Source organism: Oncorhynchus tshawytscha, linkage group LG17, assembly GCF_018296145.1.
Source record: "Oncorhynchus tshawytscha isolate Ot180627B linkage group LG17, Otsh_v2.0, whole genome shotgun sequence".
Lineage (NCBI taxonomy): Eukaryota > Metazoa > Chordata > Actinopteri > Salmoniformes > Salmonidae > Oncorhynchus > Oncorhynchus tshawytscha.
Window position 1 is genome coordinate 18,007,159 of NC_056445.1, and position 56,999 is coordinate 18,064,157.

At 41.8% G+C, this 56,999-nt stretch overlaps 5 protein-coding genes across 8 annotated transcripts; all 5 read left to right on the top strand.

Annotated features, from left to right (window-relative positions):
• Positions 1-14,317: 14,317 nt before the first annotated feature.
• Positions 14,318-22,134, top strand: LOC112217188. The gene is made up of 11 exons (XM_042299981.1): positions 14,318-14,605; positions 15,362-15,400; positions 15,786-16,127; positions 16,456-16,618; positions 16,747-16,850; positions 18,363-18,710; positions 18,932-19,264; positions 19,464-19,778; positions 19,967-20,644; positions 20,809-21,183; positions 21,573-22,134. Exons 2-11 carry the CDS (start codon positions 15,367-15,369, stop codon positions 21,581-21,583), a joined length of 2,703 nt encoding a protein of 900 aa, XP_042155915.1. The 5' UTR covers positions 14,318-14,605; positions 15,362-15,366; the 3' UTR covers positions 21,584-22,134.
• Positions 22,135-22,239: 105 nt separating this feature from the next.
• Positions 22,240-35,798, top strand: LOC112216971 (mitogen-activated protein kinase 11). Its single transcript, XM_024377146.2, has 12 exons — positions 22,240-22,641; positions 29,292-29,421; positions 29,531-29,589; positions 29,799-29,910; positions 30,421-30,450; positions 30,763-30,810; positions 30,924-31,038; positions 31,260-31,331; positions 31,796-31,875; positions 32,125-32,203; positions 32,386-32,559; positions 32,760-35,798. Exons 1-12 carry the CDS (start codon positions 22,529-22,531, stop codon positions 32,831-32,833), a joined length of 1,086 nt encoding a protein of 361 aa, XP_024232914.1. The 5' UTR covers positions 22,240-22,528; the 3' UTR covers positions 32,834-35,798.
• A 471-nt stretch (positions 35,799-36,269) lies between these two features.
• LOC112216970 (mitogen-activated protein kinase 12) lies at positions 36,270-41,654 on the top strand. Of its 2 annotated transcripts, XM_024377144.2 has the most exons (12): positions 36,272-36,634; positions 37,341-37,470; positions 38,451-38,509; positions 38,608-38,719; positions 38,998-39,027; positions 39,200-39,247; positions 39,581-39,695; positions 39,957-40,028; positions 40,218-40,297; positions 40,422-40,500; positions 40,675-40,848; positions 41,446-41,654. In XM_024377144.2, the coding sequence occupies exons 1-12, from the start codon at positions 36,516-36,518 to the stop codon at positions 41,520-41,522; spliced, it is 1,095 nt and encodes a 364-aa protein (XP_024232912.1). In that variant the 5' UTR covers positions 36,272-36,515; the 3' UTR covers positions 41,523-41,654. The 2 variants fall into 2 exon arrangements, with proteins under 2 accessions (XP_024232913.1, XP_024232912.1); XM_024377145.2 differs by lacking the exon at positions 38,998-39,027 and having other exon boundaries at positions 36,270-36,634.
• A 226-nt stretch (positions 41,655-41,880) lies between these two features.
• LOC112216972 (hemagglutinin/amebocyte aggregation factor-like) lies at positions 41,881-43,973 on the top strand. The gene is given in 5 exon segments (XM_024377147.2): positions 41,881-42,536; positions 42,733-42,811; positions 43,017-43,205; positions 43,469-43,621; positions 43,826-43,973. Coding segments are annotated over 5 exon segments (525 nt in total). The 5' UTR covers positions 41,881-42,478; the 3' UTR covers positions 43,872-43,973.
• A 6,052-nt stretch (positions 43,974-50,025) lies between these two features.
• Positions 50,026-52,548, top strand: LOC112217270 (hemicentin-2). Of its 3 annotated transcripts, none has more exons than XM_042299995.1 (6): positions 50,026-50,389; positions 50,589-50,654; positions 50,931-51,227; positions 51,401-51,655; positions 51,861-52,109; positions 52,236-52,548. In XM_042299995.1, the coding sequence occupies exons 1-6, from the start codon at positions 50,335-50,337 to the stop codon at positions 52,385-52,387; spliced, it is 1,074 nt and encodes a 357-aa protein (XP_042155929.1). In that variant the 5' UTR covers positions 50,026-50,334; the 3' UTR covers positions 52,388-52,548. The 3 variants fall into 3 exon arrangements, with proteins under 3 accessions (XP_042155929.1, XP_042155931.1, XP_024233299.1); XM_042299997.1 differs by having other exon boundaries at positions 50,027-50,389; positions 50,616-50,654; XM_024377531.2 differs by having other exon boundaries at positions 50,030-50,389; positions 50,931-51,179.
• Positions 52,549-56,999: the final 4,451 nt, after the last annotated feature.

Below are 56,999 nucleotides of genomic sequence, written 5' to 3' on the forward strand. Positions count from 1 at the left end.
TTGCGTATCAATTCGTAAACCATGTGCCATGGAATGGGTACATCGAAAATCTCTTCCCAACTATTTTGCAATATATATGGCACAGCTGTCAGTTTTTTGGTCCTTAAATGAAATTGGTATATGTTTTTATTTATCACACTTTTCTTTAACCATTTATGCTCTTTAATACAGGACCGATGTACAAGTTCCTTACTTTTTCCCCCTTCTATACTTGCCTCTTCCATTTTTGTGGTAATGCTTGGCCTGGAAACGAACCTGGCGACCCAGCAGTTGCAAGGAGAGAGAGTGCCGACTGGAATGAGATAATGGATTATTATTGGTTGTAATTTTGGGTAGAGCAAACATTTCCATATGTCTGTGTTAGCTGCATGTGTGACATAACTCCACCAGTCCTATTTATGATTTCATTCACAAAAATTATATATTTTTTAAACAATTCTTTGAAAAAAAATTTAAAAAATCAATTAGTATATTTGCAACCAACTTTTCGAAGGCTTGTTTAAAAAATAAAGATATTTTGGCGATTATTTCCTTTTCAAACAATCGAAAGTGGGCCGGTGTAATCTGAATAAAGGGGAAAAGGCCCTTCTTGAACATAGGATGAGACATTCGCACCAATTTACTAGAGAACCAGTTTGGATTTAAGTATACGTTTTGTATGACTGATGCCTTTAGTGAGAGGTCTAATGCTTTAATATTTAATCATTGCTGCCCTCCGAATTCATATTCGTTATATATCAGGGGATTTTAACAAGGCTAATCTGAAAACAAGACTCCCTAAATTTTATCAGCATATCGATTGCGCAACCAGGGGTGGAAAGACCTTGGATCATTGTTACTCCAACTTCCGCGACGCATATAAGGCCCTGCCCCGCCCCCCTTTCAGAAAAGCTGACCACGACTCCATTTTGTTGATCCCTGCCTACAGACAGAAACTAAAACAAGAGGCTCCCACGCTGAGGTCTGTCCAACGCTGGTCCGACCAAGCTGACTCCACACTCCAAGACTGCTTCCATCACGTGGACTGGGAGATGTTTCGTATTGCGTCAGACAACAACATTGACGAATACGCTGATTCGGTGTGCGAGTTCATTAGAACGTGCGTTGAAGATGTCGTTCCCATAGCAACGATTAAAACATTCCCTAACCAGAAACCGTGGATTGATGGCAGCATTCGCGTGAAACTGAAAGCGCGAACCACTGCTTTTAATCAGGGCAAGGTGTCTGGTAACATGACTGAATACAAACAGTGCAGCTATTCCCTCCGCAAGGCTATCAAACAAGCTAAGCGTCAGTACAGAGACAAAGTAGAATCTCAATTCAACGGCTCAGACACAAGAGGCATGTGGCAGGGTCTACAGTCAATCACGGACTACAGGAAGAAATCCAGCCCAGTCACGGACCAGGATGTCTTGCTCCCAGGCAGACTAAATAACTTTTTGCCCGCTTTGAGGACAATACAGTGCCACTGACACGGCCTGCAATGAAAACATGCGGTCTCTCCTTCACTGCAGCCGAGGTGAGTAAGACATTTAAACGTGTTAACCCTCGCAAGGCTGCAGGCCCAGACGGCATCCCCAGCCGCGCCCTCAAAGCATGCGCAGACCAGCTGGCCGGTGTGTTTACGGACATATTCAATCAATCCCTATACCAGTCTGCTGTTCCCACATGCTTCAAGAGGGCCACTATTGTTCCCGTTCCCAAGAAAGCTAAGGTAACTGAGCTAAACGACTACCGCCCCGTAGCACTCACATCCGTCATCATGAAGTGCTTTGAGAGACTAGTCAAGGACCATATCACCTCCACCCTACCTGACACCCTAGACCCACTCCAATTTGCTTACCGCCCAAATAGGTCCACAGACGATGCAATCTCAACCACACTGCACACTGCCCTAACCCATCTGGACAAGAGGAATACCTATGTGAGAATGCTGTTCATCGACTACAGCTCGGCATTCAACACCATAGTACCCTCCAAGCTCGTCATCAAGCTCGAGACCCTGGGTCTCGACCCCGCCCTGTGCAACTGGGTACTGGACTTCCTGACGGGCCGCCCCCAGGTGGTGAGGGTAGGCAACAACATCTCCTCCCCGCTGATCCTCAACACTGGGGCCCCACAAGGGTGCGTTCTGAGCCCTCTCCTGTACTCCCTGTTCACCCACGACTGCGTGGCCACGCACGCCTCCAACTCAATCATCAAGTTTGCGGACGACACAACAGTGGTAGGCTTGATTACCAACAACGACGAGACGGCCTACAGGGAGGAGGTGAGGGCCCTCGGAGTGTGGTGTCAGGAAAATAACCTCACACTCAACGTCAACAAAACTAAGGAGATGATTGTGGACTTCAGGAAACAGCAGAGGGAACACCCCCTATCCACATCGATGGAACAGTAGTGGAGAGGGTAGCAAGTTTTAAGTTCCTCTGCATACACATCACAGACAAACTGAATTGGTCCACTCACACAGACAGCATCGTGAAGAAGGCGCAGCAGCGCCTCTTCAACCTCAGGAGGCTGAAGAAATTTGGCTTGTCACCAAAAGCACTCACAAACTTCTACAGATGCACAATCGAGAGCATCCTGGCGGGCTGTATCACCGCCTGGTACGGCAACTGCTCCGCCCTCAACCGTAAGGCTCTCCAGAGGGTAGTGAGGTCTGCACAACGCATCACCGGGGGCAAACTACCTGCCCTCCAAGACACCTACACCACCCGATGTTACAGGAAGGCCATAAAGATCATCAAGGACATCAACCACCTGAGCCACTGCCTGTTCACCCCGCTATCATCCAGAAGGCGAGGTCAGTACAGGTGCATCAAAGCTGGGACCGAGAGACTGAAAAACAGCTTCTATCTCAAGGCCATCAGACTGTTAAACAACCACCACTAACATTGAGTGGCTGCTGCCAACACACTGACAATGACACTGACTCAACTCCAGCCTCTTTAATAATGGGAATTGATGGGAAATGATGTAAATATATAAACAATGCTACCTTATATAATGTTACTTACCCTACATTATTCATCTCCTATGCATACGTATATACTGTACTCTATATCATCGACTGCATCCTTATGTAATACATGTATCACTAGCCACTTTAACTATGCCACTTTGTTTACATACTCATCTCATATGTATATACTGTACTCGATATCAGCTACTGTATCTTGCCTATGCTGCTCTGTACCATCACTCATTCATATATCCTTATGTACATATTCTTTATCCCCTTACACTGTGTATAAGACAGTAGTTTTGGAATTGTTAGTTAGATTACTTGTTGGTTATTACTGCATTGTCGGAACTAGAAGCACAAGCATTTCGCTACACTCGCATTAACATCTGCTAACCATGTGTATGTGACAAATAAAATTTGATTTGATTTGATTTGATTTGAATATGCCCTTTAATTTTATCTGGCTTGTCGTTCCAAATAAAATTGAATATTTTATGTTCATATAATTTAAAAAGCAGGTCACTAGGTGTAAGCATATAGGTAAACTGTGATATGACTAAAGAATTAATCGGGGTGATTTTTCCACAAATAGACAGGTATTTTCCTTTCCATGGTAGCAAGATCTTATCTATTTTTGCTAACTTTCTATAAAAATGTATTGGAGTGAGATCATTTCTTTCTTTTGTATACTGAGTATGTCCACATCTCCGTCAGACCATTTTATTGGTAAACTACATGTAAAATTTGCATTTTTTTTTAGTGATCCAATACGTAATATTACCAATACCCATTTAATTGGTAATATTACCAATTATCAATATTACCAATACGTAATTTATCATAATTTGGTTTTAATCCAGAGAGCAATAGCAGAAGTATCTAGATCCTCTAAGAGGCTGTGGAGATACTCTAATTGTGGTTTTAAAAGAAAACATGAATCATCAGCGTACAATGACACCTTAGTTTTTAAGCCACGGATTTCTAATCCCTTAATATTATTGTTTGATCTAATCTTAGCAGCTAACATTTCAATGGCAATAATAAACAGATATGCCGATAGTGGACAACCTTGTTTTACTCCTCTAGAGAGTTTAAAACATTAGGAGGGTCATTTTCATGACTGTGACACAAAAAAAAGTGCATAGAGGGCTTCCAAGTTGAACTGTTTTGCATTAAACGTCTCCATTCAGCAGTTCTCTCCAGCGTAGGGTTTGGAAAATGACCCTCCTAATGTTTAGTCTGTTGTTCAGATTCCCTTGTATAGTGTGTTAGGTTTTGCATCCCATTGACAGTATGGAAATTAAGTAAGGTGTTCATGAACTAATTCCAGTGAGAGTCTTTGTAGTGTTGTGTTTGTTTTCTAAGGTCAGTGTGGGTCTGGATGAAGAGGACCAGCCATGATGATGTAACGGGAGTGGGATGGAATGTCCAAGAAAACCGTATGATATATTATATACCTTATAATACAATATTATTTTAGTTAATGATATTCAAGTTATGATAGTCTGATGTGTATGAAGTAAATGTATATTAGGATAGTTTTAAACTCTACAATGTTTTACTAATGTAACATCAAATTATAATCAAACATTTTTGTTGGTGTATGAACGTAATGTAAAAAAAACAATGTGTGTAGTACAGGGCAATGTGATTAGTGAAGAGAATCGGAATAAAAAGGAAATGTGTGATTTGTAGTTAAAACATGTACGAGTAACATGTTTTAGTGAGGGATTTGCAGAGTGTAGAATTCTTCATAATGAGAAATATTTGTTACACACTTTTCATTCATTCTTTGATGTGAATACAATATCAAATTGCATTTCTTGAACGAAGATGGTCTCCTGGTCAGATTCTATAAAGATGGCTGCCGAGCACACCAAACATTATTTGGTATGGTAGACATCAGAGGACTTTCATCCAGTATGAGTTCATGACAAAAACATACTTTTGCCAGTTCTCTATGAATGTGTTTTGCCCTCTGTGCTAAGATGGTTTTTGGTGCCAGAATAAATTGGATTCTTGTCCACCTCACTCTCTAGCTGGAACCCAATTGGCTGTTAGCATCCAACAACAACTACTATTTAGTCTTGGTACACTGCAACTCTACTCTAACCTGGTCTTACAAGCCACTTCATCAGTTCATTTCATTCACACTCACTTATGGATGTTACTGTCGACATTCTTAAATAAAATATGTTTGATTAGTGACAACCGTATTACCATTATTTTCACCCTCTTGCATGAATGGTGAGATGGAGGCACTAATTTAAACAATGTAAAACTATGTGCCTACATCATGGTGGTATGGTTCAGAGAACTGTAAAGATGGAGACTGTTGTAACATCATTATAATAATTAGGTGGGTGAATGCGATTGTCCTTTCATACATGAATTGGAAATATGCTGTTTTTGCATATCCCACTCCCCTTGAGACACCCTCAGAGAGTGGGGTCACAGACGGAGATCAGCCATTATTGACAGCGACCCTGGTGTGCAATTAGGGTTAAGTACCTTGCTCAAGGGCACATTGACAGATTTTCACCAAGTTGGATTGGGGATTCAAAACAGCAACTTTCCGTTACTGGCCCAACACTCTTAACCACTAGTATACCTGCCGTTATGGGTGTGACCGTATGACAGATATGCATCTCATGAACCTAATCAAGATTTGGATATTATAATTTTCCCTGGTGTGATGGTTTGTTGACTTTGTCAGCTATTACAGTCATAAACACTGGCTCATGGATAGCAGGGGAGAGGTGTGGGGTTCTTGCCCTTATTCATGTAGTTGATGGCTGTTATACATTAATCAACTTGATAAACCAAGTCATCATGTTGGCCTAGTTATTTAGCAAATGCTTTTATCCAAATCAACATAGAGACCAGGAAGTAAAACCACATCCTAACAACTTCTTCTCTGGCACTGAACTCCAATAAATAAGCTATCAGTATGGACTACAACGTGTCCAATATCAGGAACTATGGGCTCTTGTACATCCAGAATTACATTGCACTTTGTTTACACCATTTGGGATTAGGCTGCCATAGCCCTGCAGGTACCACATAGAAAACAAGACTTTATTTGCTTTGGGCTGTAGGAAGGTGACCTGCTTTGCATGAAGCTGCGAGAATGCACAGATACGGGTTACAATTATATTTTAGAATTTCTTTGTTTTTTAACCACATATCTTCATATCTCGTATATGAGGTCAGTGGATATTGTTCTGTACCAGACTCTTTAGTGAAGCACATGTCCAATGCAAATACAATAAAATTTGCTGGTTACCAAATGTACTGCAAATTGAGACAAATGATCAATTCGATCAGACAACGTAGATGTACTGTATTTCTAAAAAACAATGTCAACTAATGTAATAACGTAGTAACTGCTGCTCTCTGACCCATGAGGGCCATGGACAGACTGAGCACGCCTCACTGGACAATAGAGCCTGCTCTCTGGAGAGATCATTCTTTTACACTGGAAGTAAGACTATAATTTTGTTTTGTTTTAAATGTATATTGTCTATAAACAGATAGAAAGAGAGGATGACAGTAGAGAAAGATAGACAGAGGTTGCATCTAAGATCACTAGGCCAGATTCAAACCTTATCAATACCATAGACATGTGTTCCAGAGGCTGTGTTATTACTACTAGACCAGATAGACCACAAGACTGCTATCTTATTGGGGTTTGTATCTGTAAGGCAGGTGCAGGGATGGCATTTTAGCACCAATAGGGTCCCACTTTAACAAGCACTGTCAAATGTCGGACAGGAATGCTTCATGTAGCCTCATGTAGCCTCATGTAGCCTCATGTAGCCTCATGTAGCCTCATGTAGCCTCATGTAGCCTAATCCACTTTCAGATGCCACCTCTCTCTCCCCATTCTCACTAGGGATTAAATAACAATATGTGCATGTGGGTTCTATTATGATATAATAATTCCATACTGGTAAACATAGAACACAGAGTCTTACAGCTACACAGTTCAATATGAGGAATATAAGCATGCAACATTTGGATATCATTAGAGTTTTCCCTGGTGTCATGGTTTGCTGACTGTAGCAGCTATTGCAATCAGAAACAAAGGCTCATGGATACCAGGGACACAAGGGGGAGGTTTTTGCCCTTGTTCATGTAGATGACTGCTGTTATGCATGAAACATCTTGAACTCTTTATGCGCAGACTAGGCTAGTAAACATGCTGAAGACAGTTTCTAGCTTCAGCATGTTTACTAGCCTAGTCTGCGCATGTAATATATAGGTATGGATTCCCACAAGGGCCATCCTATTGTCACGGCATATTTCCTCCTCTTCCTCTGAAGAGGTGAAACAAGGATCGGACCAATATGCGGCGTGGTAAGTGTCCATATAGTTTTTAATAACAAAAACACTGAACACTATGAATACAAAAACAATAAACGTGAAACGAACAAAAACCGAAAACAGTACCGTGTGGCGAACAAACACAGACACGGAAACAATCACCCACAAAATACCCAAAGAACATGACTGCCTAAATATGGTTCCCAATCAGAACCAATCATAATTGAGAACCAATCTAGGCAACCATAGACTTACATAAACACCTAGAAAGGAAACAGCCCCATAAACATACAAAACCCCTAGACAAGACAAAACACATACATCACCCATGTCACACCCTGACCTAACCAAAATAACAAGGAAAACAAAGAACACTAAGGTCAGGGTGTGACACCTATTACATCTTCCCCTCTCCAATGAACAAGAATTCAACATTCAGAACCCCTGAAGCATAACTGAAATGCAATTTGGAAACCAGCATTATTCTCTTTAACATCCTACTTCACATCCTGAACAAGTATTGTTCTCTTTAAAATGCTACTTCACATCCTGAACCAGTATTGTTCTCTTTAAAATGCTACTTCACATCCTGAACCAGTATTGGTCACTTTAAAATGCTACTTCACATCCTCAAACCAGTATTATTCTCACGGGGCTTGTGGCTCTGTGAGAATGCTTTTTGGACAAGCTTGTGGCTCTGTGAGCATTCCTTCTCCTTCTTGCTCTTTTTGTGCGTTGTCTTTGGCATCCTCAGCATGTGTGGCTGGTAGATCTGGAAGAGCTCTGGAGGTGTGTTTTGTTCCTCCGTGTCTCCTCTGCCTGAGCCCGTTTCCACTACATAGGAGCGTGGAGCATCCACTTTCCTCAGCACTACTATTGTTGTCTTTGAGTTTGTAATCCACACACCTTGACCTTCTGTCATCTCTGCCTTCTCCGTAGCACGATGTCTCCGATTAAAGTCTCCGGTTTGTGTTTATCTCAGCCGTTTGTCCCTCTCAGTGAAGGCCTTCCTGTTAGGCCATCATGTTTGAGCTGAGCTGGCAAGACAGGCAACCAGGAGCGTAGCCTCCAGCCCATCAGGAACTCGGCAGGCGACGGCCCATGATGAAGTGGTGTAACTCTAAGCTAACAGAGACCTGTAAGGATCCTTGTTATTTTTCAGCAGTCCCTTGACTGTTTTTACAGCTCTCTCTGCCTCACCGTTGCTCTGTGCAGTGTAGGGGCTTCTGGTCACATGTAAAGTCATATACTGCTGCAAAAGCAGAAAAGCAGCTTGCTGAGAACTGGGGAGCGTTATCTGTAACCAGGACCTCAGCGACCCCTTACCTGGATTTAAAAAAACTTGAATCCATTGATAACACCAGCTGATGTGGTTATGGGTGTCTTTGCTATTTCAATGTATCTTGAATAGTAATCTACCACTAGCAAATAAGTAATTTTTCCAATAGAACATATCTGCCCTTACCTTTTGCCATGGCCGTTTTGGCAGCTCCGTTGCCATCATTGGTTCAGGATTGTAATATTGCCTGTGTGTAGCTGGTGAAGAGGAGTCAGGCGCAGGACAGCGGATATGAGTAATGAACAATATTTAAAAGAGTAATCACAAATACAACACAAGAATACGAGCCCACAATAACGGACCGTATTACAACCAAACAATCACTCACAAACAAACATGGGGGAACGGGATTGAAACCAGGTGTGTAAGACAAAACAAATGGAAAATGAATAGTGGATCGGTGATGGCTAGAAGGCCGGTGATGTCAACCGACGAACTTCGCCCGAACAAGGAGAGGGACCGACTTCGGCGGAAGTCGTGTCAAGGATGACAAGGTCGACATTTTGCACACACCTCACACTGGGCCACCAGCTTGGCAATCTGAGTACTCAGACCAAGACACCACACCAACTGTTGAGCCCTCAGTCTGCATTTGGTTATCCCCATGTGTCCCTCATGCAGTCTGTCTAGCATTTCTGGTTGTAGAGTCTCTGAGATCACTATCTGTTGTCCTTTCATGAGAAGGTATCCATTACAGTGGAAGTCACTTTGGTGCACCCAATAGGGATTCAGCAGCTGAGGCAGTTCCTGCCTGGGCCATCCCTTTTTGCACTACTGTACTATCTGTCGGCAGATGGGGTCTCGTTGTTGCTCCTCTGCAATCTGCTGCAGTTTGGTCTGAGATGCAGATAGGCTGTCCCTTATTCCATTAATGGACACCTGTACCTCACCCTCTAGACATTGCTCCTCCTCTGTTAAAACTTCTTATGGCTTAGATCCCGCTAACGGGATCGATATGACAACAGCCAGTGAAAGTGCAGGGCGCCAAATTCAAAACAACAGCAATCTCATAATTAAAATTCCTCAAACATAGAATTATTTTACACCATTTTAAAGATAAACTTGTTGTTAATCCCACCACGGAGTCTGATTTCAAAAAGGCTTTACGACGAAAGCACACCAAACGATTATGTTAGGTCTGCACCTAGTCACAGAAAAACACAGCCATTTTTCCAGCCAAAGAGAGGAGTCACAAAAAGCAGAAATAGAGATAAAATTATTCACTAACCTTTGATGATCTTCATCAGATGACACTCATAGGACTTCATGTTACACAATACATGTATGCTTTGTTCGATAAAGTTCATATTTATATAAAAAAATCATAGTTTACTTTGGCGCGTTATGTTCAGTAGTTCCAAAACATCTGGTGATTTTGCAGAGAGCCACATCAATTTACAGAAATACTCATCATAAATGTTGATGAAAATACAAGTGTTATTCGTGGAACTTTAGATAAACTTCTCCTTAATGCAACCGCTGTGTCAGATTTCAAAAAGCACACCATGCATTAATCTGAGTATAGCGCTCAGACAACAAAACAAGCCATACAGATATCCGCCATGTTGTGAAGTCAACAGAAGTCAGAAATAGCATTATAAATATTCACTTACCTTTGATGATCTTCATCAGAATGCACTCCCAGGAATCCCAGTTCCACAATAAATGTTTGATTTGTTCAATAAAGTCCATCAATGATGTCCAAATACCTCCTTTTTGTTCACGCATTTAGCCCAGTAATCCAAATTCATGAGGCGCGAGCAGACGAAAAGTCAAAAAGTTCCGTTACAGTCCGTAGAAACATGTCAAACGATGTATAGAATCAATCTTAAGGATGTTGTTATCATAAATCTTCAATAATGTTCCAACCAGAGAATTCCTTTGTCTGTAGAAATGCAATGGAATACAACTCTCACATGAATGCGCATGGTCACCTCATGGCACTCTGGCAGACCTCTGACTCATTCAGCTCCCATTCCCCCCTCCTTCACAGTAGAAGCATCAAACAAGGTTCTAAAGACTGTTGACGTCTAGTGGAAGCCTTAGGAAGTGCAATATGATCCCATAGACACTGTATATGCGATAGGCAATGACTTGAAAAACTACAAACCTCAGATTTCCCACTTCCTGGTTGGATTTTTTTCTCAGGTGTTTGCTTGCCATATGACTTCTGTTATACTCACAGACATCATTCAAACAGTTTTAGAAACTTCAGTGTTTTCTATCTAAATCTACTAATAATATGCATATATTAGCAACTGGGCCTGAGTAGCAGGCAGTTTACTCTGGGCACCTTATTCATCCAAGCAAACATACACCATCTTGTAGGTGAACTTCAGCAATCTGAGGTGGAAGCGCAGAACTCTGGGAGGCAAGTGATCCAGTGCTTTTGTCCCTAAGCCAACAGTGGTTTGTGGTCAGTCTCTGCTGTATACTGCTGGCCAATAAGTTATTGGCTGAGCCTTTCACATGCCCATGAGATAGCCAACGCCTCCTTCTCCACTTGTGCATACCTTTGCTACGTGTCGAATAAGCTTTGTAAGATATGTGCTAATGGATGCCACTCCATGTTGTCCTGCATCTGTGTGAGGACCGCCAAAAGGATGATGCACCTGTTGTTTTTTTAACCTTTATTTAACCAGGAAAGGCTCATTGAGATTTAAAATCTCCTTTTCAAGAGCGTCCTGGCCAAGATAGGCAGCACCAAGTCATTACAAAAATTAGACAGACAACAAGAAAAACTACAAGTAATCTAGTAAAAACGATAGAATTCACAGGAGTATAACAAAATCAAAAACAGCAAATTAAAAACATTGACAGGTCAGGTCAGTCTCAAGATCATTCATCAGTGATTTAAAAATACCAATAGGGACAAGTTCTTCCAGTTTAAAAGTATTTTGTAAGGAGTTCCAAGACGATGGCGCAGAGTACATAAAAGCCCTTTTACCAAATTCAGTTCGGACATTTGGAACAGGTAGCAGGATAAAGTCCAGCGAACAAAGAGAGTACCCACCACATTTCTGAACAATAAAAATGGCCAAATAAAAAGGTAGTAAACCCAAAATGGCTTTGTAAATAAAAGTGTACCAGTGCCTGAGCCTACGAGTGACTAGAGAAGGCCAGGCAACCCTGGTATACAAAGTGCAGAGGTGCGTAAGGGTTTTGCAGTTTAAAATAAATCTCAAAGTGCCATGGTAAAGGGTGTCAATTTATCTTAAACACTGAGCGTAAGCATTCATATATAAAATATCCCCATAGTCTAGTAAAGGCATAAATGTAGCTAATACTAGCCTCCTTCTGGCTTCAAATGAAAAACAGGCCTTATTCCTAAAATAAAATCCCAATTTCAGCTTCAATTTTTTTGTAAGTTGTGGAATATGCAATTTAAAAGAGAGGCCAATCAATTAAAATTCCAAGATATTTATATGAGGTTACAACCTCAATCTCCTTGCCCTGACAGGTAGTAATAGGTGAAAGGTTCAGAGGTCTATTTCTTGCTTTAGAAAACACCATTAGTTTAGTTTTGTCAGTATTGAGGATAAGCTTCAATTGACACAAGGTATGTTGTTGCCTTTGTCTTAGCGTGGGGACGGTACTGGACCAGCACACTCTGTGAGGCCAGGTCTCCTTTGATTTTGTCAAACGCCACCTGTTGCATGTGACCCCATGACCAGTCATTCTCTTTGGCTAGTAAGTCTCTCAGGGGTTTGGTTGTATCTGAAAACTGTGGGAGGAACTTATCCAAATATGTGGTCATGCCTAAGAAGGTCCTGATTTCAGCCAAGTTCTAGGGGACGGGCATATCATGTTCTGCTCTGTCCCATCCGCACACGAGCACGTCGTCTGATGCCACTCAGCCTATCCAAAAGTTGGGACATGCGTCTTTGGAAATGCTCAGGACCGAAAGCGATTCCAAATGGCAAAAGGTTAGAACAGTACAGTTTATAACGGTGTTATAAACGTTGTGAGCGTCCTACTCTGGTGACAAGGGCATCTGCCAGAAGACTGAGCGGGCATCCAGCTTTGTGAAGACTTTTGAGCCATCCAACTGAGCCAGTGACTGCTCCACTGATGTGTCTCTCTCTGCAGATTGCCTCAAGTTAGTCATGTCCACACAGATCCGTATGTACCCATTGGCTTTTGGGACCACCACCATCCCTGCACACCAGTCAGTGGGACTCTCTATTTTAGACACAGACCCAATTTCTTCCATCCTGCCGAATTCTTCCTTTACTTTGGCCAATAAAGGGATAGGCACACGGCGGGGGGTGGTAAGGGAATAGGGGACCACATCCTCTTTCAGGTGGATTTTCTAGTCACTTTTTAGCCTTCCTAGGCCAGAAAACACTTTTGGGAATGTATTTTTAAAAACCTCCCCTGGGTCCTCCAGTTCGCCCACTCTCTCTATGAGTTGCAAAGCTTCAATTGCTGGTAGCCCCAGCTGGATGGCACTTTTGTCTTTACTCTCCAGTTTACTCACCAAGTGCCCTACCACTGGTAATATCTTATTAGTGGGCCCGTACATTTTTTAGTTTGTAGAGAACAAAGGGCTATCTCTACTATAGCTATACAGCCTAGTTGGTATTGCTGTCACTGCTGCCCCTGTGTCTAGTTTAAATTACACAACCTCCCCATTGAGATTAATGTCTGAGTGCCAGCCAGCATCGTTTTCCCTTACTGCTCCCTGAAAGATGCTGTCCTGCCGTAGCTGCTGTTCCTCCTCTGAGACCTCATGCATTTGCTTTGATCAACAGACAGTTGAAAAGTGTCCTCTCCTGTGACATGTCCTGCATTCCGCATCCTTTGCTGGGCAATCTTTCCAGCTGTGGAAAGGAGATTTCCCACATTTGCGACAAACACTTGAACTAGCTACTGGCGCTGTCTATGGTGGTTTTCTACACGTCTGTCTCTGTTCTGTGTTCCCCTGTTTTTTTAGCTCGGTATGAAAACACATTTGTTTCCTCACTTTCTTCGCTCTGCAAGGAGCTGCTGCGGCGCAGCATTGTCTGCTGTCTTTTTACTGACTCACTCTTCCTAATCTGGTTTACAGCTTTGGACAAGGTAGGCTGGGAAACTAACTAACTTTTCAGAACGTGAGATATTTCTTATTCCCACTTCAATCCAATCTCGGATCAGCATTTCCCTGACATCGTCAAACTGACATTGTTCCGCTGGCTTGTGAACAGCTGTGATAAAACTGTTGTTGTTTTCACCCTGCTCCTGCTTGCGCACATTAAACCTAGCTCTCTCAAATATAATGAGGCCCCCATTTTATTATAAGCCATATATAATTATTATTTTGCGCAAAAAAAACAAAGTTAGACAGGCCCACTGGGCTAAAAATGGACCAGCACATCTGGCATTTGCCCAGAATTCCATTGCACCATTTCTGGGAATTAGAATGACATATAGCCATGCAGGTAACACATAACAGTAGCCCTTCTACATTTTATTTGCATTGGGTTTTCAGAAGGCTACCTGCTTTGCATGAAGCTGGGAGAACGCACAGACACAGGTTACAAAGATATCTTTTGTGGTTTTCTTCGTTTTTTAATCACATATATTTAATTTCTCATGAATCATACGTCAGTGGGTCATTTACTGTAGCAGTCTCTTTAGTGAAGCCCATGTCCAGTGCAAATACAATGAACTGGGTACCAAATAAAATGTACTGCAAATGATTGTTACAAATGTGAACTTAATATCCAAACAGACATGTACATTCAATCAAGCAACTTAGATGTACTGTATTTCTGAACTACACTGTAGTAAGTCCACTGTAATACATTCGGCCTAATGGTCAATGTTTTTTAATGTAGAGGGAGATGTTGGAACTGAAGTTTTAGCATCACCTGGGTGTGTTCACCTGGTCAGCAGAGAGGGAGGAGATAAATACACCTCTATAAACTCCTCTCTTTCCCCTGTCTCTCCATCCATCTCACCAAATCTGGGGAGGTAAGAAGACAGCTAACTGGGTAGGTGTGCCATCATTTCAAGTTGCATTATAAAAAAAAATGTCCCGATATGTTGAAACACTGTGCTTTTCATTGAAGAGGTAATAATTCAGTATGTTTAGCACCTTTGTAACTTACTGTTCAAGATGGTATTTTGAAAACATGAAATGATTTTGCACTCTTCTGAAATGATTAGGATGGTGCTGTGTATTTTAATCAAGTTGAGACTTAATAGAGGTCAAATCAAATATTAGATGAACATGTGTGGGTTGTTTATATGATACTTCTTCAGCATATCATAGACAATGTGGAAACCAATAGATTGGGATACTCTGAGACATTTGTGTTGATCTCCATCAGATCATTTACTACAGAATAACTAGGTTGATTTCATATTTATGTTACATTTTTAAATTGCATGTTTGGTTAATCAAAGTGTATGCCTTATAGCTGTTCCATAGAGTAACCGCAATGCTACTTTGGTAGTCAAATAATCATAACTTCCTTGTCGTTGTTTTGTTTACCTGGGAAGTTACTCTCGGAAGGAAATTGTGCACATTAGTTCAGACTTTAAATTAATCTCCAAGACACAGACAATACTTTCTTAGACATTTTCTTCTTCATGAAATCTCTGAAACATGTGGGAATTGGCAAATTGTTGTGCTTTTTTACAAAAATTATGTTTATTTCTAAATGATGCCATAAAAAAAATCTTAACTTGAATGGTTGGGAGCACTGATGGCTTGTGTTTTAAACAATTTGATATGTTGTTCACAGTGGCAATGATACAGGAAGTACTTCTATTCCTGCTGCTGGGTAAGAGATCAGATGGGATGAATATTCCTCTCTAGGTGTTATCAAGTAGCCCCTCCATTGTTATGACTTTTGACAAAATAGTAGTTTGTCACTACTGTTAACATCCATGAGTCACACATGAGTCACATGAGTATGGCAATGACATTTTTTTCTATCTTCATGTCACAGTATAATGTCTTGGTCAACACATAAATGCAATATAATTTCAATCCAAAAGCTACAGTATCTTCCAGTGTCTAAAAACAGAATCAGGGACTTTGATCAAACATAGCAGTCTCCTTGTACTGTATGTGGACAACTCTGTGTCAGTGACACAATCTAAATGAAAACAGAGCCTTAATATCCAAGTAACAACATTTTCCTGATGTGACCTTTGACCCCACAGCAGTCAGGGCCTCACCAGTGTTGATGGCTGAGGTGTCAGTACTGGAGGGAAGCTCTGTGACCCTTCTCTGCGGATACTCTGTGAAGGATCACGGGTATAACACATGCTGGGGCAGAAATTGTTATTACAATTACTGGGGTGAATGTGGATGTTCTGAACCCAGAGTGATCAAGAAGGCTGCCATCTCACCTAATGACCCCAAAAAATACAGCCTCAGCGGGGAAAAGCTCACCATTTCCAACCTTCAGTTGAAGGACAGGGGGAGTTACTGCTGTTGTGTAGATATCGCAAGTGTATTTTCCCGAGACTATACAGAATATTACAATCTAAAGGTAGTAAAAGGCAAGTGTTCATGATTCATTGCCATTGCTTGGTGCATGTATTCTAATTGTGAGCAAAATTGAGGTTTATTTACATTAAATACTGTAAACTACACTGCAACATGCTGCATTGTTGATTGGACATTGGCATCCATTGTCCAGGTAGAACACCTGAATATACCACTTGATACCTTTTGTCTCGCTAGTCCAGTGTTGTTTATTCTGCGTTCTGTCCTTCTAGAGACTACTGTAGTGCTGATCACATATTTTTGGTTGCCTAGTTGACTTGAGTTGTTTCAACAACAAAAAAAATCAAGCTGTGTCAAATGTAAAATGTCTCTGTTACACAGGTTGTGAGAGGAACCTAATGAAAGGAGTGGATTTTAGGATAAATAATATGGATCATTCGCCGCCATTCGTAACTAATGCAAGTCAGTGCAGGCAGAAATGCACCGAACATTACAATTGCCAGTACTTCACATTTGTTGGGAAAGAAGCAGGAATAAATAACAGGTAGCCTACATGCTCAAAAAGCTTCTTTTTTTTCTTCAATATGTGCTCGAGGCAGCTATAGAATTTTTAGATCAACACCATTCATGTTGTTCATTTCTGATAACTGATAACTGATCTTTATCCCACAGACACTCATGTTTTCTGATGGCCTCAACTGATGATATGCCTGTCACAATACAATACTTTGAACATGCAACCTCAGGCTACTCCCTGAAAAACTGCAGTGGTATCAGTGAGTACACACGTATTTCGATTCATATAGTATATCTAATAAACAGAGGCAGATTTTGTTAATAGGCCCTAATTGTCACGCCCTGACCCTCCGGGTTTCTCTATGGTGTTTTAGGTCAGGGCGTGACTAGGGGGTGTTCTAGTCTGTATTTTCTATGTTGGTGTATTAGTGTGGATCCCAATTAGGGGCAGCTGTTTATCATTGTATCTAATTGGGGATCATACTTAAATTGTTAATTGTTCCCACCTGCTTTGTGAGATATTGTTTCAGTTAGTGTCCAAGTTCGAGTTGTACTTCACGTTCGTTGTATGTTTGTAGTTTCACTTTGTATTAAAATATGTGGAACTCAACTCACGCTGTGCCTTGGTCCGCTCATTTAAACGATTGTGACAGAATATCCCACCACCCAAGGACCAAGCAGCGTGCCATGGAGGGAAAGAAGAGTTGGACATGGGAGGAAATCCTAGGAAGATGTGAGACCCTTCCTTGGAGGGAGTCGCCAAGGAATATAGGAGGACAGCGACGATGCCGGGGTCCGCGGCCACAGAAACCCCAATAGAGAAAATTTTGGGGGGGCACAAGGGGTGGTCGGTCGAGCCGAGGAGAGAGCCAAAGCCCGTCTGGGGGTCGATGGAGCAATTTAAGGAGTGATATCGGAGAGAGGTGTTAGCGAGGAGTATGCTGCTGGGCAGGCGTTTGGAAGAGCGTGTCATCAGTCCGGTGAAACCTGTGCCGGCTCCACACACCAGGCCTCCAGTGCGCCTCCCCAGCCCGATACGTCCTGTGCTGGCTCCCCGCACTCGCCCTGAAGAGCGTGTCATCAGTCCAGTGAAACCTGTGCTGGGTCCACGCACCAGACCTCCAGTGCGCCTCCCCAGCCCGATACATCCTGTGCCGGCTCCCCGCACTCGCCCTAAAGAGCATGTCATTAGTCCAGTGAAACCTGTGCTGGCTCCACGCACCAGGCCTCCAGTGCGCCTCCCCAGCCCGATACATCCTGTGCCGGCTCCCCGCACTCGCCCTGAAGAGCATGTCATTAGTCCAGTGAAACCTGTGCTGGCTCCACGCACCAGGCCTCCAGTGCGCTGTGTTTTAAAAAAAAATTTAGTTCCACTTTTTATTAAAATATGTGGAACTCAACTCACGCTGCGCCTTGGTCCGCTCATTTCAATGATCGTGACACTAATAAACAGGATAGCGTAGACATTGTGACGAAACTCAGTCTATAAAGTATGTATAGTTGAGTCTGTAGCCTATGTATTTATGATTTTACAAAACACATCCACATTCATAAAACATTTTTAGAATGAGTTTGCATATTTTTTCATTTCTCCATGCCCCCGACACATGCTCTGTTGCATTCCTCAATTACATCCATATCTCTATATTTACTCTGCTATCAAACAGTATGTGTTGCCTGTATTTTACAATAGAAAGTGGTAACTAAAGATGGTAATGTTTGCCACTCGATACAACAAGCAGTCTGATAAGCTTTTTCTCTATTTAAAACAGTCACCTACACAGCCAAAAAGTACAGCCTCATCCTTGAGGAGAAAAACTGGACCGAAGCACAAGAGCACTGCAGACAACACTACACAAACCTGTCCATCATACACACAGAAGAGGATTGGGAGGCAATTCAATCTTCTTTGGGTAATTTCACCGGTGATGTGTGGATTGGGCTCCATAGGCCTGGTTCAACTGAAAAGTGGAAGTGGTCTGATGGAGAGGATTTCATGTTCTTTAACTGGGAAAATGGTTTTGGTGTCCACGCCGTGGGTCATGACTGTGTCTTGTCTATTTCATCTCACTGGCAACCAGTCTCTTGTGCAACTCAAAGACAGTATATGTGTCAACGAGGTAAGGACTGAATCACTCATTCTCTTTTTATCAATGGAAAATCCAACTTGTCATTTAACAAATGGGATTGATTGACAACACCTACTCAAAACCTCTATTCTTCATCTAATCAGATCTCAAACACTTAGATTATCATCTGTAACTTCCAAATTATTTCTTATTGTGTGAAGTCATTAACTGTCTCATGAAATCTGATGTGTCAGTTTCTTCTTCCCTCCTAGAAGTTCATCATGGTAATGGAACAACAGAGAAGGTGTATGAGCTGATGCCTGGGACAAAGACGCAGCAGGATGCTCTGAAAGACTGCAAGAGCAAAAGCAGAGATCTGGCAAGTATCCTAAACCAGAAAGAACAGGAAGCCTTTGATGAGGTGACTGAAGGGGACACCTGGATTGGACTTGAGCACAACAACAGCAACACACTATGGGAATGGTCAAATGGAGAACCATTTCAGCAATGGGAAAACACCAGGGTAGATGGAAACTGTGTACAGCTGAACAGAAAATGGAGACCAAAAGATTGCTCTCGTCAAAGTGCTTTCCTTTGCTATGGAGGTAAGTTGAACCATGTGGGATTGTTATCAAACTAAATGGTCATCATCTATGAATACGTTGTATGGAATCTACACAAAGAAAATCCTAGTTTTAATGTGATTAAATATTTTATAAAGATTAGGCCTACTTTGTTTTTGTGTCAATTATAAATACAGGAAACTTCAAATGTGCTGAAATGTATTCTACTTCATTCTAACAGATGAACATCCAATTAACAACACCGGGGATTTAAACACTCCTGTTACACCTGAAACCACCAGCCCTACTTCAACTGGACCTCCGTCTACAGAAATGTTTACCACAACACCTACCACCTCACCAACTACCACTACTAATGGACAGTCCACCACCTCACGAACTACCACTACTAAGGGACAGTCCACCACCTCACCAACTACCACTACTAATGGACAGTCCACCACATCACCAACTACCACTACTAATGGACAGTCCACCACCTCACCAACTACCACTACTAATGGACAGTCCACCACCTCACCAACTACCACTACTAATGGACAGTCCACCACCTCACCAACTACCACTACTAATGGACAGTCCACCACCTCACCAACTACCACTACTAATGGACAGTCCACCACCTCACCAACTACCACTACTAATGGACAGTCCACCACCTCACCAACTACCACTACTAATGGACAGTCCACCACCACCAACTCACCAACTACCACTACTAAGGGACAGTCACTATTAATGGACAGTCCACCACATCACCAACTACCACTACTAATGGACAGTCCACCACCTCACCAACTACCACTACTAATGGACAGTCCACCACCTCACCAAATGCCACTACTAAGGGACAGTCCACCACCTCACCAACTACCACTACTAAGGGACAGTCCACCACCTCACCAACTACCACTACTAAGGGACAGTCCACCACCTCACCAACTACCACTACTAATGGACAGTCCACCACCTCACCAACTACCACTAGTAATGGACAGTCCACCACCTCACCAATTACCACTAGTAAGGGACAGTCCACCACCTCACCAACTACCACTACTAATGGACAGTCCACCACCTCACCAACTACCACTACTAAGGGACAGTCCACCACCTCACCAACTACCACTACTAAGGGACAGTCCACCACCTCACCAACTACCACTACTAAGGGACAGTCCACCACCTCACCAACTACCACTACTAAGGGACAGTCCACCACCTCACCAACTATCACTATTAATGGACAGTCCACCACCTCACCAACTACCACTACTGACAGACAGTCCACCACACTACCAACCTCAACTTCCAGTGGACAGCTGACCTCATCAGGTTTCACCTCCCCAAACAGTCAGCCAACATCCTCCCCCAGTAGTACAACTTCTCCACTCCATCCTAGTGAGTGTCAGACATGGTGCACAAGTGACAATTGGGTGCACAAGCGACAATTGTGAGCGTTTTAATGGCAAATAAGACCGAAAGTGTATGTGTATTTGTGGTTTTGTGTTTATTAACTTACATTAACATGTGCAGTTTCATGTGTGTTTGTCTTGTCCATGCAGATTACCTGCACTTCTTCAACGAGTCCAAGAGCTGGATCAATTCCCTGAAGTTCTGTAAAAGTCGTGGCTCCAAGTCTAACCTGGTGCAAATCACCAACCAGACTGTGCATGCTGACGTGACCCAGCTCCTGGCCAACGTGGAGCTGCAATGTGGGGAAGTGTGGATTGGTCTGGAGCGGTCCATCTTTGAGTGGAACGCCCCCTGGCTGTGGACCAGTAGTGATGTTGATAAGGTGGTGAAGTACAGTGAGTGGCACAGCTGCTCCCCCCTCAACCCCATCAATTACCACTGTGGTAAGATGGTCCGGGTTGGTAACGGAGAACTGAAGTGGCTGGATGCTTCCTGTCATCAGGAATTACCCTTCATCTGTCAAGGTGCGTTGCTCAACTTTTAAGCTCCTATTTTGGGGCTTGTTCAGAGGGGTGGAACACTCAGAATGTTGCAGATAGACCAATGTTACATAGAACTGTCATGGTTTACTGCGGAATAGAGATTTACTGTCTTGACTCTCATGTCAGCTCTATGGAATGTATTACTTTTTGCAATGCTTTGATTATACCTCCCTATTGAATAAGGCTCAACCTACATCCCAGAAACCCCCTCTCTACAGTTGGCTACTATCTGAATTGCTCTTTTCTGCCTTTTACTGTAGCCAATAGTATACTGTAGTTTAATAGTCTTGAATAAGCAAAAACAAAATAGCAAGGTCTAGTCATTAAAGATACATCAATGTCCTCTTATCCTGTATATGATGTTTTAACAGATCTCCACTAGAGGGCTCTACATGGCAGCCTGGACAGTCTGCAGACACTCAGGGTCTGGAAAGAGCCTGCATTTCAATTCATTATATTATTAAACCACTATTACTATTATTACTATTATTAGAATTATTATTACTATTTTTACTTATCATTTTTACTATTACATTATATTACTCAATGATACTGTATGTTTACTCATAACCATGGCTATGACTGTTATTAACTGTACTAATTTGATTGTTTAAAAGTAGAGTAGATAAAAGTAAAGACAATATTATTAAAATTAAAATGTAGTATTTAGCTTTTGTGTGATCACTGTAGCCTATTGTTGGAGACAGCTACATAGTTATAATGACAATATTGGTATTTTTTATGTATGCATTTCATGCTATAACTGTGACTTCTGTGAAATTGACACGGCTGCACTGATGGCCATATTGATGCAACAAGGTGCCATAAACTCAAATCAACTGAACCATTGAGCTTTGCAAAAACATGCATTGGAGACATAATCCCATTTTCATAAAAATAAAAAAAATGATAAGGTTTACATAGGCTATGGGTAACACTATTATTTGCAGTAGCCTATCCTAATAGATTAATGAGATGAATCACTCCCCTATCTCATCCCCCCCTTCCACTCAGCACCCCCCATATCTGAGACATCGTGCTCAGAATCTATTACCAGCTCTCTCTCTACTTACACTTCCCCCTTCACAGAAATATCGAGAGAGAGAAAGATACTTTTGTTTATGGTCTACTTCACTTGCTTTGGCAATTTTAACTTAATTTTAAAATAAAGCCCTTGAATTGAACTGAGCGAGAGAGAGAGAGAGAGAGAGAGAGAGAGAGAGAGCCAGCAGCTCCCCTCTGTGCACTCAGTCGGAGACAGTTACCGCAGATTGTGAAGACAGAGCAATCAGTCCAGTACTGAGAGCTCGTTTTATTTACGGTAAAAATGTCGGCCAGACCAGGCTACTATCGGCAGGAGCTGAACAAGACTGTATGGGAGGTTCCCGAGCGGTACCAGAACCTGACTCCCGTAGGCTCGGGGGCCTACGGTTCGGTATGGTGAGTAGGCTATATGAAAGAGGAAGGGGCGAGGCTGCAAAGAAGTCCAGAAACACAATACAATGCAGAGGGAAAACATCATTTAGCCTTATGATTTGTATTATGAATATGCATTATTGGATATTGGAAAAACAATAGGCCTATGTATAGCCTATTCTCATTATTATTGTGCAATTACCAGTCTATTGTTATTATTGAGGCAGTTATTAGGCTTATTTAATATAATTCATGTTAATGTAGCGCAGTTAGTGGTTATGCACGAGAAAGTCATCAATGTTATTTTCATGTTTGTTCAATGCGGATTCACTAGACTACTCTATTTGTATCAATATGATGCTGTCATAAAGGCTTCGTTTTCTATTTGATTGATTTATCTGTCGTTGACACCATTCCCAAATACTGGGCGTCATCACTCCAACCGCAGACTATCTGCAGTTGTTGCCTCTCGGTGCGGAGGCTTTAAACACCTCAAGCTTTGCATGTACAATAGCTGATTCGGTCTGCCCCATACGATTCCCATACCGAAAGAGGAAACAATTAGGAGTTATCGGCGCATCGCACCGGCAACCACGCGCTACGGGAGATCCTCTGAATCGTGACAGTTCGCAATAGGATACATTAGTTCCATAAGGTTTTGGGGGCTACTAATAACAGGAACAGCACTTCGGGGGGGATCTGCACTGAACAACTGAAGGATGCATGACACATCTGTAAAGCCATGGGCATGTGTAGGGGGCACCTCAGTGTTTCTGACTGCAAATATCTTGAAATGTTTTGTTTTTTTCAGACATTTGTGCTGTTATGGACTTTTGTCTTTGATATGCATATGTCCACTTCAGACAGTGAAGAGGGGCCTCTTAGAATACATCTCAACATTGTATTCATGACTACCAGTCTTTTGACCGAATAACAGACTTCAATTTCACAACCTGATCTCCTCCCCATACAGTAAACGCTCTCTCTCTCTCACGCACACACACCGCTGTCTAGCCCAATGAGGTGGTTCTTATAGTCCATTTCAACATGAACAAGTTCCTTTTTTCTCACAAGTGGGTTGGGCAATATTTCCTTGTTTTAATTTTGGATCACTCTTTGTCTGTTGCGGGAGAAGAGACACCGTTGCCATGGCGAGGTGTCATGGTGATGTGTGCACCTCGGGCTTGAGTGTCATACACGCAATCCATATTGATCCATGCATGGGAAGGGAAATTAAGTGCTTGGCGGTTTCAATGTCTGCTTTTACTATAAAAGCACTGGTAGATAGGTTAGATTTACATTGTGGGCACATCTCTCTTTGTTGTTTATATGCTGGTAAAACAGCCAACCATGGCCTGTCAAGCCAATGCTTTTACATCTCCTAGGACAGAGGGAAGTGAGGATGTGATCTTCTGAGGATCAGCCCAGGGAGACAGACAACAGACATCTGTGATGCCGCAGACATGGAAGAGAAGGGAGGCACAGAAACTACATGTTAGCCCAAGAAATATCTAAGCCTTTATTGGTCAATTAGATTTAATGGAAGCTTAGCCTAGCTGATTGATGGGAAGAACTGCAGTGTTTTACTACTCCACTGAGAAATCATGGTGAAATCGGCACAGTTGTCTGTTTGATTTGATAAAGACCTTGGAAGCTGAGTAGATAGACATGATAGCATAGCAACAATTCAAACAAAGACCATCCCTGTGTCTGCTTCTTTTGACTAATACAATTCTCTACAGTTAAAAACAAAACTCATTATTTATGTGGATTCACAAACACATTTAATACACCATCAACCAAGATGCAGAGCAATGCAGTCGTGTGATCTGCTACACCTACAAAATGGCACCACTGCTCATAGTACCAGTCTAGCCAGCAAGGACACTCACATTCTTGCACACAATCTCCCTCTCTCTTTCTCTCTCTCTCTCTGAGCCCTGCATTGTTCAGGCTGTGCTCCAGTCATTGTCACCGTTTTCTCCATGGCAGAGCTGATTGATTAGCAGAGGGGTGGGGGTTTGGGAATTGGGAAGGTATTTTATAGGGGATTGGGACGGGGAGAGCCAGGGACATTACTTCTGAGGATACAGAGAAAAATTGGAGTCATTATATTAATCCTTGGTGCTCCTCAATCTCCCTGAAAAGCTTCCTGAGATTGTTTGCCTGTCAATTATCTGATCAGAAAGGCCCATATTATGCATATCATCAGGTCAAATCAGAATGAAATATTTGTCACATGTGCCTAATACAACAGATGTAGACTTTACCGTGAAATGCTTACTTACGAGCCCTTTCCCAAAAATTAAAAGTTAAAATTAAAAGTTAAAAAGTAAGAAAAATATATACATGGAGCACCGGTCCCGAGTCAATGTGTAGGGGTACGAGGTAGTTGAGGTAATACAGTATGTACATGTAGGTAGGGGTAAAGGTGACTAGGCAATCAGGATAGGTGATAAACAAAGTAGCAGCAGCGTATGTGATGAGTGTGAAAGTGTGTCTATCTGTGAGTGTATGTGTGTGTTTGGTGTGTGTGAGCGTAAGCAGTGTGTATATGTGTTGGAGTGTCAGTGTAGTATGTGTGAGTGTGTGGGTATAGTCCAGTGAGTGGGCATAGAGCCAGTGTGTGGGTATAGTCCAGTGAGTGAGCATAGAGCCAGTGTGTGGGTATAGTCCAGTGAGTGGGCATAGAGCCAGTGTGTGGGTATAGTCCAGTGAGTGGGCATAGAGCCAGTGTGTGGGTATAGTCCAGTGAGTGGGCATAGAGCCAGTGTGTGGGTATAGTCCAGTGAGTGGGCATAGAGCCAGTGTGTGGGTATAGTCCAGTGAGTGGGCATAGAGCCAGTGTGTGGGTATAGTCCAGTGAGTGAGCATAGAGCCAGTGTGTGGGTATAGTCCAGTGAGTGGGCATAGAGCCAGTGTGTGGGTATAGTCCAGTGAGTGGGCATAGAGCCAGTGTGTGGGTATAGTCCAGTGAGTGGGCATAGAGCCAGTGTGTGGGTATAGTCCAGTGAGTGGGCATAGAGCCAGTGTGTGGGTATAGTCCAGTGAGTGAGCATAGAGCCAGTGTGTGGGTATAGTCCAGTGAGTGGGCATAGAGCCAGTGTGTGGGTATAGTCCAGTGAGTGGGCATAGAGCCAGTGTGTGGGTATAGTCCAGTGAGTGGGCATAGAGCCAGTGTGTGGGTATAGTCCAGTGAGTGGGCATAGAGCCAGTGTGTGGGTATAGTCCAGTGAGTGGGCATAGAGCCAGTGTGTGGGTATAGTCCAGTGAGTGGGCATAGAGCCAGTGTGTGGGTATAGTCCAGTGAGTGGGCATAGAGCCAGTGTGTGGGTATAGTCCAGTGAGTGGGCATAGAGCCAGTGTATGTGTATAGTCCAGTGAGTGGGCATAGAGCCAGTGTGTGGGTATAGTCCAGTGAGTGGGCATAGAGCCAGTGTGTGGGTATAGTCCAGTGAGTGGGCATAGAGCCAGTGTGTGGGTATAGTCCAGTGAGTGGGCATAGAGCCAGTGTGTGGGTATAGTCCAGTGAGTGGGCATAGAGCCAGTGTGTGGGTATAGTCCAGTGAGTGGGCATAGAGCCAGTGTGTGGGTATCGTCCAGTGAGTGGGCATAGAGCCAGTGTGTGGGTATAGTCCAGTGAGTGGGCATAGAGCCAGTGTGTGGGTATAGTCCAGTGAGTGGGCATAGAGCCAGTGCAACAGTCAGTGCAAATAAAAAAGGGGGTCAATGCAAATGGCAGTGGTGGAAAAAGTACCCAATTGTCATACTTTGAGTAAAATTAAAAGATACCTTAATAGAAAATGACTGAAGTAAAAGTGAAAGTCATCCCGTAAAAAACTACTTGAGTAAAAGTCTAAATGTATTTGGTTTTAAATACACTTAAGTATCAAAAGTAAATGTAGTTGCTAAAATATACTTAAGCATCAAAAGTAAAATTCATTATATTAAGCAAACCAGATGACACAATTGTCTTTTTTTAAATTTACGGATAGCCAGGGTCACACTCCAACAGAGATCATTTACAAACAAAGCATTTATGTTTAGTAGGAATGACTAGAGAGGTTCTCTTGATAAGTGTGTGAATTGGACAATTTTCTGTCCTGCTTAGCATTCAAAATGTAACGAGCACTTTCGGGTGTCAGGGAAAATGTATGTAGTAAAGTAAAAGTTGTCAAATATAAACAGTAAAGTAAATTACAGATACCCCAAAAAAAGACTTAAGTAGTACTTTAAAGTATTTTACACCCCTGGCAAATAGTCAGTGTAGCCATTTGATTAACTGTTCAGCAATCTTATGGCTTCGGGGTAGAAGCTGTTCAGGAGCATTTTGGTCTTAGAATTTGGTGCTCCGGTACCGCCTGCCCTGTGGTAGCAGAGAGAACAGTCTATAACTTGGGTGGCAGGAGTCTTTGACAATTTTTAGGGCCTTCTTCCCACACCGCCTGGTATAGAGGTTCTGGATGGCAGGTTAGCTTGGCCCCAGTGATGTACTAGGCCATACGCACTAATCTCTGTAGTGCCTTGCGGTCGGATGCCAAGCAGCTGCCATACCAAGCGGTGATGCAGCCAGCCGAGCTGTCTGAATGGTGTAGCCATCAGACAGAGGTATTATTGTACCTGCACTAAAGCAGACTAATATCACACATTGACTGCACACCATGCAGAACATCACATAGACACATGTATTAGTTTTCCATCATTATACCAGCAGGCATCAAAACTCATATCTGAATGAAAATGCACATTTAAAATGCATTGGAATGTCTGAGATTTTCACAAATGTGGTTGTCACTTCAAATAGACTGTATTCCAATAACTGGAAAGCTTTTCATAGACTGCAAAACACCAGTCACGCGTAATGACAATAGTTGTCATTCTTGAGACATCGTACTGCCACTTCCCTTCGCTTTCCCAAGTCGTATCATTTCTCATTTCCCGCTCAGCATGCAGACTGCAAACCCCTAATTCAATCTCAATTGTTACTTTTCCTTCCATTGGTCTCCTGAAAGGAAGTTGGAATGTCTTGGCCAGTAATATAACTCTAATTCGTTCTGACTGATGGGTTTAGAACTTGTCCATGATACTGAACATATTCTTCACAATGGAACTGGGAAACTCTTTGTTGGTGTAACGTTATGTAACAGTAATATAGCGTTGTGCAAATGTTTGCGCTTGCATCATGAATGCTTCATTTAGTCAAAAGAACTCAATTCCATGTGCCCATTTCAACTGTTGCAGCAACACTATGCAAATCATGGCTACTGTGAGTGTGTGGTATTTGTAGGGGTTTGGCTGCTTAAAGAGCTATTATCATGTCGCTGCGGTGCCATTTAGCCGACGCTGTTGTGCAGAGTTTGTTTACAACGTGAGAGGACAAGCGATGACCGCCGAAGCTCTCGGATGAACGCACACATGAAATATAATCTCAAGTACATGGAACTGTCTATCAGTGTTAACATGCTGTGGGGAGCAAGATGCTGGAGAATAAAAGCAAGCATCCTTCATTTTGAATTCTAGGTGCAAACAAGATGCTCTGGCAGATGCTTTCATGTGTGCCTCACTATTTCCTTTGAATGATTGCATATGCTTAAGTCTAAAGTCAATATAGATAGCTAGATGAAGAGAGAGAGAGAAATCCAAATGACTTTGCCTCAGATATTGCGCTGCATTACTGTAACGGTTGATAAAATGTTCTGAGATGGAAGACAGTCAGTTGCAGAAATCGATGCACAGCCTGCCTGTGGAGTTGTGGGCAGTGAGGTGGACAGCCATGTATGGAAGATGAGATGGCAGAGTGTGTGTGTGTGTGTGTGTGTGTGTGTGTGTGTGTGTGTGTGTGTGTGTGTGTGTGCGTGTGTGTGTGTGACAGAGAGGTCTGGCTTGTGTCATGGAAAGATGATGGTATGCTAGCTGCCTGTTTGGCTAACATTTAACAGGGGCATCTGGGGAAGCAGCAGGTGCTTCTGTGGCTGTGTATGAAATGAATGCACTTGGCCTTGTCTGAAGGCGATGCCTTCAGGTATGTGCATGGCCTTTTGTGTTGTACACATGGCAGGCCGCAGGTAACAACGTAGTAATGGTGTAGTGCTCCTCGCAGGCTGGTTAAAGGGGTTAAAGGTCAGGTTGATAATGACAGTGATTTACGTGGTTGTTTTAACTTCTCGTGCCGTTGTGGCTCTGTGCTGCCTCTCCTTCCTCTTTACTTCACAATTCCTCTTTCTCATCTCCTTTACTGCTTCTTCGTTCCTTCTGTCCAGTTTCTTTCGATTTCTCAAACACTTTTATTTCCTGTCTGGTACTTCCTGTCCCCTCCCTCATCTCTTGCTCTCCCTCAATCTCTCTCTGACCTTCTCTACTCCTTCTACAGTACACTCCTTTGTCTCTTCATTCCTCTATAATGTTATTGCCTAGCCTCTTTTTTCATTTCCCCTAACACTCCTTCTCTCTGTGCAACATCGGAATTGAGTAAGATGTTTTACGAAATACTGCCTAAGTAGAAATAACACTGTCACAACGAAGACGGCAGCGCAACACAAGTACACTACTCAGACATACATTTGCACTTCAAAGGAAACAATAATGAATCTAATCATTTAATGATCAACACATTTAAAAGCAATGCATTTCATTTTGTAATCTGCTGTCGCTCATCTCCCCCCCCACACACACAGCTCAGCATATGACGTGCGGCTACGACAGAAGGTGGCGGTGAAAAAGCTGTCTCGGCCTTTCCAGTCCCTTATCCACAGTAGGCGCTCGTACCGTGAGCTCCGGCTACTCAAGCACATGAAACATGAGAACGTGAGTAAGGAGTGGTTGAAGCCCTCCCGTGTTGGCTAGTTGACCTAAATTGCCTTGATAATGCACAATAGAGTTGTAACTCTTTGGCATCAACATTCTCCCTCAACAGGTAATAGGACTACTGGATGTATTCTCCCCTGCTGCATCGCTAGAGGACTTCCATGAAGTGTGAGTGACTACTGAAAGAGCACTAGGATGTCCAATATACCCCATACAGTGATTATACTCTCATGGTTATTCTGATGATAACATGTTGCATTTAAATAGAGCTTTCCACCAGGATTCAAGGCATGTCCTGTCTAACTGAAATGGAACATCTCCACGCACTGTTCTAAAAGTCCCCTCCTCCTCCTCCTCCCTCCTCCTCCTCTTTCCAGCTACCTGGTAACCAACTTGATGGGGGCAGACCTGAACAACATAGTCAAATTCCAGCGTCTCTCTGATGAGCATGTGCAGTTTCTTATTTACCAGCTGCTCAGAGGCCTCAAGGTAGTTGTATCATGTTTAGACATATTTTTTTATACATACTATCCCATACACTGACAGTACAAAGCAACCTTCCCTGATAATAATTTTTGAAACTCAAAGGCAACTGTTAAGTATTTCAATGTGCCACAATTGAACCTCAAACACCATGATGATCCTTTTTATACTATAAAACTACTGGCTATAATTTACTAGAAAATCCCTTAACATCCTCAGAAATGGTATATATACTGTACCCTGACATTTGATTATAAACTCGGATATACTGCTAAGTTTGAAAGCTACATTATGCCTGGCTCACTAGGTAGTACAGTTAACAGGGGACTGACCAGCCAGCCAAGTAACTAGCAAACCTAGTTACCAAGGAATTAACAAAAAATGTAGACCCTTTTAGACAGGGGCCAATGTTGGAATACACTGTTGACCTCTCTCTCTCTCTCCTTTCTTTCCTCTCTCCACCCACTCCTCCCCCAATCCCGCTGCCATGTCCCTTTTCCGTCTCCCCCTGAACAGTACATCCATTCAGCAGGACTGATCCACAGAGTGAGTGGTGGCTTTCCTCTTCTCTTCTCTACTTGCCCACTCTTTTCATTTTTCCTCATCCCCTCTTTTCATAAAGGCAGTCTCCTGGATAGCAATTGCCTATCCTGAGTGCTTTGTTGGCTTTAAAAGGCAATTCTGTATTTAAAATGTACCGGTATGTGTGAAAGTAGATCATATCATATTGTGTGAGTGTGTTAGAGAGAGATTGTCTGTCTGTCTGTCTGTCTACATGGCTTTCTCCCTTTCTTTTCCCCTGTCCCTCAGACAGTCTTTGTGTTGAACGTTCTGTCTTTTCATGTGTCTGTCTCACAGGACCTAAAACCAAGTAACGTGGCAGTGAACGAGGACTGCGAGCTGAGGGTAAGACCAGTGGCCCAGCCACCCAACTCCTCAACGCCTCAGACAATCACAACACAACCCCCCAACTCGGTAATGGCTATCACCATGACAACCTGTGTCTCTCTCTCACCCAGATCCTTGACTTTGGATTGGCCAGACAGACGGATGATGAGATGACGGGGTACGTGGCGACTCGCTGGTATCGAGCGCCAGAAATCATGCTTAATTGGATGCACTACAATCAGACAGGTACAGATCCACACTGACACAACCCAAAAATGATCATAGAACCAAGATTCTCATTTCACACCACACATTACCAGACACCTTCTAATATAACAACCAAACACATACTCTATCATCATGCAGTTCTATCCAGAAAGAAAAATTAGCTAGCTATATCTGTGCCGTTATGGCTAATCGTAAAATCCTGTTGTTATGATGACTGAATGTTAACGCCTTTGTTACAGTGGATATCTGGTCAGTGGGATGCATCATGGGAGAGCTGCTGAAGGGGAAGGTCCTGTTTCCAGGCAACGACTGTATCTTTCACTAACACGGACATGGCTTGAGACTGAGTGCACTACACTCCACAACCGCTCTCCAGCGCTGTTACCACCAATACTGCTCTATGGACACACATCAGCTCCTCCCATATTTGCATCACAATCCCATCTAGAGATATAGCCTTTCTGTCTGAAGGGGAAGTGTATTGAGAGTGACTGAAAGGAAAGGAAGTTCACAATGGACTGAATTGTATTGGCTGTCACTGTACAGAGTCTAAAGACTGAAACAAATAGGAATGTGATTTACTGCTTTGTGTGTATGTATTGGGTCCTCAAATGTAGGAGTATGCTGTCTGCATAAAACTAACACTAGAACACTGTTCTAGCAAAGTCACGTATGCCTAACCTCAGTCAGTTGTTCTACCTAAAGAGTTGGTCCTGCCAACCAAGTGACTTTTTCACGATCATGATGGCCCTTAATTAACCCCTCCTGGTCTAAGATATCGACCAGCTGAAGAGGATTATGGAGGTGGTGGGCACCCCGACCCCTGACCTTCTACAGAAGATCTCTTCTGAACATGTGAGAAGATGGAGAAATAGAGGGAGAGATGGGAAAGTTGAATGGATCATTTAGCTATAGCAATGCTTTAATGATACTGATGATCCCCTGACATCCATTGATCAGTGTACTTGATTGACTAATTTGATGATAGATTATTCAATATTTTGCTTGTAGCATGATTGATTTCTCAATTGATGGATCAATTGGCCCTGCAATGTACTGTACACATTGTCACGTGTGTCGTTGTACATTGCTTCCTATTCATAGGCTCAGAAATATATCCAGTCTCTACCCTTCATGCCCCAGCAGGACTTAGAGAAGATATTCAGAGGAGCCAACCCAATGGGTGAGACTGAGTCATACCCGATAACTGAATTTGCTCGAGGCAAATTTTAAACCAAGGCTATGGATTACATAAGGCAGCTTTGTTAGTATTTTTCCCTTTGTGCCTGCATCTTAATCTCGGTCTCCATCTTTCTCTCTGCATCTCCATTCTTCTCTCTCCCTGACTCTACCTCTCTCCCTCAGCTGTGAATCTACTGAAGCGCATGCTGGTTCTGGACTGTGATGGGCGTATCTCTGCCAGTGAGGCTCTCTCCCACCCTTATTTTTCCCAGTACCACGACCCGGACGACGAACCAGAGGCCCTGCCCTACGACCAGACGCTGGAGAGCAAGGACCGCACACTAGAGGAGTGGAAAGGTGAGAGAGTGAGAGAGAGATGGAAGGTGGCTGGAGTGGAGGAGGTTAAGAGGGATTTTCCTTTTTAAAGATTCAACAGTTATTTTCTGCTGTGTTCTTGACCAGATATAAATGTTCTCTCTTCCTCCTCACCTTTGTTCATCCCTCTTTCTTCACCTCATCTTCTTTCTCTCTCTCTCTCTCTCCATCCCCCTATACAGAGCTGGTGTTCGGGGAGATGAAAGGAATCAAAGCGCCTGTCAGCGAGACGAGTAGTCTACAGGTGGAACAGTGAAAGACAAACCCCGCCTCCTTCTGCTCGGTCTGTCCCGTCAGCTGAGGAAGGACCGCCGTCTTGTCTCCGTCTGTCTGTTGGCCGGCGTTGGGGCGACGGGAGGATCGGAGAGAAAGAGAGAAACAACGCTGTGTCCCCTAGAGGCATGACACCCCTCCCCTTGCTCACTGTGACTGGCTATTTGACTGCCTGTCTTGAGTTTTGTAAAAGGGGAGCAGGGAGAGGGGAGGTCTGGTTGAACTGAAAGTGATGAGAATACGCACATTACGATGATTACAGGGAGCATGCTTTGATAGGTATATGTTTAGTCTGTTGAAGAGAGGTAGGAGAGAGAGACAGACAGAGAAAGTAGCACTAGGGTTTTCAAATCTACCTAAGGGTCCAACTGGTAAATGGTCATTGGCTATAGGTTACTGGAAATCTTTCGTCATGAAGACATTTTATAAGCAGTCATAACGGATGTCACTTTAAGTCTGCTTATAACACCTGTTATGTCATGGTAATGACAGTTTTATGACATAGGGTTCTAGTGAATTTTTGTCAAGAATTTTCCACACATTTGATCATATTTCTATTTTAGTTGTAGCAAATATCTGTTATTTCACAGAAACTTACATAAGATGGTTCCTCCCTCGATATAGACCAATGAATGCCCTTTGTGCTGTTACTGCATAACATCCCCCAACACTCACCAATATGCCACTGAATGACCAATGACAGAGATATACTGTACATGGACAGGATTAGTGTCTGTAGGGTTTAAGACTTTGCATCATGTACAACTATTGGCCAGATTCCCTAAGCATTTACAACTGTTTTTACAGAACAACACCGGTGGTAGTGTTTTGTTTACGGAGACATAACTGCATTGCTGCAAATGCTATGTAGATATGTCCCAATGTACAGGTAACTGCCAACATAAAGAATACATCAACATAAAGGCTTTTAATAGGGCCTTGGGCCAACACAAGCCAGGGCAGATTCAGTGCACCTTGGCATAGTTTCTGGAACTCTATTGGTGGGATGCGACACCGTTCTTCCATGGGAAATTCCATCGTTTGGTGTTTTGTTGATGGTGGTGGAAAACGCTGTCTCAGGCGCTGCTCCAGAATCTCCCATAAGTGTTCAATTGGGTTGAGATCTGGTGACTGAGACGGCCATGGCATATGGTTTACATCGTTTTCATGCACATCAAACCATTCAGTGACCATTCGTGCCCTGTCGATGGGGGCATTGTCATCCTGTGGGGGCATAGCCATGGTGGCCAAAATAATGGCCTGCCCATAATTTTTAAACATGACCCTAAACTTGATGGGATGTTAATTGATTAATTAACTCAGAAACCATACCTATGTGGAAGCACCTGTTTTCAATATGCTTTGTATCTCTTATTAACTCAAGTGTTTCCATTATTTTTGCAGTGACCTGTATGTAAGCATGTATGCATTTGTTGCTGGTATCAACCATTTCAAATTCCACTTGGCTCCAGTCCAACAGGTTTTACTAGTCCCTGGCTCTGTTGAGAAACCCAAACCTATAGCTGAAGTTTACATCTGAACATTCAACAGATACTATTACCCACAGTGACTCCCACAGATAAGATTACCCACAGTGACTCCCATAGATACCATTACCCACAGTGACTCCCACAGATACCATTACCCACGGTGACTCCCACAGATACCATTACCCACAGTGACTCCCACAGATACCATTACCCACAGTGACTCCCACAGATACCATTACCCACAGTGACTCCCACAGATACCATTACCCACAGTGACTCTCAGATGCATTATGCAGATTAAATTGGATTTACAATAGGTCTGAATGTTGTCGTTTCAGAGGTCTAATATTCAGCATGTTATAAAGGGGCGTACTGAGGTGAACGAATTACAGGGGAGTAAAATAATTCAATTTTCAGTAAAAAACATGTTCTGGAACTGCAACATATACTACCCCAAGAACTTCAACATCAATCATATACACAATGCCTCAATTACAGTAGAGATCATCCAAAATACTCTTTCTCGATTGATGTTTGACTATTTACAGTCTTGTATGTGTCATGTACAAATGTTGATTTTGGAAACTTGGTGGATTTAAATAGAACTGCAAAAAAGATGAATGTATACAAAACTGTATGTTTAAAAAACAAGTGTCTTTTCATTCTATGGTGGCATGAATTTTAACTGTACAATTTCTGCCGTATGCATTTCCAATCAATAACCGAATGTCAACTCTGTGTCATAATGCCATGACAACTCATGACAGTTGATGTCAACCAACTCAACTCTATTACAACAGTTATAACACCATTATGCAGCATGAACAAGTAAACATTTGGTTACACATATTCAGAATAAATCAAATCAATCTATTTCCTGTTTTGGTAACGTCATGAATGCGTGCATCAATCCAGTCTTGTTTTCTCCCAAAAATGATTAAGTCTGTTGTTGTATGGATACATTCCTTTATGTTTCCAAGTATCACGCAGCAGACTATCAGCCGGTATGCAGCACTATGTCAGTGGTGAGAATCTGTCATGGGCATAGCATGTTGTGGCATTATGAAAGACCACTTTACTCCAGAGTTACGGCCTACTCATTCCTCCTCCACATGGCCAAAGTTCCATCAATACTCCCAGCCCACACACACAGTAGCTTTCCAGTGCTTTATGGGTTCCAAGTCTGAGTATACATGGCCTTTTCTGTGTGTGTGTGTGTGTGTGTGTGTGTGTGTGTGTGTGTGTGTGTGTGTGTGTGTGTGTGTGTGTGTGTGTGTGTGTGTGTGTCAATTTGCCTTCAAGGTCCATTCCTGCATGTTTCCAACAAACATGCCTGCAGGCATCAAACTATGTCATAATCTCTCAACCACAGAACAGAGACAGTATTATGAGAGACCATCATGACGACGCATGTAACCTCTTCTTCCTCGTCATCAATAAAAGCTAAATTCATCACCAGTTACCTTACTGTGTGTGTGTGTGTGGGGGGGTACATTTTTACTTCTGAGCCTGCATATAAACGGCAACAACACTATCAGCAAAGCAGAAAGGAAGGGAGGCCAGGGAAATACTAGAATAACTTTCATCCCTATCTTCAGGCTAGGCTAGCTCTCTTCGCTATCTCATGGCAACAGACAGCATTTTGGCAACATTCCTTATAACCTGTAAGACAATAAGGAGCCAGGGCGGCAGGTAGCCTAGCTGTTAAGAGTGTTGCTGGTTCGAATCCCTGAGTCGACTAGGTGAAAAATATGCCCATGTGCCCTTGAGCAAGGCTCCTAACCTTAATCTGGATAAAGAGCATCTGATAAATTACTAAAATGTAAAAATGAGCCTGGACACAGACACACCCATCAATAGCACAGGGCGACTAGTGTTTACCTTTTTCTGACTAAATCCAGAGGTCCTGCCACCAGGCGATGGTGTGTTCACCAGTGATACCATTGAGGTTTTAAAAACGAGTGAGACCAGTCACTGGTTACGGTTCTTTATTCGTGTCACTGGAGACCACTGTCGGGCAACCGAATGCATTGCGCATTTCCCGAGTGCTAGAGTGTGTAGGTGGTGGTGGCTGCATGAGAGCAAGTGAACGAAGTGTCTCATGCACAACAACGCCTCATTATCCCCGAATTAAGAGTTAGCTGGGGCAACATTGACCCCCAAATCGATTTGGATATGTCGGTCCGCACGCGGACAGGATTTTACCGTCAGGAGGTAAACAAAACGGCATGGGAGGTTCCAGAGCGATACCGTGAGCTAAAGCAGGTGGGGACTGGCGCGTATGGGACAGTATGGTGAGTTTTATACGAGTTTAATCATCAAACATGGGTAGGCTACTCTTCGTAAATGTCGAATTTAGAGTTAACAATAGCCTATGTTAAGGCAATACAAACCAAGCCACAACAAGACGTGACTCGTTCCTAAAATAAGCATCGTGTTTTTTTTTTTAAATGTTCATGTCATGCATTCTTCATGTGGTTACTTCAAAAGGAAGTTTTTGTTCAGTGGAGCGCTGGATTGTGTCCGAATTAAGTCATCAACAAACATCGCTGCTATTTGATGAATTACATTATGCGGTTTCTGTTTCATTCCTAAGCATAGTTTACACGGCAGGGACTTTTTTGGCTTTGTGAAGTCGGGAAAAGCATAACAAAGAACCCCCATTGGCCTCATTGTTTGTTGGGTTTTAGTGAGCAGAAGATTTAGATTTAAGTGCATCGGCCTACATCTGTTCTGGGTCTTTGCGCAATGTTTCTTGGGATATAGGCCGACCAAATGTTTCTACTTGAATTCCAGAAATACCCAAGGATGTCTTTGAAGTAGGCCTAACCACTTGATTATAAAACATGATATTTGGATGTATATTATTTTAAATAAATAATTAATCAAGCATTCAATAAAAAATACAATAAGTGAGTTGGGTCCTTCTTCAGTAGGCTACCACCAATGGCCTACATTGCTAAAATGTTTTCTTCCCTTTACCTACATGGCTTGCTGCAGTTCCGCCCAGGACCACAGGACTGGGGTGAGGGTGGCCATCAAGAAGCTCCACAGACCCTTCCAGTCAAAGCTCTTCGCCAAGAGGGCCTACAGAGAGCTCCGGCTCCTCAAGCACATGAAGCACGAAAATGTGAGGGCCTTTCCTGAAATACGCACCTCATGATTCATTCTCATAAATAGAAAAGGTGTCTGTTTCACACCACTAATTAGCCCGTGTCTAAAAAGGAAATGGCCCAACTCTACAGTACTGCATTTAAAACTCACTTGTATCCATAGCAAACTGTTCAAATCCTTATGGCCTAGGCTGCGTGCAGAGAGCAGTGACAGTTTATTTTTCGCACACAGTGAGACAAACACAGCTGTTCCTTATGATTGGCAATTAATCAGTAGCAGAGTAGTCAGAAAGATCACATTGGTAATATTCACAGCACAACCCATAATACTAAACAGAAACACATCATATCAAGATTATAGAGATATTAATTTGAGGCAGGCACAGGTTTTGAGTCTTGATTGGAAAAGTTGAATCAGGCATTCAACTTGGGGCGGCAGGTAGCCTCGTGGTTAGAGCGTTGGGCCAGTAACCGAAAGGTTGCTGGATTGAATCCCTGAGCTGACAAGGTAAAAATCAGTCATTCTGCCTTTGAACAAGGCAGTTAACCCACTGTTCCCCCGTAGGCTGTCATTGTAAATAATCATTTGTTCTTAACTGACTTGCCTATTTAAATAAAGGTTTCAATACATGTTGTAGCTCTCCTGGACCAGGGTTGGACTTGGTGACCACTGATTTCAGAGGTCTACTGGGTATACAGGGAGTAGGTAGAGTTTAATAATGGTACACAAGGAAAGGCTGAGAAGGAAGCCAATCCATGTTGCGGAAAAAATGCCTCATAGCAACATCTACTTTAGTCAGTGGCTCACTCTAGAACGACAGAGACACACCCCGTATCACGTGTGTGTGTGTGTGTGTGTGTGTGTGTGTAACTTCAAGTGGGAATCATTTCCTGATGCTGTAATTGAGAAACATGATGCACAAAAAAAATTCTCCAGTTAATCTATAATTGAGCTATTCTATTTATTTTCTGTTATTCTTTGATTGGCTTGGATTAGGTGATTGGACTGCTGGATGTGTTCACTTCTGAGATCTCATTGGACAGGTTTCATGACTTGTAAGTACCTCTTTGTCCAATACCCTTCCTGTTCATATATTGAATGTTTTTATTCACAATAAAGTATATATTTTTACCTTTTCCCCTGTCATTCTCAGTTACCTGGTAATGCCACTCATGGGTACTGATCTGGGGAAACTGATGAAGATGGAGAGATTGTCACAGGAGAGGGTGCAATTCCTTGTCTATCAAATGCTGAAAGGACTCAAGGTTAGAGTTGCATACATGCACTCAAAATAACAATATATATATATATATATTATATATATATATATATATATATTTTATATATATATATATATACAATTCTAAGCAGTTTTAAAGATATACCTACAAATGCTCATTTTATCCCCAACATTCAAATATGATACAACATAAAGGCAGTTTATACAGAAGGTTTAAATGTTTCCCAGAATATACTTGAATACCACCTTCTTTTTCTAATTTTAAGACTTTCTCTTTTCCTGGTCTTTTGTGTCTCCCCACAGTATATCCACTCTGCAGGGATAATCCACAGGGTGCGTAAACTCTGACCTTTCAACTATGTGCATTGGTGTTGGGGCCCTTGCTCTTTTTCACGCCCACTGCTATTCATGCCGTTTTCCATATCAGAAGCTCTTTGTGTGTGTGCTTGCGTGTATTTGCGTCAATCTGGCAGCATGATAATGTAATTTTTCTAAATACCAACAGGATCTCAAACCTGGAAATTTATCTGTCAATGAAGACTGTGAGCTGAAGGTACTACATATATATCTATTGCTACCAGACCTGTGATAGGCACTGTGCTCTCCCTGTTCAGTCTCGCTCTCTTTCGATTTAAATGAAATCCACTTTATTGAAGTGGAGGCTGCTGAGGGGAGGAGAGATCATACTAATGGCTGGAACGGAGCAAATGGAATGGCATGGCATTAAACACCTGGAAACCATGTATTTGATACCATTGTACTATTCCACTCATGCCATTACCACAAGCCCGTCCTCCCCAATTAAGGTGCCATCAACCTCCTGTGCTTTATTGTCATAAAAGGGACAATCCAATGTAGCCAAAGCAATTCTCTCTGTCTGTCTCAGATCCTTGACTTCGGGCTGGCTCGGCAGACAGACACAGAGATGACTGGGTACGTCGTCACTCGCTGGTACAGAGCCCCCGAGGTAATCCTCAATTGGATGCACTATACCCAGACTGGTGAGTCTCTCAATCGCTCATTCATGGCTGCCTTCTTCTGCCTTTCTAATGTCAACATCTGTGTTATCACCATGATTAATCATGCTATTGTAACCAGAAAAATATCCTACAGTATGAGGTCCTATGGAGATCTATCTCTTTGTACAATTTGTGTACAATATCGCTGTAATTGAACCCACTGGTATGGTAGCAGTTTGGTAGCAATGTGGTACTGAAAGACCATTCAGTCCTATGTATGTCTTTGTCCTCCTCTATCGTCAGTGGATATCTGGTCGGTGGGCTGCATCATGGCAGAGATGCTGCTGGGGAAGCCACTGTTCAAAGGAAATGACCGTATCCTTTTTCAGTGTTTACTACTCTCTGTCTTCACCCCACACAACTATTGCAGAATTATATGTTATCAACCTGTCAAAGACTAGTTCTGTAAGCTTATTATGTCTAAGCATATATAGTATGAGCAGCATGTGAATGTGACTTCCTGTACCACATGAGCTATGACCCTTGACCTCTGGGTGAGCACAGACCTGGACCAACTGAAAGAGATCATGAAGATTACTGGTACACCCACTGCAGACTTTGTTACGAAGCTACAAAGCCAAGATGTAAGTCATGTGGGCACTCAAAATACATTCAGATAGTACACATTCAAAGCAAACACAGCCTACTAGAGTACATAGGAATAGAATACACATACACTCCCAGGTAAATCTGCTCCTCTTCCAACAGGCCAAAAACTACATACGGAGCCTTCCCAAAGTACTAAAGAAAGATTTGCACTTTCTTTTTTCCAAAGCTAGCTCAGACGGTGAGCAGACGTTCAATACAATGATGTGAACACGCAGTTAGTTGAATTTGACAGTCTATTACTAAAGGATCAAAAACGCTGGTTTACAAAACAGCAACTGTTTCTAACTATTGTCAGGAGTGTCCTTCTGACCATAACACCGCTAGAGACACTGTATACCTCTCTGTGTGGCAGCGGTGTGTGTGCTGGAGCGCATGCTGTTGCTGGACCCTGAGAGGCGGGTGAGTGCGTCGGAGGCGCTGGCCATGCCCTTTTTCAGCGAGTTCAGAGAACCAGAGGAGGAGACGGAGGCCCAGCCCTACGATCACTCCATGGACAACACAGACCTGCTCCTGGAGCAGTGGAAACGTGAGAGATGGTTGGAGGGAAGCTGAAGAAAGAGATGGAGAGCGGGGGGAGGGAGGAGGAAGATATGGGAGAGAGAGATATATGCTGGGGAGGACGGACGGAGGGAGGGAGGGAGAGAGAAGAAGGAGATACAGGCAGAGTAAAAAAGGGGGAGAGATGGAGAATGAGGTGGCTGGTAGCCTAGAGGTAAAGACCGTTGGGCAGGTAACTGAAAGGTCGTTGGTTCAAATCCCCAAGCTGGCAAGGTAGAAAATTATGCAATTCTGCCCATGTGCAAGGCAACAACTGCTCCCTGGGTGCTGATGATGTGGATGTTAAATAAGGCAGCCCCCTGCACTGCTCTGATTAAGAGGGGTTGGGTTAAATACAGAAGATGCTATTCGGTTGAACGCATTCAGCAACTGATTAGTTCTCTTTCCCCAGGAAGAGAGCTTAAGGAAAAACATTCCTTTGGTCATTCCACATGATAGAAGGAGAGCGATGATGAGGGAGATGGATGTGTGATAACATGTTCAGCTTGAGAGAAAGAAAGAGGACTAAAAATCTATAGAGTCTACAGAGTAACTAATTAGTCATTTCTTGTGATATCTCCTACAGGTCACACATTCACAGAGATTCTGTCCTTCAGGCCTGCAGCAACAGAGACCAAGGACCCCAAAGAGACATCACTCTGAGAGTACCCACATACCTCTCAATACCTGTCAATGATTATTATAAGGCATTGTTGTATTGTTGTACAGATGTAATGCGAATCCAATGTACAGAATGTAGTTTATTGATTATAAATGGATTTTTTTACAAACATTTTTGAAGATATTGTCAGTCTTGTGTAATTGTGGAACTACTGTAACAGCCAACCAATGAGCCCCTGGGAAAGAAATTATTACTTGCTTCCCCGTAAACCATGAGAATGACTGTAAGCTAAGACATCAAATGTTCAGCAATAAAAGGCCACTCTAAAATGATCAGTTTTGTCACATAACAATGCCACAGATGTGGGCATTTTTTGAGGGAGTGTGCAATTGGCATGCTGACTGCAGGAATGTCCACCAGAGCTGTTGCTAGAGAATTTAATGTTAATTTCTCTACCAAAAGCTGCCTCCAACTAGAATTTATCAAGTATGTCCAACCGGCCTCACAATCGCAGACCACGTGTAAGCACGCCCGCCCAGGACCTCCACATCCGGATCCTTCACCTGCCAGATAGTCTGACACCAGTCACCTGGACAGCTGATGAAACTGAGTATTTATGTCTGTAATAAAGCCCTTTTGTGGTGAAAAACTCATTCTGATTGGCTTGGCCTGGCTCCCAAGTGGATGGGCCTACACTCTCCCAAGCCTACCCATGGCTGAGCTCCCCGCCCAATCATGTGAAGTCCATAGATTAGGGCCTAATGGATTTCAATTGACTGATTTCCTTAACTGTAACTCAGTTGTTGAAATTGTTGCATGTTGCATGTTTGTTCAGTATAACGTTAATTGACTGCAATATTTTTTAGACTGCAATACACCTGCTCAAACACTGGAATTATCCATGTACGTGGCCTAAGGTCCAGCAAGGACAAAGATCACCTCTGTCTATAAATGGAGCACCAACCTTGCTGATTTTAGTTTGGGTCCCTCAAAAGCCATGAAGAGAGCCAACATCTTTATTCTGCTTCTTGCTGGTGTGTTGGTCAACGGAAAAGGTATGCTTTATGTTACATGTGAGTTTGTGGATTAAAGCCTGAGCATATGTGTAGCAGAGTAACTCAAAATGTGGACTTAATATTTAAATCAAATAGCAATGTGTGTGGTCAGAAATCTTTTTAAAAAGGAGAAGGAGGTGCCGATTACTACGGTAATCAATTACGTTTTTATTGTGCCCTTGTTTGTGTGTTGCAGACCTCCGCTGGCAGAACAGCTATGACCAGCCTTTGGATTTTAATTGCCCATCAGGACAATCCATCTCTCGCATAGTGAGGTGATTCCTTATGTTCCATACAACCAATCTTCTCCAAAACCTGAATTCTGCACTGCACTCTGTATTTTGGATTTAGGTTATTGCAATTGCATTCCGGACAAAATATGTTGGGCAACAATAAAACCTACAACCTGCATAAATGTTTTTTTTTTCGTATAAATTCAACTATTAATTTGTGCATTGTAATGTATTTTTCCAATTTTAGTGAGCATCACAACAAACATGAAGACCGTATGTGGGACTTTGGGTGCAAAGCCACATTTGACTCAGCAACTAACTGCTTCATATCTTCCTACGTAAATGACTTCGACAAACCTTTCAACTACCAATGCCCAAGCCACCAGGTCATCACAGGGATGAACAGCTATCATGACAACAAGCATGAGGACAGAAGGTGAGATGTAAATTCATCACTATTCACATGAAATAAATACAAAATCTTCAAGAAATGACTTTGTCAAATCAAACAAAATAACTAGGGCTTTACAATGATGGTAAAATTTAGAGACATTTGGGGATTAAATGGTGTAAAATCCTAAAAGTGACACAGGGTTGACGGAGGTACTGTTTTTGTTGAACAACCCTACTATAATGTGAATTACAAGGTCAATACAAAACATATATCATAATTCAAACCTCATTTCCACCCTTATACAGATAGAAGTTCACCTGCTGTGGAGCCAGCAACTTCTGTACTGATTCCTGCCAGTGGACCAACTACGTAAACTGGTTTGATGAGGCCTTCACTTTTAATGTCCCACCAAATTTCTACCTGATTGCAGTTGAAAGCTACCATGACAACAAGTATGAGTGAGTATGATTATTCATTGGTACTGTATGCTAATGTATGCTAATGTAATGGATTCCAAGTATTTTCTCTCTCTCTGTGTGTGTGTATATCTACGGTATCTGTGTGTCATATTCTTGCTGTTGGAATAAACAAGCTTCAGGAAAGGATGAATTGACTACAAAACTAACAGGAACAAAATGTCTGTTTGTCTTGTGTACTTTCAGAGATCGTCGCTGGCGATACCAATACTGTACCAGAAGGTCATGCTGAATCTATACAGTAACTGATTCTTCCTACAATCAGATTATTTTATCCATTGTTGTCTCTTGATAATCTTGAAAGAAATTAATGATTAAAGATACATGCATCAAATGATTGTGTTTAATTTCACTGCACTAACGTTTAAATGATTGATTATGCTTGGTTTCTGGTCAAGATATAAACTCTATACAGTACTGTAATGGACAGCAAATGGTTATCTCAGACAATTACTAAAACATTGGGTCACACTTTATTTGGATAATCCCCTGTAGATGATCTACAGCGGAACAAACCATCAACAGACTATCAACTGCAACTCTGTTGATATGCAACAGCTTGCTATGGTTACGTTTAGGGTTAGAGTTAGTCAAATCAAAGCAAATTTTATTTGTCACATGCACTGAATACAACAGGTGTAGTAGACCTTACAGTGAAATGCTTAACCAACAATGCAGTTTTAAGAAAATACACCAAAAAAAGTGTTGGGGTTAAAGGGAAAGTTCAGTATTTTACAACTTCATTTTAGATGGTTCCTGCCCCTGTAAGTAGTCTATGGATCAGGAGAAACTGTAATACATGGTTTGGTTTTTCTTCTAATAGCCACTACAAACTTCAGCTAACTGTTTAAAATCAATGGGAGTGGTGTGGGCATGCAGTGACTGTTAAAAAAGCCATAGACAAATTAACTGAATTATTTGGTTTGACGTAACTTTAAATGATTAGGCTTCTTAAATTCTTAAACATCTTAACCATGGATTACAGTTTCTCCTGGCCCATAGACAACCTTCAGGGGGAGGATCCATCTAACAAGAAGGTGTAAAATACTGAACTTCTCCTTTAAGGCATTTACTGAGATACTGCCCAATTTACACTTGACCCATGGTTCTCACTGTAACACAGAGGTAAATAAAAAAAATAGTTTGGCCACATTTCTAGCATACAAAAACCATCCTGTTATGCAATTCCTGAGAGGTTATACTGTTATTTAGTGTATTTTTGTTAAACATTTCCCTTTCAGCACACCTATTCAAACACTGAGATTACCCATGTACGTGGCTGAAAAACCCCCAAGGTCTTTAGCTCAGTGATCCGTTTCTCAGTTTCTATAAATATATATTTAGCCCTGCTTGTTGTGCTTGGGTCAGATCCCACACCTCTGGGAAGCTACAGCGCCTTCAGAAAATAATTCACTCCCCTTTACTTTTTCCAAAATGTGTTGTGTTTCAGCCTGAATTTCAAATGGATTAAATTGAGATTTGTGCCACGGGCCTGCACACAATGCTCCATAGTGTCAAACTGGAATTGTGTTTTTAGACATTATTGCAAATTCATAAAAAATGAAAAGCTGAAATGTGTTGAGTCAATAAGTATTCAACCCCTTTGGTACGGCAAGCCTAAATAAGTTCAGGAGTAAAAATGTGCTTAACAAGTCACATAATAAATTGCATGGACTCACTATGTATGCAATAATAGTGTTTAACATTGAATGACTTCCTCATCTCTGTACCCCACACATACAATTATCTGTAAGGTCCCTCAGTCGAACAGTGAATTTCAAACACAGATTCAACCACAAAGACCAGGGAGGGTTTCCAATGCCTCGCAAAGAAGGGCACCTATTGGTAGATAGGTAAAAAATTATGTAAAGCAGACCTTGAATGTCCCTTTGAGCAAGGTGAAGTTATTGATTACACTTTGGATGGTGTATCAATACACCCAGTCACTACAAAGATACAGGCGTCCTTCCTAACTCAGTTGCCAGAGAGGAAGAAAACCACTCAGGGATTTCACCATGAGGCCAATAGTGACTTTAAACATTTAATGGCTGTGATAGGGGAAAACTGAGGATGGATCAACAACATTGTAGTTACTCCACAATACTAACCTAATTGAGTGAAAAGAAGGAAGCTTCCAAAAACATGCATCGTGTTTGCAACAAAACACTAAAGTATACAGTGTTTGTTTGGAGCAAATCCAATTCAACACATTACTGAGTACCACTCTCCATATTTTCAAGCATAGTGGTGGCTGCATCATGTTATGGGTACGCTTGTAATCGTTAAGGACTGGGGAGTTTCAGGGTAAAAAATACATGTAATAGAGCTAAGCACAGACAAAAACCTGGTTCAGTCTGCTTTCCAACAGATATTGGGAGTCAAATTTACCTTTCAGCAGGACAATAACCTAAAACACAAGGCCAAATATACAAATATCTTGCTTACCAAGATGACATTAAATGTTCCTGCGTGGCCTAGTTACAGTTTTAACTTTTATCGGCTTGAAAATCTATGGCAAGACATGAAAATGGTTTGATGAATATTAAAAAGAATGATGTGCAAATATTGTACAATCCAGGTGTGCAAAGCTCACAGAAAGGCTCACAGCTGTAATCTCTGCCAAAGGTGATTCTAACATGTATTGACTTAAGGAATTGAATACTTATGTAATCAAGATACATTAGTGTTTTATATTTCATTAATAATTTACAAATGTTAGAAGAAAAAAAATTGCTTTGACAATACAGAGTATTTTGTGTAGTTCGTTGACAAAAAAATGACATTTAAATCCATTTGAATCCCACACAACAAAATGTGGAAAAAGTCAAGGGGTGTGGATACTTTGTGAAGGCACTGTAGCTATTTGTCAGTCTTATGGCTTGGGGATAGAAGCTGTTCATGAGCCTCTTGGTGTCAGACTTGATGCACCAATACCACTTGCTGTGCGGAAGCAGAGAGAACAGTCTATGGTTTGGGTGGCTAGAGTCTATAATGATTTTCAGGGCGTTCCTGATATAGAGGTCCTGGATAGCAGGGAGCTCAGCCCCAGTGATGTATTGGGCCGTCCGCACCACACTCTGTAGCGCCATGCGATCGAGGGCAGTGCTGTTGCCATACCAAGCAGTGATGCAGCCAGTCAGAATGCTCTCAATGGTGCAGCTGTAGAACTTTTGGGGGATTTTAGGGCCCATTCCAAACCTGTTCAACTACCTTAGGGGGAAGAGGTGCGGTCTCACCTTCTTCACGACTGTGCGCATGTGACTGGACCATTTTAAATCATTAGTGATTTGGACACCGAAGAACTTGAAACTCTTGACCTGCTCCACTGTAGCCCTGTTAATGTGGATGTGGGCAAGCTCCCCCCCCCCGTTTCCTGTAGTCCACGATCAGCTCCTTGGTCTTACTGACGTTGAGGGAGGGGTTATTGTCCCGGACCACACTGCCAGGTCTCTGACCTTCTTCCTGTAGTTTGTCTCATTGTTGCCGGTGATCAGGCCTACCACCGTTGTGTCGTCAGCAAGCTTAATGATGGTGTTGGAGTCGTACATGGCAACGCAGTCATGGGTGAACAGGGAGCACAGGAGGGGACTAAGCAAAAAATGACCGTGAATATGCCTGCCAGCTGATCTGCTCATGTTCTGAGAACGTACCCTGGAATATCGCTCAAGGCTAGCAGCTTCTCTTTGAGCGATTCTCCGCATGATCCTAAAGCCAGCCGATCAATACACCTAACAGCCGTTGCATTTGAATCCGGACGGGAATGACTGGTTTGTTAATAAGACACAAACAATATAGCTTTGTGATATTTAACAAGTAATGTTTATCTCAAGGAATGTAATCAATTGACCACTAGATATATTATCTTACATTAAGTGCTATTTGTATATGCAGATCATATAGAATGCACCCTGAAATACTGTTCTATTGTTTTTGAGCTGACAGAAAACATTCTATTTCATAGTTCATATTTTCAATGGACAATCAAGCTACTGTAGGCACTGGAAAGATTGTCTCATTGTACATTTAATGTTTATTACAGTCATGTAAACTGGCTTAAACTTCAGAAAAAAACATTGTATAGACGGAATCAACAACAAAAAAGTGTGTCGCTTTGTGTGGTAAATTACTGGCTTGATAAGATGGCTCATGCAATGTTTATTATGCAACAGATCCTACTTCACACTCTTCAAAATGTTGTCACAGGTATGTAGCTATGCCTTCTCGCCTTTTACCAGAGATATCTGATCTGTCAGATGATTGGGTAAGTAGATTTAATCACATGTGATTATTACCTAATGCACAGTAAAGGTATAAAATAGCATCACTTGTCTAAGGAGACAACATTTCCTGCAGAGAGCCAAACATAGAGAATCCCTTCATCAGGCTTCATCCTCATGACAGGTAAGAGCAGTCATCTCGATCCATTTACTGTGGTGTATGGATAACATTGCCAATGGTTACGTTCCAATGTCCATATTAGCAGACCACTTAGAATGAACAAAATTAATTTGGCATGCATTCTAATTGGTATGATGGTGTGGATATTGGAACTCTGGTGCCAACAATTTGGTCTTGCAGGGTGGGATAATGACTTTGATGCACCGTTTATTTCCTTTCAAATCTATGTAGTTATTAAGCTAAAAGGGGTGACTGGTAGGAAATATTTGTGTTTCATGTGTTATGGAAAACATATTATTTTGCCCCAATTGTAACTGTTATGCTGAAGAGATGCTTAGTCAGTATTGGCCATACCTTTTGTTTTATAGTGATTTATGCTGACTTATACCATCTGATATTATTTTGTTTCAGATACCACAGTAACCACCACGAGGACAGGTTATGCTAATAACTACGAGAACTTTATGGACTTTACATGCTGAATCAACCATGCAATTGCTGGGGTGTACAGCTATCACAGTAACCACCAGGAGGACAGGAGGTGAGTCTCTTCATTTCAGTATATAGAATAATCACATTCAGATTTTCAGGCATTTTGTGAATTTCATATGGACACAAATTTGTCTTAGTCATTTTGAGCAAGGCTGAGGAACAATTTACATTGTAATAAGTCAGATGAGGCCTAAGAAACATTACAGTACCTGCTTTACTCAGTTTATCTAGTATCCTCGGTTACAAATGTCTGAGAATCCTGATCAAATACCAACAAGATCAGTGGCCTCATGTTACTCCACTCTCCAGTACTTAACTGCCAAAATAAATGTTTAATGAAGGGAGAAAGTATAGTCAATTAACCCACATTAATATGAATTTATTGTCTGTCCCTTTTCAGTTGGAGGTTTTACTGCTCTTCTGTCCTTAAGATTTGTACCTTTGACTGCCAGGTTACACCCTGGGTCAACTACAGTACTGGGATGAGGCATTCACCGACAAAGCCACCAGTACCAACGATCTCCTTATTCCACATTTTGTTGTATTACAGCCTGAATTCAACATTGATTAAATTGATTGTTTTTCTCACACAATATCCCATAATGACAAAGTGGAATTATGTTTAAAAAATAATCATAATTTCATGAAAAATGAAAAACAGAAATATCTCATTTACACAAGTATTCACATCCTTGAGTCAATACTTTGTATGTTTGAAAATACCCTTGAGCATGGTGAAGTTATTAATTACATGTTGGATGGTGTATCAATACACCCATTCACTACAAAGATACAGGCATCCTTCCTAACTCAGTTGCCGGAGAGGAAGGAAACTGCTCAGGGATTTCACTATGAGGCCAATGGTGACTTTAAAACATTACAGAGTTTAGTGGCTGTGATAGGAGAAAACTAAGGATGGATCAACAACATTATAGTTACTCCACAAAACTAACCTAAAGAAAAGCTGGAAGCCTGTACAGAATACAAATATTCCAAAACATACATCCTGTTTGCAACAAGGCATTAAAGTACAATTGCAATACATGTGGCAAAGCAATTAACTTTTTGTCCTGAATACAAAGTGTTATGGTTGGGACAAATCCAATATAATCTACAGAGTACCACTGGTGGCTGCATCATGTTAAAGGTATCCGTGTAAACGTTAAGGACTGGGGAGTTTTTCAGGATAAAAAGGAAATGGAATTGACCTAAACACAGGCAAAATCATAGAGGAAAATCCTAGTGGTTCAGTCTCCTTTCCTAAAGCTAAAGTTAAAAGTCTGTATTATACACAACCTTTTGAGGTTAAATGCAATTACATTATAGGAACTAAAGGTATGACATCAATGCACTGTATTTGACTTTTGATAAGAGATTCTGGTACAAGCCACGCACTGAAACCACGTTCTCCACACTCCTAAATTCGTCATACACTCATGTATTACACATATAGTCTCATATCTTTCCCTCCAATTGGTTCTGTCTATTAAAAATAGTATATTAATTGACTTCAGCTCCCCAGGAGCAGGGATGGAGAGTTGGAGACCATTTATTTTATTCCTCAGTACATTGCCCTCTACATGTTAGTTCATAGTAAAAGTTGCCAGTTCTGTTTCACCTTATTTAATGGTCACTACAGAAATAATGTATTTTTAATGGGCAGGTTTGAATGGGCAGGGCAGGTTCGCTCTCAGTCTCTTCTCTCTGATAAGGTGTGTTTGTTTACCTTCTCACTCTACTACTTGACTCTGTAACAGTCCCATATTCCTAGTATCGAATTCACCTCACTCCATCTCTGCGAGACAATGAAGGATACACACACCCTGCTTAATCTACTTCTGCTGCTAGTGTACCTAGCAGGTAATATGATTTTAAAAATATATAACAACATTGTTTTATGATAACATTTCTTTTTGAGGATGCCAAAGTTGGTTTAACATCAGTCAGTAGGTCTGGACACTTCCTGTTAAGCTCTATAACTACATTTACTTTCAATGTCTACGGAGGTCCAGCTTTTGTTTGGGTGAAAATAGTGTTACATTATATGTGTTGATTATAGCCTGTGGCTGTTTTGATGAACTTCCAGGATCAGCTTTGACCACTGATGGAGGGAGTGGCAGTACCAGTAAGTAAACCACATCACATAATAGCCAAGACAAATTATTACAGGAGTGACCACATCACTGCATTGATGGGAATGTTGGGTACTTTGAATAATGACTGTGAGAGTAGGGTAGTGCTATCAGCTATCAGCTAACTACAGAAGTGAAGGCGTTTTATTGGATTATCGTTGTAGTAATTTATCACTGTTACAAGAATACATTTACACCCTGTATCCAAGAAATCCTTTATTCTTAAACAGGTAGGCCTACATTTCCTGATTGTGCACTGTAATTTTCAGATGGTCCCTTGGAACTAACCATTGTGGGACCTGACTTTGTTAAAGTGGGTGTGCCACGCAGCTTTGACTGTGCTGCCCAGTGCTCTCCTTCCTGTAGCTACAGAATGAGTATCGACGGGCAGATTTGGCATGGCAACGAGCTGTTGTTCACAGCTCGCCAATGGGAGGAGTCCCTAAACCTCACATGCACTGCAAGGAATGATGAATCTGGGAGGTCCTCTACAGTAACAAAGATACTGCAGGTTTTAGGTGCGTGGGTGGTTTGTTGTTTTTATAACACTTCACTTGAAATTAAAGGTGATGGTCTTTATGATATTAGGAATAGAGGGATAATTAAATGTGTTGCAATTTATTGACAAAATGTCTGGATTACTGGATTAGTGTTAGATAAAAATTATTTTGCTAATGTTTTTCACATTGGTCATAGGATCTAGACTATTATCTAAATGTCTATGTGTTCCTTCTTTTAGCTGGACCTACCAACGTATCGATCACAGGCCCTGCCCTGATGACCCCAGGGGCCCCTCAAAGCTTCCAGTGTAACGCAGACTGCCGTCCCTCCTGCAACTACACCTGGAAGATAAAGGGCAGATGGCTCGGGGGGCAGGGGAACAAGATTACTGTAACTCCCGAAGAGTTGGCCACCTCTGCTACCCTGAACTGCAAGGCCATCAACAGTGTGTCTGGGCTCTATGCCATGGCAACCAGGACAATTCCTGTAACATGTAGGTTATTCTGAGATTTAGAGCTTCTAACAATTGTAGATTCCCTCTTGTTGTTAGTGTAATGCAATTGTCCATATCCACACCAATAGCTTCATCTATCAATATACATACATTCCCTTATATAGTATGTAGTCTATATTTGTTGAGGTTTTGGTTGAAGTGATACTTGAACCATTGTTTTCCTCTAATTTTTGTCTCCTATCAGCTGGTCCATCAGAGGTCCACGTCATCGGCCCAGACTCTGTTGCAGTCGGCTTCAAGTCCATGTTTCAGTGCACTGCCAAATGCACTCCCGCTTGTGACTACCACTGGACCATTGATGGTCACACTGTCCACGGTAGTGAGATGGAGATGACGGTCGAGCGAAATGTGAAGTCAGAGAAGATTATGTGCCACGCTCAGAATACGGTCTCAACTCATTTTGAGGTGGTCACCAAGTCCGTACGGGTGGAAGGTACAGCAGAAATCTCATGATTCTACATTTTAGCAACTACCTGAACTTTTATGCTGTCATAAACATTATCTGACCTAATATCATGTTTTTTTTGTGTTCCTTTTGGAATGGTTTTGTGCGTTGCAGAAAATGACAAAAAGAAGATCCTCTCCAAAAAATATGGTTGTCAAGCTGTGTCCAGTTTGTGTTTGTCCAAGAAGACCATCTCTGGGAGGAAGCATCAGCATTGTACAGCAGCTGAAACCTGGTCCCGATTGAGTCCGAACATACCTTGCTGACAACACCAGGTTCCAGAGCATTAAAGCTGTAAAACAGGAATATAGACTGAAAATAGACAGGACATTAAAACCTTGAATACTAGCTACAGTGACTTCAGAAAGTATTCACACTCCCTGACTTCCACATTTGGTTATGTTGGAGTCTGAATTTAAAATAGAATACATTTCAATTTTTTGTCACTGGCCTACACACAATACCCCATAATGTCAAAGTAGAATTATGTTTTTGATATATATACACTACCATTCAAAAGTTTGGGGTCACTTAGGAATGTCTTTGTTTTTGAAAGAAAATCACATTTTTTGTTCATTACAATAACATCAAATTGATCAGAAATACAGTGTAGACATTATTAATGTTGTAAATGACTATTGTAGCTGGAAACAACAGATTGTTTGTGGAACATCTACATAGGCATACAGAGGCCCATTATCAGCAACTATCACTGTTCCAATGCAACTATCACTGTTCCAATGGCACATTGTGTTAGCTAATCAAATAGTACCCGTAAAACACCAGTCTCAAAATCAACAGTGAAGAGGCGACTCCGGGGTGTTCCTCTGTCCAGTGTCTGTGTTCTTATGCCCATCTTAATCTTTTCTTTTCATTGGCCAATCTGAGAGATGGCTTTTTCTTTGCAACTATGCCTTGAAGACCAACATCCCGGAGTCGCCCCTTCACTGTTGACGTTGAGACTGGTGTTTTGCGGGTACTATTTAATGAAGCTGCCAGTGGAGGACTTGCGAGGCGTCTGTTTCTCAAACTAGACACTCTAATGTACTTGTCCTCTTGCTCAGTTGTGCACCGGGGCCTCCCACTCCTCTTTCTATTCTGGTTAGTGCCAGTTTGTGCTGTTCTGTGAAGGGAGTAGTACACAGCGTTGTACGAGATCTTCAGTCTCTTGGCAATTTCTCGCATGGAATAGCCTTTATTTCTCAGAACAAGAATAGACTGATGAGTTTCAGAAGAAATTTCTTTGTTTCTGGCCATTTTGAGCCTGTAATCGAACCCACAAATGCTGATGCTCCAGATACTCAAATAGTCTAAAGAAGGCCAGTTTTATTGCGTCTTTAATCAATACAACAGTTTTCAGCTGTGCTAACATAATTGCAAAAGGGTTTTCTAATGATCAATTAGCCTTTTAAATTGATAAACTTGGATTAGCTAACACAATGTGCCATTGGAACAGGAGGGATGGCTGCTGATAATGGGCCTCTGTATGCCTGTGTAGATATTCCACTAAAAATCTGCCATTTCAAGCTACTTTAAAAAATAAAATAAAAATATTTATTTAACCAGGTAGGAAAATTGAGAACAAGTTCTCATTTACAACTGCGACCTGGCCAAGATAAAGCAAAGCAGTTCGACACATACAACAACACAGAGTTACACATGGAGTAAACAAACATACAGTCAATAATACAGTTGAAAATCAAGTCTGTAAACAATGTGAGCAAATGAGGTGAGATAAGGGAGGTAGGGCAATAAATAGGCCATGGTGGCGAAGTAAATACAATATAGCAATTAAAACGCTGGAATGGTAGATTTGCAGTAGATGAATGTGCAAAGTAGAAATACTGGGGTGCAAAGGAGCAAGATAAATAAATAAATAAAATAAATACAGTAGGGGATGAGGTAGTTGTTTGGGCTATTTATAGATGGGCTATGTACAGGTGCAGTGATCTGTGAGCTGCTCTGACAGCTGGTGCTTAACGCTAGTGAGGGAGATAAGTGTCTCCAGGTTCAGTCATTGGCAGCAGAGAACTGGAAGGAGAGGCAATATAATAGTCATTTACAACATTAACAATTCCTGCACTGTATTACTGATCAATTTGATGTTATTTTAATGGACAAAAAAATGTGGTTATCTTTAAAATACAAGGACATTTCTAAGTGACCCCAAACTTTTGAACGGTAGTGTATATATTTTTTTTACTAATTAATTAAAAATGATAAGATGAAATATCTTGAGTCAATACGTATTCAAACCCTTTGTTATGGCAAGCCTAATAAGTTCAGGAGTAAAAATGTGTTTAACAAGTCACATACTGTAAGTTGCATTGACTCCCTCTGTGTGCAATAGTAGTGTTTACCATAATTTTTGAATGACTATCTCATCTTTGTACCCCACAAATACAATTATCTGTAAGGTCTCTCAGTTGAGCAGATTCAACCAAAGACTAGGGAGGGTTTTTAATGCCATGCAAAGAAGGGCACCTATTGGTAGATGGGTATAAATAAAATGTACAAAAATAGACATTGAATATCGCTTTGAGCATGGTTATTATTTACACTTTGGATGGTGTATCAATACACCCAGTTCCTACAAAGATACAGGCGTCCTTCCTAACTCAGTTGCTGGAGAGGAGTCAAACCGGTCAGGGATTTCACCTCGAGGTCAATGGTGAATTTAAAACAGTTACAGAGTTGAATGACTGTGATAGGAGAAAACTGAGGATGGATCAACAACATTGTAAATAACAATACTAACCTAATTGACAGAGTGAAAAGAAGGAAGCCTTTACAAAATAAAAAATATTCAAAACATGCATCCAGTTTGCAACAAAGGCACTAACGTAATACTACAAAATAAATTGGCAAAGCAATTAACTTTTTTTGTCCTGAATAGAAAGTCTTATGCTTGGGGCAAATCCAATACAACACGTTACTGAGTAGCACTCTCCACATTTTCAAACGTAGTGGTGGTTGTGTCATGTTATGGGTATGCATGTAATTGTTAATGCATGTAATTGTTAAGGACTGGGGAGTTTTTCAAGATAAAAAATAAATGGAATGGAGCTAAGCACAGGCAAAATCTTAGAGGAAAACCTGGTTCAGTCTGCTTTCCATCAGACACTGGGAGATGAATTCACCTTTCAGCAAGACAATAACCTAAAACACAAAGCCAAATCTAAACAGGAGTTGCTCACCAAGAAGACATTGAATGTTCCTAAGTGGCCTAGTTACAGTTATAACTTAAATCTGCTTGAAAATCAATGGCATAACCTAAAAGTTCTTGTTTGGCAATGATCAACAACAAATTTGACAGAGCTTGAAGAATTGCGAAAAGAATAATGGGCAAATGTTGCACAATCCAGGTGTGGAAAGCTCTTAGAGATTTACACAGAAAGACACTCAGCTGTAATCGCTGACTCAGGAGGTTGAATGCTTATCTAAATCAAGATATATTAGTGTTTTATTTGTCTTTTCTTTTTTCTTTTACAAATTATAGATAAGTTTTTCTGCTTTGACATTATAGAGTATTTTGTGTAGATCGTTGACAGATAATTACAATTAAATCAATCCCACTTTGTAAAAAGTCAAGGGACGTGACTACTTTCTGAAGGCAGGGTATAACAGAAATTGACCTCTGTTTTCATCTGATACAAATAAGATCATACAATGTAATGACAATGATAATTACTGGTCCAGCTTGATCTGTGGCAGAGGCCTGAATTACGGAGTCAGTTGATGTTGCCTGTACCGTCCTCCAGTCCAACCAGCTGTGGGATGTTGACCCCAATGTTGTATATAAACCCTGGATTGCTGATGCTATGTATTGACCATTGAGAGGCTATGAAGCCACTGGTTGGACATATTGCCACTCCCAAGTAGCAGTCCTCCATTTCAATTAAATGTTTCAAGGACAAAATTACATTTATTTAAGTTTAATTTTTGTAGTAGTGGGGACAGTAACATTAGTCATCTCTATAAATGATACATTAAGGATTATACATTTTTCCGTTATTTAACTAGGCAAGTCAGTTAAGAACAACTTCTTATTTACAATGACAGCCTTCCCCAGCCAAACCCGGACGACGCTGGGCCAATTGTGCGCCGCTTATGGGACTCCCAATCACGGCCGGATATGATTCGAACCAGGGACTGCAGTGACGTCTCTTGCGCTGCGCCACTCAGGAGCTCAATGTTTAGCCGTGTAATAGAACAATTTAGCAAAAACGAACGTACACATTAATAAATACATTTCTATAGCTTCCAAAAAATTTTTTTTACCAAGATGGAGGCACAGTGGCTTCAACACATCCCCCCCTATTAGTCATCTAGTGTATATATAAATCATTGGTTGACCCCTGTCACAGTGCTGTCCTTCACCACGGCAGCAATCTGTCACAAAGTGATTACTCGTCTTTCTGCTGAAAGACAAATTCCAGACCAAAAATGTGCTTAGTAAAATATGAGACTTACACATACACACCAGGCTAAGTTGATGAGTTATGTAAATGAGTTCAATAGAATGTTATACAGTGGGTCAATAACAAAAGTTTATCTCAATACTTTGTTATATACCCTTTGTTGGCAATGACAGAGGTCAAACGTTTTCTGTAAGTCTTCACAAGGTTTTCACACACTGTTGCTGGTATTTTGGCCCATTCCTCCATGCAGATCTCCTCTAGAGCAGTGATGTTTTGGGGCTGTTGCTGGGCAACACAGACTTTTAACTCCCTCCAAAGATTTTCTATGGGGTTGAGATCTGGAGACTGGCTAGGCCACTCCAGGACCTTGAAATGCTTCTTACGAAGCCACTCCTTCGTTGCCCGGGTGGTGTGTTTGGGATCATTGTCATGCTGAAAGACCCAGCCACGTTTCATC

Excerpts from the sequence above, each read along its gene's own strand:
- LOC112217188 (XM_042299981.1), top strand. The coding sequence starts at position 15,367 with ATGATACAGGAAGTACTTCTATTCCTGCTGCTGG. Across the intron at positions 15,401-15,785 it reads ACTTCTATTCCTGCTGCTGG|CAGTCAGGGCCTCACCAGTG; the intron begins GTAAGAGATCAG and ends TTGACCCCACAG. Across the intron at positions 16,851-18,362 it reads GAAAAACTGCAGTGGTATCA|TCACCTACACAGCCAAAAAG; the intron begins GTGAGTACACAC and ends TATTTAAAACAG.
- LOC112216971 (XM_024377146.2), top strand. The coding sequence starts at position 22,529 with ATGTCGGCCAGACCAGGCTACTATCGGCAGGAGCTGAACAAGACTGTA. Across the intron at positions 29,422-29,530 it reads AGCACATGAAACATGAGAAC|GTAATAGGACTACTGGATGT; the intron begins GTGAGTAAGGAG and ends CTCCCTCAACAG. Across the intron at positions 31,039-31,259 it reads GATGCACTACAATCAGACAG|TGGATATCTGGTCAGTGGGA; the intron begins GTACAGATCCAC and ends CCTTTGTTACAG.
- LOC112216970 (XM_024377144.2), top strand. The coding sequence starts at position 36,516 with ATGTCGGTCCGCACGCGGACAGGATTTTACCGTCAGGAGGTAAACAAA. Across the intron at positions 36,635-37,340 it reads GGCGCGTATGGGACAGTATG|TTCCGCCCAGGACCACAGGA; the intron begins GTGAGTTTTATA and ends GGCTTGCTGCAG. Across the intron at positions 38,720-38,997 it reads AAATGCTGAAAGGACTCAAG|TATATCCACTCTGCAGGGAT; the intron begins GTTAGAGTTGCA and ends GTCTCCCCACAG.
- LOC112217270 (XM_042299995.1), top strand. The coding sequence starts at position 50,335 with ATGAAGGATACACACACCCTGCTTAATCTACTTCTGCTGCTAGTGTAC. Across the intron at positions 50,390-50,588 it reads GCTGCTAGTGTACCTAGCAG|CCTGTGGCTGTTTTGATGAA; the intron begins GTAATATGATTT and ends TGTTGATTATAG. Across the intron at positions 50,655-50,930 it reads TGGAGGGAGTGGCAGTACCA|ATGGTCCCTTGGAACTAACC; the intron begins GTAAGTAAACCA and ends TGTAATTTTCAG.